General features: G+C 42.8%; 2 protein-coding genes across 4 annotated transcripts; both read right to left on the bottom strand.

Annotated features, from left to right (window-relative positions):
* Positions 1-16,567: 16,567 nt before the first annotated feature.
* Positions 16,568-30,460, bottom strand: LOC132866519 (cytochrome P450 3A30-like). Of its 2 annotated transcripts, XM_060899338.1 has the most exons (13): positions 30,208-30,460; positions 28,369-28,462; positions 28,217-28,269; positions 22,679-22,778; positions 21,622-21,735; positions 21,412-21,500; positions 21,139-21,287; positions 20,853-20,980; positions 20,683-20,764; positions 19,686-19,846; positions 18,168-18,394; positions 17,515-17,677; positions 16,568-17,326 (listed from the first exon to the last, which is right to left on the bottom strand). In XM_060899338.1, the coding sequence occupies exons 1-13, from the start codon at positions 30,276-30,278 to the stop codon at positions 17,213-17,215; spliced, it is 1,545 nt and encodes a 514-aa protein (XP_060755321.1). In that variant the 5' UTR covers positions 30,279-30,460; the 3' UTR covers positions 16,568-17,212. The 2 variants fall into 2 exon arrangements, with proteins under 2 accessions (XP_060755321.1, XP_060755322.1); XM_060899339.1 differs by lacking the exon at positions 28,217-28,269.
* Positions 30,461-54,230: 23,770 nt separating this feature from the next.
* On the bottom strand, positions 54,231-70,023 carry LOC132866518 (cytochrome P450 3A30-like). Of its 2 annotated transcripts, XM_060899336.1 has the most exons (13): positions 69,758-70,022; positions 67,521-67,614; positions 67,369-67,421; positions 61,845-61,944; positions 60,667-60,780; positions 60,457-60,545; positions 60,184-60,332; positions 59,898-60,025; positions 59,728-59,809; positions 58,728-58,888; positions 55,831-56,057; positions 55,178-55,340; positions 54,231-54,989 (listed from the first exon to the last, which is right to left on the bottom strand). In XM_060899336.1, exons 1-13 carry the CDS (start codon positions 69,826-69,828, stop codon positions 54,876-54,878), a joined length of 1,545 nt encoding a protein of 514 aa, XP_060755319.1. In that variant the 5' UTR covers positions 69,829-70,022; the 3' UTR covers positions 54,231-54,875. The 2 variants fall into 2 exon arrangements, with proteins under 2 accessions (XP_060755319.1, XP_060755320.1); XM_060899337.1 differs by lacking the exon at positions 67,369-67,421 and having other exon boundaries at positions 69,758-70,023.
* Between the last annotated feature and the right edge of the window lie 1,721 nt (positions 70,024-71,744).

Below are 71,744 nucleotides of genomic sequence, written 5' to 3'. Positions count from 1 at the left end.
CCTAACCTGCATGTCTTTGGACTGTGGGGGAAATCGGAGCACACCCACGTGGACACAGGGAGAACATGCAAACTCCACACAGAAAGGCCCTCGCCGGCCACGGGGCTTGAACCCGGACCTTCTTGCTGTGAGGCGACAGCGCTAACCACTACACCACCGTGCCGCCTACCTTGAACTCATCCTCCAAAACAACCTTAAGTGGGACCAGCAGACAAACCAAGCTGCAACTAAAGCAAACAGAATGCTAAATTTCATTCAAAGGAATTTCCACTCCTATTCGAGAATGGTGAAGGAAAACCTGTACAAAACCATAGTGCAACCCCATCTTGAATAGGAGAATGCAGCATGGAATCCTGGAACCAAGAAAAAACAAGGACACCCTTCAAAAAGTCAAGATAAGTTTATTTGTGTAGCGCTTGGAACAACAGAAATTGTCACAAAGCAGATTTACAAAAAATTAAAGACTTTAAACATGAGCTAATTTTATCCCTAATTTATTCCTAATGACCAAAACTGTGATGACATTGGCAACAAAGAACTCCCTCGGACAACATGAGGAAGAAACCTCGAGAGGAACCAGACTTAAAAGGGAACCTATCCTCATCTGATAATAACAGATAGCGTGATTATAAATAATTTGCTTCTATAACTCTGTCCAATATAGTCACAGAGTATGACTGTGTAACCAGGAAACTCATTATAGTTTTTACATGAAGTCTGTTTTGTCGTAAGTTATAAACTCTTCATTGATGGATATTTGAGTGCAAAACTATTCATGAGAACTGCAGTCCTAAAGTTAACAAGTCAACTGTAGTCCTCAGCCATAAAAGCATTACTGTAAGAGTCCAGAGCATCTTGCAAGTGTGACTTTTGACTGCTCATATGGGGCCGTCCTCCACAGGAGCGATGTGATGAGACTCCAGCCAGACATAGGGCATCAGGATGGATCAGGCAGGTCCGAGGAGCAGAAGAGATCAGCATCTTACTGGTGTCTCAGGACCAACATGTAACTCAGAGGGACAGATGGGGGGAGGGAAGAGAGAGAGAAAACAGGTTATTAGGTATGCCCAATGACACGTAAAGAGTAAGAACAGTATACATTTTGTGCTGAGTGCAAGCAGGAACTCCAGCAAGACTAACTATGACAGCATAACTAAAAAGGAGAGCCAGAAGGTAACACAGGCATGAGGGAGCCCTGGGACATAAAGCAGCAGCCACTACACTGTCAACAAACTTGAGTGAGCGAGTGAGAGTGGGGAGCAAAAGCATCCATACATCCCAGTTTATCAAAACACTCTATGCCTGAGGACCCCCCAGATCTACTCCTTTACCTAATAAAAACTATTAACAAAAGGCTTGACTAAACAGATATGTTTTCAGCCGAGACTTAAATGCTGAGACTGTGTCTGAATCCTGAACACTACTTGGAAGGCTGTTCCATAACTGTGGGGCTTTGTAAGAAAAGGCTCCGCCCCCTGATGTAGCCTTCACTATACGAGGTACCATCAGATAGCCTGCACCTTTTGATCTAAGTAGGCGTGGTGGGTCATAAAGGACCAGAAGTTCGCTCAGGTACTGTGGTGCAAGACCATTCAGTGCTTTAAAGGCCAATAGTAGTATTCTATAATAATTACAAAATTTGATTGGGAGCCAATGCAGTGTGGATATGACAGGGGTGATGGGGTCATATTTTCTAGTTCTAGTACAGACTCTCGTTGCTGCATTCTGGACTAAATGGAGCTTGTTTATGCTCTTACTGGAACATCCAGACAGTAAGGTATTACAATAATCCAAACTAGAGGGAACAAAAGCATTAACTAGTTTTTCTGCATCATGTAGTGACATTAAATTTCTCATCTTAGCAATATTTCTGAGATAAAAGAAAGCTATCTGGGTAATGTTATTGATATGAGTTTCGCATGAAATACTGGTTTCAATAATCACCCCGAGGTCTTTTACTGCTGCATGTGAAGAAGTAGAAGGGCAATCCAGAGTTACTGTGGAATCAGAAAACTTACTTCTAGCTGCATGTGGTCCGAGTACAAGTACTTCTGTCTTGTCAAATTTAAGCAAAACAAAGTTCATAAGCATCCAGTGTCTAATGTCCTTTACACATTTGTCAATTCTATTAAACTGGTGTCTCTCATCTGGTTTTGTAGAAACATACAACTGTGTGTCATCAGCATAAGAGTGGAAGCTAATACCCTGCTTACGAACAATATCACCTAGAGGTAATCATGGCTTGGTTCACAAACAAAGATTTATAATAGGGGCTGTCCGCGTCTCCTACAGGTGCGCTTGTGGCTAAAGAGTCCTATGCGAGATAAACGCACAACCACACAGGCTGCAGGATAGGGTCTCATCAGGAACGGGAGCTGTGGATTGCCTGGCTTTCCTCCTTGCTTGCTTGTCCTCAAGGCTGATGTGACAGCTGTTCTCAAAGGATGCAACTGCATTGTGGACAGTACGTCTCCAGCAGTCTCGGCCAGTGGCTAGGGAGGACCAGTGAGTGGGGCTGATGTTGCAGTCCTGGAGGGAAGCCTTGAGTAAGTCTTTAAACCGCTTCTTGGGGGCTCCTATGTTTCTGTAACCTGATGATCGCTCACCATAAAGGACGATCTTAGGCAGGCAGTGGTCCTCCATCCTGGTCACATGGCCTGCCCAACGAAGCCTGGACTTCAGAAGCATGGAGTTCAATGCTGGTGAGACCTGCATCCTGAAGGACTTCAATGTTGGTGACAAAGTCACTCCAATGGATGTTAAGGATGGAATGGAGGCAGTGCTGGTGAAAGCGCTCAAGGAGATATATATATATATTGCCGATAGGTGACCCACAACTCCGAGCCATACAGCAGTGTAGTCAGCATGACAGCACAGTAGACACTAACTTTGGTGTTCTTCTTCAGGTCCTTGTTGTTCCAGACTCGTTTGTAGAGCCGGCTCAAGGCACTGTTCGCTTTTGCCAGTCTGTTACCAATTTCTTTGTTGATCTTTGCATCTGCAGAGATCATGCACCCAAGGTAGGTGAACTGCTGAACAGCTTTCAGCTCAGACTGGTTGATGGTAATGTGGGGTGGTTGGTACTGTTGATTTGGTGCAGGCTGATGAAGGACTTTGGTCTTTTTTAGGCTGACTTCTAAGCTGAAGAGTTGGGCGGCTTCTGCAAAGCAGGTCACTAAGCATTGCATGGCTGACTCGGTATGGGCAACAAGAGCAGCATCATCAGCAAACAGAAGTTCCTGAATTTGCTGCTCCATCATCTTGGTGTGAGCCTGTAGGCACCTCAGGTTAAACAGGCTGCCATCAGTGCGGTAGCGGATGTAGATGCCGTCGTCAGTGCCCAAATCATCCATGGCATGGCGCAACATCATGCTGAAGAAGATGGTGAACAGTGTTGGCACAAGTACACAGCCTTGCTTTATGCCATTCAGAATGGCGAAAGGTTCAGAAAACTCGGTGTTCAGTATGACTTACCCTTGCTGGTTCTCATGAAGCTGGATAACCATGTTCAGGAACTTTGGAGGACAGCCAAGCTGTTCCAAGATCTGCCAAAGTCCCTGTCTGCTCACAGTGTCAAATGCTTTTGTCAGGTCTACGAAGGTCACGTACAGGCCCTTGTTTTGTTCGCGACATTACTCTTGGAGCTGCCTGAGGACAAACACCATGTCAGTTGTGCCTCCGTTCATTCTGAAGCCACACTGGCTTTCTGGAAGGCGTTCTTCTGTGGCAGAGGATACCAGTCTGTTGAGGAGGATTCTCGCAAAGAATTTACCTGCAATGGTGAGCAAGGTTATTCCCTTGTAGTTGGAGCAGTCAGATTTCACTCCCTTGTTCTTATACAGGGTAATGAAGACTGCATCATGGAAATCACTGGGGATTTCTCCTGCTTCCCAGCAACAGGTAAGGAATTCATAAAATTTGGAATGAAGAGCTGGACCACCATGCTTCCAGATCTCTGGGGGGATGCCATCAATTCCAGCTGCCGTCCCTGCTTTCAGCTGTTCAATGCTTTGATGGTTTCTTTCAGGGAGGGAGCAACATCAAGTTCTGCCTTGGTTGGCTGCTGAGGTATATGCTCCAACACTGAAACCTGGACATTACGGTTGATGCTGAAGAGGATCTTGAAGTGCTCAGACCAGTGGCTCAAAATGGAGGCTTTATCAGTGAAGAGCTCACTGCCATCCATGCTGCGCAGTGGGCTTTGAACTTGGAAAGTTGGGCCATATATCGCCTTCAGGGCATCATAGAAACCCTTGTGGTCTCCTCTGTCAATGCACAGCTGAGTCCTCTTGGCAAGGTTGGACCACCACTGATTCTGGATCTCTCAAAGCTTGCACTGGAGATTGCTGCAGGCGAGGTGGAAGTCTGCTTTCTTCTTGGGACAGTCTGACTGAGCAAGGTGGGCTTGATGGGCTGAATGCTTCTTTAACAGTAGCTCTTGGACTGCTTGATTGTTTTCATTAAACCAGTCCTGGTTTTTCCTGGAGATATATCCCAGAACTTCTTTGGAAGCTTGCAGAATAGAGTACTTTAGGTATTCCCAGCATCCTTCCAGGGAAGTGTCAAGGGAGTCATTCTCGCCTTCAAGCTTGGTTTGCAAACTTGACTGGAAGTCAGCTTTCACTTCAGCTGACTGGAGACTGGCGACCTCATCTTCCTAGTGGGCATGCTTCTTCAGTTAAAACTTGAATTTGAGGTTCAGTTTGCAGCAGGTGAGGAGATGGTCTGTTTGGCATTCAGCGCTAGGCATCATTCTGGTTTGCAAATGTCTTGGAGGTCATGTTGACGCACTACGACATAGTCAATGAGGTGCCAATGTTTTGAACAAGGATGCATCCAGATTGTATTGTGCCTGTCCTTCTGCTGGAAGATGGTGTTTGTGATGACAAGCTGCTGTTCTGCGCAGAATTCCAAAAGCAAATGTCCATTGTCATTGCAGTTGCCAACACCGTCCTTGCCGAAAATTCCTTTCCAGGTTACCAAGTCATGGCCAACCCTTGCATTGAAGTCTCCAAGAATGATGACTTTATCATCTGCATGGACTTGCTGTAGAACACTATGCAAATCAGCATAAAATTTGTCTTTGTCTGCTGGGTCTGCTTGAAGAGTTGGGGCATATATGCTGATGTGTGATGTTGTGCTTGTGTTGAAGCAGAAGTCGCAGGGAGATGATGTGGTCTGAATGCCCTCTGGATAGATCTACGAGTTTTGAAGCAATGGCATCTTTGATTATGAATCCTATGCCAGACAGGTGTCTTTCTGCTTTGGCTTTCCCTGACCAATAGAAGGTGTATCCAGTGCCATGTTCTTTCAGACTACCCTCTCTGGTGAAGCAGACTTCACTGACCGCAGCGATGTCGATGTCCAGCCTTTGGAGCTCGTGAGCTACTAGGGTAGAACAACGCTCTGGGCGATTGCTGTCGGCTGTGTCTTGCAAGGTTCTGATGTTCCAGCATGCAAGCTTGAGTTGTTTCTCAATACTTGAGGTGAGTGAGGAGCACTAATCTCATTTTTGCTGTTGCAGCTGCATTGAAGATGCTCGTTGACTGCGACAAGGCAACTGGGGTTGAAGGAGACAAGCTTTCATTAAACCACCTTTTCTAGGTCCCTCCCCATGTGGGGCAAGCAGTGCTGTCCTTAAAGAAGGCTGCTTGGTCGCACAGGGTGGTGCTGGATGAAGTAGTCATCTCCAGGTCACCATCAAACGACCAATATCCTGAGCCGCCTGTATGCAGGATTGGGGATGTGGCTTCCAGTGACATCTTCCACCTGCCATTTTCACCCCTCCCCCATCACTACAGGACTTGAGTGTTAGATGAAGGTGACTTGGTGTTTCCCTTCATGCCTTGCACAATGGAGCTTTAAGGTGGAGTGCAGTGTGAGCAGAACTGGCCCCACCCTTTATACCTGAGGTTCATCTGTCATGGTCTAGCGAGCTGGGATGGTGACAGCAACATCCCAGATTGTAAGTTTTACATCAGAGTTTCCCTGTCCTAGGCAAGTTGGTGGGCTGGGCTGAAGAGGCCTGCCTCCCCTGCTATTTCAAACCATATCTGGTAGACCACAACCGTGGTCCACTACTGTGAATGACTTGGTCCTGTACACTTGCTAGAGGTAATATATATAAAGAAAAAGCAGTGGGCCTCAGACAGAACCTTGTGGAACACCAAACTTTACCTCAGTATGTCTAGAAAAATCACCATTTACATCAACGTACTGATAGAGGTCAGTTAAATAAGAGCTGTGCCAGGAGACGGCCGTTCCCTTAACTCCCACAACATTTTCTAGTCTATCCAGGAGAATGGAATGATCAATGGTGTCAAAGGCTGCACTAAAGTTAAGCAATCCGTAACTTGCAAGTGACATCAAAGCAAAAAAGAAACCCAAATGTCAGCCATGTTGGTGGATATACAAATGCAGGATCAAGTGACATTCCATACAAAACATAGTCACACATGCGGAACTCTCTTTGTTTTTCCAGTGCTTTAAGCATTTTTTTAGCTATGCCATATCTTTGTACTGTATATTGGTTGTGGTCACAACAGTACTCATGCCTGTGGCATGTTCCAATTTTTTAGAATTCCACCCATGATTCGGACAGAGGGCGAGGAAACTCTGAGGCTGAGTATGGAGAGGAGACAAGCACAGCTGAACAACATCGGCAGGGCTGATCTAACAGAGACTAAAACCAAAACAGCTCATGTTTGTAGTAATCATTTCATCTCAGGTGAGATTCAAAATTTCTCTCAATAATTTTATGGAAGAATTTTATTTCGTGTTGCTAGAATTTTGCTATAAAATGAGTGTTCTCTTGTTGTGGTTCACTCGGTCGTTGTTATAATTTTAACATGTGTATTACCATTTCACTTCTAGGAGTGCCAGCAAAATTATATGATAGAAACAATCCAGACTGGGCACCCACTCAGAACATGGGCTATGTTTCATCCAAGGTCAGACTTGATTCTTTGGCAGCCAAACCAGATAGAACACGATATCTGGGTACTTGATGGTCGATAGAAGCATCTTATCTTCAGAAAAATCTGACTTTTTAAATAATATGGGTCAAAACCACACATATCTAGCTTCTCTTTGTATTCAATCTTCACTCAACCATTCAAATCATGGTAATACTGAGAAAATTCAGCATTGTTTACAGATACGCTTTCAGCGGCTGCCATCTTAGTTGCTTTGTATCTCCACCATCATGGTGGATGCTCATGACATAGCATATTTTGATCACGTGGTTGCAAGTCACGGGCGGCACGGTGGTGTAGTGGTTAGCGCTGTCACCTCACAGCAAGAAGGTCCAGGTTTGAGCCCCATGGCCGGCGAGGGCCTTTCTGTGCGGAGTTTGCATGTTCTCCCCGTGTCCGCGTGGGTTTCCTCCGGGTGCTCCGGTTTCCCCCACAGTCCAAAGACATGCAGGTTAGGTTAACTGGTGACTCTAAATTGACCGTAGGTGTGAATGTGAGTGTGAATGGTTGTCTGTGTCTATGTGTCAGCCCTGTGATGACCTGGCGACTTGTCCAGGGTGTACCCCGCCTTTCGCCCGTAGTCAGCTGGGATAGGCTCCAGCTTGCCTGCGACCCTGTAGAAGGATAAAGCGGCTAGAGATAATGAGATGAGATGATATATATATATATATATATATATATATATATATATATGCAAAATATATAAAGAGAAAAATGTAAGGCAGTGAAGGAGTACATTTACATTTACATTTATTCATTTAGCAGACGCTTTTATCCAAAGCGACTTACAAAAAGAAAATTAACAATCAAAATACATAAAAGAAGTCTTAAAAGAAATATCACTAAAGGGAGCTTTAGAGTGTGAGTACAAAAGTGGAATCAAGTGCAAGATGAGTGCAGTAGAGAGGAGGGGAGGTGTAAAGTCTAAGTGCAGGACAGGAGGTGTTCTCTGAAGAGCTGAGTCTTCAAGAGTTTCTTGAAGACAGACAGGGACGCCCCTGCTCTGGTAGCGCTTGGTAGATCATTCCACCAGTGTGGGACAGCACATGAAAAGAGTCTGGATTGTCTTGTGCGCGGTGCTGGGACTGCCAAACAGCGTTCTTTTGATATCCGGAGTTGAGAAAGAGTAACCTTAGCCTTTATTAGAGCACTCAAGTAAATAGGTGCAGACCCAGTAAGCACTTTGGAGGCTAGCATTAGTGATTTGAATTTGATACGTGCAGCCAGGGGTAACCAATGTAATTCAATTAGCAGAGGGGTCACATGTGCCCTTTTGGGCTGATTGAAAACCAGGCGCGCCACTGCATTCTGGACCATCTGAAGTGGCTTCACTACACAGGCTGGGAGGCCTGTTAGAAGGGCATTGCAGGAGTTAAGGCGGGAGATGACCATTGTCTGCACCAGCAGTTGGGTGGCCTGTTGGGTTAAATATGGTCTAATCTTCCTTATATTAAATAATACAAAGCGGCAAGACCGGACTACAGAGGCAACATGATCTTTGAAGGTCAGCTGATCATCAATCATGACACCCAAGTTCCTTGCTACTTTAGTAGGAGCAAGAGCTAAGGAGTCAGTCTTGATACAGATGTTATGATGTATGGTTGGCTTAGCAGGGAAGACCAGTAGTTCAGTTTTTGAGAGGTTTAACTGGAGATGATGGTCTTTCATCCATGCAGATATATCAGAGAGACAATCTGAGATTCGTGCTGAGACCATATGGTCATCAGGTGGGAATGAAAGATAGAGCTGGGTATCATCAGCATAGCAGTGATATGATAAGCCATGCGAGTGGAAGATCTGGCCCAATGAGGTGGTATATATGGCAAACAGGAGGGGCCCCAGCACTGATCCTTGGGGCACCCTGTGACAAAGAGGTGCGGTTCAGATCTGTGCCCTAACCAGGACACTTTGAATGACCTCTCTGTGAGATAGGATTCAATCCAGGAGTGTGCTTTACCTGTGATGCCCATATTTGTGAGTATATTTAATAGGATTCTGTGATTAACTGTGTCAAATACTTCTGATAGGTCAAGCAGGATGAGTACCGAGGACTTCATAGCCGCCCTGGCTTCTTTTAGGGCTTCAGTCACAGACAACAAAGCTGTTTCAGTGGAGTGGCCACTTTTAAAACCAGATTGGTTGGAGTCAAGGAGGTTGTTTTGGAAAAGGAATTCTGTGACCTGTTTGAAAACTGCCCTTTCAATGGTCTTAGAAAGGAAAGAGAGGAGAGAGACCGGCCGATAGTTCTCCACTTGAATGGGAGCAAGAGAAGGTTTTTTGAGTAATGGTATTACCTGAGCCTATTTAAATTCAGTAGGAAATATTCCTGATGTCAATGAAGCATTAATCACATGTGTGATTGCTGGTATAACAATGGGAGCTATGGATAGCAGGAGGTTGGTTGGGATAGGGTCCAATAGACATGTCGTAGGATGGCTACATGTAAGGAGTTTGGACACATCACTATCAGTAAGAGGAGTAAATGAAGAAAAAGATGCAATAGGACTTCTGCATATTGGGTTAGTGGGCGATTCAGTAAACTGGCTGCTGATGGTGGCCACTTTGTCAACAAAAAATGAAGCAAAAATATCTGCTGTCAGATTGGTAACGGGTGGTGGCAGTGGTGGGTTTAGTAGAGTTTTGAAGGTGGAGAATAGTTTCCTGGTGTCAGTGGCATTCTGAATTTTGTCAATGTAGAAAGCCTTTTTTGCAGCAGTGACGCTGGATGAAAAGGATGATAGCAGCAACTGGAATGTATTCAAGTCAGAAGGACCTTTCGTTTTGTGCCATTTTCTCTCGGCAGCTCTGAGGTTGATACACAGCGACCAGAGGGAATCATCGAGCCAAGGGTGAGACTGGGAGGATCGAGCAGGTCTGGTGGATAAGGGACATAGCCTATCCAGACAAGAGCTCAGTGTAGAGCACAAGGCCTCAGTGGCATCATTTACCTCTAATGAGGAAAATGTGCTAGACGGTGGAAGAGCAGATGCTACAAGAGAGGAAAAGTGGGTTAGAGACAGATTGCGGAGGTTGCGGCGAAAGGAAACCATAGGGGTTGGGGCAAAAAGGAAACCATAGGAGTAGTGCAAAAGTACTAAGTATACAAAAAGGATATATATAAAAGAAATAAACTACAAATTTAGAGATAAAAAATTAACAAATTTGCATAAATTAACAGGTTTGCAGATATACAGTTAACATAAGTGTATTACAAAGTTTGTATTGCACGTGTAAGTATTGCACAGGTAGTATTACCAGTATTACACAGGTAGTATTGCACAAGTAAGTCGGTATATTGCACAAGAGCCATTTTAACCATGTGTAGCTAGCAGTTCGCTGTAAAGTACTGATGCTGATAGTCAGTGCACACAGTACACTTTCAGAGGGGTTTCTATGGATGTAGAAGTGATCTGGACAATATTGTTGATTATTGTGAGGAGTGACTGGTGTTGTGCTTGGTGAGGTGCCAGTTGTACAGTCTCACAGCAGTAGGGAGGAAGGGAGCTGCTGTATCTCTCCTTAACACACTGCAGATGGAGGAGCCGGTCACTGAAGGAGCTGCCCAGTGCTGCTACTGTCTTCTGCAGTGGATGGGAGGTTTTCGCTAATAAGGATGACAACTTCCTCCTCTCTCCCACTATGTCCACTGAGTCCAGTGCACAGCCCAGGACAGATCCTGCCTTCCTAATCAGTTTGTTAAATTTTTCCTCTCTGCTGGTGTGATACTGCTTCCCCAACAGACAACTCCATAGAATATGGCTGATGCCACCACAGAGTCATAAAAAGATTTCAGAAGTGAACCCTGAACTCCAAAGGCCCTGAGCCTCCTCAGCAGGTGGAGTCTGCTCTGGCCTTTCTTGTACAGGGTGTGTGTGTGATCAGTCCAGTCCAGTTTATTGTTCAGATTTAGTATTTAGGAGACCAAATGGAATTGAATTGAACAGAAATGGACAGAAATGGACAGATATGGACAAGTGGTGTGGACGTGTAAAGACTGCGTCTGTTCGAAAGACCAAACAATCTCTATCTTATCGACATTCGGCTCCCTGAACAGCACCGGCGTTGATCAAGGCCGTTGCTGGGATAACATTTCCCCCAGAAGGTCACTGCTGGGAGACACTCTCGCATTCTTCGCATTCCTTCCCCAATTTTCCACGGTCGCCGTTCCGCGGTCGTCCAGTGTGACAAGCGGGTGTGTGACCAGCGCCGTTTGCATGGCTGCAGGAGCGGATGGCTGCTTGCTTGCGCTGGGTTACCTCTACCTCCTCCCCTCCCCTCCTACCCCCTTACCCCCACCCCTGATTGCCCCCTCCTTCCCCCCTCAAGTCCCATGTTAGTGTACTTGTGTTATTGTGTGCTTGTGCGGAGGTTTTTAAATGCTCCCACACTGTACTCCTGATAGGAGCATAGTGGGGGGGGGGGTTCTTTTTTTTCCTCATGTTACTACTGTGTTTCTTTTTCTTTTATCCCTGTCTTCCTGTCCTGTTTCCCCTCTGTAAGGACAGGTTGATGGTCAATTTCACTGGTAACAGTGACAATAAAGGGTTCATTCATTCAGATGAACACCCAAGTACTTGTAGCTCCTAACAATCTTAATGTCCTTTCCCTGAATGTTCACTGGGGTAGGAGAAGAGAACCTCATCCTGTGGAAATCCACCACTAGTTCCTTGGTTTTACTTGTATTGATCTGGAGGGAGTTCCATTGGCACCAGTCCACAAAGTTCCTTATCAGTTCTCTACTCGACATCATCGCCATCTAGGATATAGCCCACAATAGCAGAGTCATCAGAGAACTTCTGTAGATGACAGGTAGTTGTATTGTATCTAAAGTCTGCAGTGTAAAGTGTAAACAGAAATGGGGCCAGGACTGTCCCCTGTGGAGCCCCTGTGCTGCAAAGAATGGTGTCAGACACACAGTCCTTCAGTCTCGCACACTGTGGTCTGTTTGTGAGATAGTCCATAGTCCACAAGGTAAGATGATGGTCCACCCCTGTGCTCTCCATCTTACTCCTCAGAAGAGTCAGCTGGATGGTGTTGAAGGCACTGGATAGATCAAACAACATGATTCTAACAGTGCTTCCTGCCTTTTCAAGATGAGAGAGAGATCTATGAAGCAGGTAGATGATTGCATCTTCCTCCCCGATGCCTGGCTGGTAGGCAAACTGCAGGGGATCCATAGCTTTAGCTCTGAGATTACAATCCCAACTTAAGTGTGACTACGATGCTAGAAGACCTCAACTGGGACAGTATAGAAACAAGAAGACAGGTTCAAAGACTGGTTACCCTGTACAAAATGATGAGTAGCAAGATAGATGTTTCACCCTCCATGTACACCTAAAGCAAGCCACAGAGGAGCAGACATACCCATGATAAGCAGTTCTGCACCTTCCAGTGTTCATCAACACCTTTCAACCAGTCATTCTTCCCTCCCAGAAACTGTCCAGCTCTGGAACGGTCTACCCCAATCCATAATTGATATTAGAAACAGTACAGCATTCAAACTTTCCCTCCAGCAAAGTAACTGAATTTTATCACACTACCCAATCTCGCCTGCATCTGAACTTCTGGTTATCATCCCCAGTGGACCTTTTGGATGTAATGAACACAAGATACAAGTTAAAACAGTTAAAAAGAAAAGTTTTGAGTGAGAAAAAGAAGAGTTCAATTCTAGCTTTACTGACAGAGGGATACAGCGAGTATCAGGTTGCCTCCATCCTCAAAATTTCAAAGACAGCAGTTCATAAGAACAAGGTCAAGCAGCAGACATTGGGGACAACAAAGTTACAGACTGGAAGAGGGTGAAAATGATTCTCCACTGCCTGGGATGATCATCAACTCCTTCAAATGTCACTCAACAACCAGAGGATGTCATCAAGTGGCCTACAAAAAGAATGGCAAATGGCAGCTAGGGTTAAGTGCATGGAAAGGATGGCTCAAAACAGACTCCTCTGGGCAGAGTTGAAGTCATGTAAAGTTAGAAAAATGGCATTCATCAATGAGAAGCAAAGATGAACCAGGCTGAGGTTTACTAAAGACCATAAGGATTGGACTGTAGAGGACTAGATTAAGGTCATCTTCTCTGATGAGTCCAATTTTCAGCTTTTCCCATCACCTGGTTGTCTAATGGTTAAAAAGAGACTTGGAGAGGCCTACAAGCCACAGGGTCTCACACCCATTGTGAAATTTGGTGGAGGATCGGTGATGATCTGGGGGTGCTTCAGCAAGGCTGGAATGGGGCAGATTTTTGTTTGTGAAGGACACATGAATCAAGCCATGTAGAAGGTTATTCTGGAAGAAAACTTGCTTCCTTTTGCTCTGATGATGTTCCCTAGCTCTGAGGATTGGGTTTTCCAGCAGGACAATGCTCCATACCACACAGCAAGGTCAATCAAGGTGTGGATGGAGGAGCACAAGATCAAGACCCTGCCATGGCCAGCCCAATCTCCAGACCTGAACCCAAGTGAAAACCTCTGGAATGTGATCAAGAGGAAAATGGATGGAAACAAGCCATCAAACAAAGCTGACCTAATTGAGTTTTTGTGCCAGGAGGGACATAAAGTCACCTAAGAGCATTGTGAAAGACTGCTGGAGAGCATGCCAAGACACATGAAAGCTGTGATTAAATCTCAGGGTTATTCCACCAAATATTGATTTCTGAAATCATCCTAAGGTCAAACATTAGTAACGTGTTGTTTAAAATTGAATATTATCTTGATTTCTGTGCATTATTCAAGGTCTGAAAACATCTTTTTTTTTTGTTATTTTGACCAGTTGTCATTTTCTGCAATTAAATGCTCTAAGTGACAATATTTTTCAGTGGAATTTGGGGGAATTCACACTGAAAAATATTATCACACACACAGTATTCTGCTCTGTGTGTAGAATTCTACTTTTGGTTTTTGTTTGTTTGTTTGTTTGTTTGTTTGTTTTTTCTTCATTATTCTCAAGATTATGTAAATTTCATCACTCGTGTTTATTCTTGATTATATTATTGACTGCATGTTCATCTGTTTTTATCTGTCTGTTTCTCTACTTAGTTTCTGATTTTTTTTCCCACAGTCTGTATCAATGTTTTGGCAACAGAAATGGCAATATCTGTCATGCAAATGAAACAAACTTTGAATTTGTGTGTGTGTGTGTGTGTGTGTGTGTGTGTGTGTGTGTGTGTGTGTGAGAGAGAGAGAGAGAGAGAGAGAGAGAGAGAGAGATGTAACTAAACATAATTAAACCACCCACTACAGATGAATGACAGAAAGACAGGCAGACAGAAAGACAGACAGACAGACAGACAGACAGACAGACAGACAGACACAGCACAGCCCCTAACCACCAACTTGCTCCCCGTGTACTGTAGCACTGCTCTGGGCAGTGTAACATGAGTTACATGTCGGTCCAGGGATCGAGATGCTGAACCTCTTCTGCTCCTCGGACCTGCCTGATCCATCCTGGTGCCCTGTGTCTGGTTGGAGTCTCATCGCATCGCTCCTGTGGAGGACGGCTCCATGAGGACAGTTGAAAGTCACACCTGGACACTTACAGTAATGCTTTTGTGGCTGAGGACTACAGTTGTCTTGCTAACTTTAGGACTGCAGTTGTCATGAACAGTTTTGCACTCAAGTTTCCATCAATGAAGAGTTTATCACATCAACGAAACTGACTTCATGTTAAAACTGTTAATATTATAGTCATGCTGTCTGTTGTTGCCCAAATGAGGATGGGTTCCCTTTTGAGTCTGGTTCCTCTCGAGGTTTCTTCCTCATGTCGTCTGAGGGAGTTTTTCCTTGCCACCGTCGCCACAGGCTTCATCATTGGGGATAGATTAGGGATAAAATTAGCTCATGTTTTAAGTCATTCAAATTCTGTAAAGCTGCTTTGCGACAATGTTTATTGTTAAAAGCGCGATACAAATAAACTTGACTTGACTCTGGGTATGTGTGTGTGCTCATTGCTCACTTGTGTGTGCATGTGTGTGTTCACTGCTTCAGATGGGTTAAATGCAGAGGAGACATTTCATTGTGCTTATGTCTGTGCCTGAGTGTACGTGTGATAAATAAAAGCTTCTTGCCTCCTTGTTAGTTGCGGTTCACTAAAAGGTTCATTATCCAAAGTCTCATTCAGCAGAGTTCACTAGCGCCACCTAGAGCTCAGAGACATGTACAGCATGTTTTAATTTCTACACCACAGCAGTGTTCTGACACTTTACAGGATTATTTGCAGGGACTTTACACAATGTTCCATTTTAAAGTAACTATCTCAGAAGTTTTTTTTTTTAATGTGCCTTTTTGTTATTTGATATCAACTCTTATTTGTGTGCACACACACACACACACACACACACAAATAGCTCAGAAGCTACATTCAAGATTTTCTATTGATTGATTGAGTGTGTGTGTGTGTGTGTGTTTCAAGCCTGTAATGCCTGACTGGGTTCATGCTGTGTTTCCTTTGTGTAGTCAGGTGATACGACTGCCACTGATTGGCTATGTGAATCTACAGCACTGGGCGTGTCACACCCACTCCAGATTAGATGCTCACAACCAGGCTCCAGGTAAGTGGTACAGTGCCTTACTGTGGTTATTTATCTACTATGCTATCACCCCACCAGCAGTATGGGCCAGCTGTCATGGATACATGCTCAGCGACAGTCTGGTGTCTGTCAAGCACATATTTTCAAGTCTGAGCTTTGGCTGAGCAACTCAAGGACACTCAGCATCCTGAAGCCCCTCCAGTCTGGTCTTGACTGTAAGTTTTGTGTTACTCAGTGACTGGGTTTGACCAAATAGCCAGCTCACGGAAGAGTCCTGGTGATTCCAAACTTCTTTCATTTCCCTATTTCACAATGAATTTACCACAGGTGGACTCCTGTCAGGTTCTAAAGGGACAGCTCAAGATAATCAAAGCAAACAGGATGCACCTGAGCTCAATCTGGAGTGCCTTATCCAAGGGTCTGAATACTGTTTCTAAATGAGATATTTCAGTGAGCGGCACGGTGGTGTAGTGGTTAGCGCTGTCGCCTCACAGCAAGAATGTCCGGGTTCGAGCCCCGGGGCCGGCGAGGGCCTTTCTGTGTGGAGTTTGCATGTTCTCCCCGTGTCAGCGTGGGTTTCCTCCGGGTGCTCCGGTTTCCCCCACAGTCCAAAGACATGCAGGTTAGGTTAACTGGTGACTCTAAACTGAGCGTAGGTGTGAATGTGAGTGTGAATGGTTGTCTGTGTCTATGTGTCAGCCCTGTGATGACCTGGCGACTTGTCCAGGGTGAACCCCGCCTTTCGCCCGTAGTCAGCTGGGATAGGATCCAGTTTGCCTGCAACCCTGTAGGACAGGATAAAGCGGCTACAGATAATGAGATGAGATATTTCAGTTATTGAGTACTAATAAATCTGCAAACATTTCCAAAAACTTTTCACTTTATCATTGTGGATATTTGTGTGTCTGTGTGTGTGTGTGTGTGTGTGTGTGTAATGTCCATAAAGATAAAAACACACTTTATCCTGGTCAGGGTGGTGGTGGGTCTGTCGTTGAACCCGATAACAGCACAGGCTGTGAGGCAGGTATACACTATTGATGGGACGGCATTCCACACATTCACACACTCCAGCAGAGGAACTGATTTAATTTTAGCGTTGAGATAAACATCCACTTTCATATATTTCAGTATACATGCAACCAGAACAGTCAACAAATTATGGTATTTTGAATTTAATAACAAAGCACAGATAGATATGATTAACAGATTGTGTAGTAACAAGTGAGCTGCGTGAAAGTAACATTAAAGATTGTAAAGTAAACATGAAAATTAAGATGATGGAAAGTACGTAATGTACAGAATCTGGTCTTTTCTCTACAGATGTAATATGGTGTAAATTATTTGCATGTTTCCATACTTTTGAACTGTAGTGCTGATTGGTAAAATGGTTATGAAGAAATCTGAAATAGTTGCACCTTTAATCTTATGCTATATCAAAATAAAATCTTACTTCCAAGTGAAATCTTCTAGATGATTTTTAAATGATTTCAGATGAAGTGGAAATGAGAAAAAGATGCGGTTCAGCACTAAGTCCACTTTACTGGCACTCTTGGCTAAACAGGGAATCACCCTGGGAATGTTCACATCATGACACCTAACAGGCATTTCAACTTCCAGTACAGATTGACTTTAAGACTCTGAACTTTTTTAATGTTTCAAAAAACATTTAAAAATCAGAAATGCAGTGAAACGTAGCAGAACCTTTGGAAGTCTACGGGTTGATGTGGGTGCCGTTGCAGTAATTTGACATTTTTCGAGGAGTGAAATAGAGTTTGATGGGCTCGTCAGGAGCCAGAAGGCCGGTGGTGGACAGCTTCAAAGGAACCTGATTAGAAGATGAGAAAATTAAGAACAACATTTACCTAAACAGAGTGAACAAAAGTAAACAGTGGAAAGTGAGAGGCTTTAATAGCAATACTTAATGCTGTTTTAGGTTAGCATTAGCCAAGTTATCACCAGCATCACTGATGTTAGCATGGCATGGTTAGATAATTAGCAAAAGAAGATCCTGACCTTCGTTTCTTCAGAAAGACTGATGTCAAATCTCTGCAGTATCTCAACAATAGCCAGCTTCATGGCCACAAGGGCAAACCTCATCCCGATGCAGTTTCTTGGTCCTAAACCAAACGGCATGTACACATACGGCTCAATGCTCTCCTTATTCTTCTGAGTGAACCTGGAACAATATGGAGCATCAATAAATAACATTAATTTCTCTTATTTTGCTGAGCACTCAGTCATAAGTGTTTAACAATCCTTGTGGAATAAATACTAAGGCACATTAGCAATGAAAACGAAACTAGCTAATGTAGCAAGGTTATTTACAAAACATAACTCGCTAGCTAAATTAACAAGCTAATGTACACATATTACTGGTATGTTGAAGGTTAAAATAAAAATTTAAGAAGTAAAAACATGCCTTGTCGCTTGGAAATTTATTTGAGGTAGAATAAATTAGTACAAATTTTTCAAAAAGAGGAATTAAGTGCAGTAAAACAGTACAATCACTCAAGCATTTAACATCGCTGGATGTCACCCTGAGAAGCTAATCCTGCTCAAATAGAGCTGAAGGTTACTCCTAAAGTGGTGGACCAGTGGAATCTTGTTTAAAAATGAATTAGAACGGATTCGTTTTCCATCATTGTTTATCATAGATTACTCCATACCTCTCAGGGTTGAAGGTTTCTGGATCAGTCCAATATTCAGGGTCCCTATGTAGGGCGTAAATGGGGGCCATGACGACAGTGTCCTTTGGGATGATAATGCCATTTATTTCAACAGTTTTCTTGCAGACTCTTTCCAGACGAAGAGCGATTGGGAACAACCTGAGCGACTCATTCAGAGCAGCATCCAGATAATCCATGTTCATCACAGAATCATAATCAATTTCAGCCTGAAACCCAAAAGACAGACACATATAAAGCCCAGCACTGTCTCTGTCTCCTTGGTAACCCAGTCTCTATATAGACCTGCTCTAAGTAGAGCCCTGTCTCAGTCTCGGTGTCGATCCCTGTCTCAGTCTCGGTGTCGAACACAGTCTCAGTCTCAGGTGTCAGTCTCAGTCTTGGGTGTCAATCTCAGTCTCGGTGTCAGTCTCAGTTTTGGGTGTCAATCTCAGTCTCGGTTTTGGTGTCAATCCCTGTCTCAGTCTCGGTGATGAACCCTGTCTCAGTCTTGCTCTCAATCTCAGTCTCAGTGTTGAACCCTGTCTCAGTCTCGGTGTCGAACCCTGTCTCGGTGTCAGCCCCTGTCTCAGTGTCGATCTCAGTCTAGGTATCGAACCCTGTCTCATTCTCGGTGTTGAACCTTGTCTCAGTCTCGGTGTCAACCCCTTTCTCAATGTTGATCTCAGTCTCGGTGCTGAACCCTGTCTCAGTCTCGGTTTCGATCCCTGTCTCAGTCTTGGTGTTGATCCCTGTCTTGATCCCTGTCTCAGTCTTGGTGTCGATCCCTGTCTCAGTCTCGATCCCTGTCTTGATCCCTGTCTCAGTCTTGGTGTCGATCCCTGTCTCAGTCTCGGGGTCGATCCCTGTCTTGATCCCTGTCTCAGTCTCGGTGTCGATCCCTGTCTCAGTCTCGGTGTCAACCCCTTTCTCAATGTTGATCTCAGTCTCGGTGCTGAACCCTGTCTCAGTCTTGGTTTCGATCCCTGTCTCAGTCTCGGGGTTGATCCCTGTCTTGATCCCTGTCTCAGTCTCGGTGTCGATCCCTGTCTCAGTCTCGGTGTCGATCCCTGTCTCAGTCTCGGTGTCGATCCCTGTCTCAGTCTCGGGGTCGATCCCTGTCTCAGTCTCGGGGTCGATCCCTGTCTCAGTCTCGGGGTCGATCCCTGTCTCAGTCTCGGGGTCGATCCCTGTCTCAGTCTCGGGGTCGATCCCTGTCTCAGTCTCGGGGTCGATCCCTGTCTCAGTCTCGGTGTCGATCCCTGTCTCAGTCTCGGGGTCGATCCCTGTCTCAGTCTCGGGGTCGATCCCTGTCTCAGTCTCGGTGTCGATCCCTGTCTCAGTCTCGGTGTTGAACCCTGTCTCAGTCTCGGTGTAAACTCCTGTCTTGGTATATACAGTTTGTCTGTTATTCTCACTTTCTGTAAGGATAACAATCATCTAATACCATGCCACATTTCCACAGGTGATATATAGTTTTTATGTCAATTTTTTTAATATAACTAAATTTAAGTTAATCACCTTATTAGAAAACGTTTGATCGATTTCTTCCTGTAGTTTCTTCATTGTCTCTGGATTAGTGGCCAGATTGAAGAAGAGAAACGACAACGTGCTGCTACTCGTCTCATAACCAGCAAAGATGAAGATCATGGACTGGGACAGGATCTCATGATCAGTCAGACCTTCAGACATCACACACACACACACACACACACACACACACACACACACACACACACACACACACACACACGTGGATGTTCTGCCCTGATTTTAGATCTATAACCCTATTTGTTTGATCTGATTCAGAGTGTTGAGTATGATGTTCATTGATGCACAGGTTTCAAATCTATTATGATCTTTTAATGTTATTTCATTTAAATTGATATTAATGCTACATTTATATGGTTGCTTTATTTAATTTTTATTTGTACTTGCTGGCCATATGTTTAATTCCATGTTTTCTTTTATTTATAAAAGGTATTTCATCCATGCTGCATTCTGCACTTTCAAAAAATAAAATTGAATTGAAATTGAAAATTGAATTCTTTTCTACTTCCCCCTTCTCTGCTTTCATCTGATGTCAGACTACTTTTTTCAAGTCCATTCACTGTCACACATACTACTTAATCCTGGTTTTATCCAGCTTTATCTCTTCCGTATCTCTGTAATCCAAGCCAAACGCTACAGAATTAAATCAACCCAACCAAATAAAACCTCAGTGAGACACTCGAAACCAGTGCTGTTGTGTTTAATATTTTTTTTTGCCTTGTTTTGAACAACAGAACTGAAATATTATCTTCATGGGAATGAATGAAAAGTTTGGAAAGTAGAGAAGTGAAGAGACGTCCTGCACTGTCTACATCATTTAGATTTGTGGCTTTGCTGCATTATTACTAATTGGTATGAAACTGATAAAAACTCATCAATGGTTATCTTAATGACCTCAGTCATCTCAGCACAGAGCAGAAGAACAGAACGATGTGAGTTCGAGGGATTTTTTACGAGAGGACATTACCTTTGTTTGTCTCTTTGCCGTTCAGATCGTCTTTTTCTGATTTCTGAGAATCGATCATCAGCTGCATGAAATCGACTCGCTTCTGCAGAAGGTCAGAGACAAAAACAGAACCATAAAACCTCGATAATATCTAAAGTGTGTTAAGGAGTTTATGGCTTTTTTAGCTGTACCTTATGATCTTTGGTCACATGCTGAGACTTGATCTTTTGCAGCGAGGCGTAAAAGAAATCAGTCACTGCAGTTGGGAAAATGGCAAAATCCATTTTCCCCAAAAGTGGAATAAGAAACGGGAAAAGACCTGATAGAAAAATGATGAAATTATAAAATATCAGCTGGTGTAAATCCTTATTTGTCACAACAAGCAGAAACGCAGCATATTTACACAGAAATCTGAATTTTATGTGTCTGAAATGAAATTTTTTAAAAGTTAATATTAATCTCAAATTAATTAATTACCTATGGCGAGGAACAGAGGGCTGAGGAAGTCAAACTTCAGCATTTTCTTGATGTTGGTTACGAATGGATCTTTGGGGTTGTTCAGTGAGTCGATATCGACACTAAACGCTGTGCTCGTCACCACATCCATACTGTAGGCTCCGAGAAACCTAAAATTTCCAAAAACACCATCAAATCAAATCACAGTGCAGAAATTTGTGAAATAAACATTTATTTTATGCTTTAATATTCCACAGACAGTGCACTGAGGGTCACAGAAGATTATTTATTTACTCTTTAATATCTGCTGATTCTCCTCGCTCCGATGTCTTCTGCAGATTTGCAACCAACGAATGAGAATGTGACTTCATGATTCCAAACATCTGAGGAACAAGAAATAACATCAAAGGTTAATATTATCATTAACATTAATTACGAAGAGAAAATGTATGTTTAATCATTAAAAAAAATAATTCTGGTGTAATCACACACATACACACACACCTCCTTCAGTCTGCCGCTGGTGAACGATGGAGAGAGAATACTCCTGATTCTCCTCCAGTCCTCATCCTCAGCGATGGACACGGCATCATACAGAGGACCATTTAGACGGAAATTCTGAGAGAAAAAAACAAACAGAAAAAAATTAAAAATCACAGTTAAAGATTGAACAATTTTAGATCTGATGTTATTAGTTATATTTATAATCACTGTGATTTTGTGCTGCTAAAAAAAGACGCATTTGACAAAAGCATCTTTATGACCTTGTAATTGATCAGTAAAGAAAATTAATGAATTAATTATTACTTTTATAGTAACACTTTTAAAAGGGTCAAGAATACAAAGGTAAATTAATTTATGCATCAGTGCAAAAAATTCAGGAGCTTGCTGTTTGTTTGAAATGGATTTTAAGGGGATTTGTGGAATACACTTTAATAAACAGAAGGATTAGGATTCGGCTTGTTGTAGGTGGACATGTCCCTCTCCCTGTCATTGACTCTCTCCCTCTCCCTGTTCTTGTCCCTCTCCCTCTCCTTGTCCCTCTCCCTGTCCATCTCCCTCTCCCTGTCCCTTTCCCTCTCCATCCCTGTCCCTCTCCCAGTCCATCTCCCTGTCCCTTTCCCTCTCCCTGTCCATCTCCCTCTCCCTGTCCCTTTCCCTCTCCATCCCTGTCCCTCTCCCAGTCCATCTCCCTGTCCCTCTCCACACCATCGCCTTTGAGTTAAACTTGTTTGTTTTTTTCCAGATGTTACATTTTCTTTGGTTTTTTTTGTGTTTGTGCTAATAGGAAACATGTCCAATCCTGTCCACCTGTCTGTCTCTCCATATGCCTGTCTCTTTGTCTGTCTGTTTATCTGTGTGTCTCTCTTTCTTGCTATCTGTGGTCACTCTCTCTCTCTCTCTCTCTCTGTCTGTCTCACCTTCTCACTGTTTGTCTGTCCCTGTTTCTCTGTTTTGCTTTCTTGCTGTCTGTCTGTTTATATTTCTGTCTGTCTGTCTGTCTGTCTGTCTGTTAGTGTTAAGTGTAAGTGTGTGTATGTGTATGTATGTGTGATCTCACTCTGCGGTTGGTGAAGTTAGAGTAACACTCTTTAATCAGGATGGTTTTGATGATGTCTTTGTCCATGACACTGAGGACGGGCTGCCTCGCGTCGTATATACTGTAATTAACATGACAAACATCAGACTTCTGACATGACATCATATTGACTAGCTGCAGCGTTATGAAGACGTTACATGAATAACCTGGTCACTATGAGTCTAATTCACAGTTACAGTTAGTGACTTTAGAGTCAGTTAAACTAATATCACCTGAAAACAACAAAAACTACCATGAACATGTTTTTGCTAGCTTATGACCCACCAGCTAACAGAGTAAACAGTAATTAGCATTTAAAATGAGCACTCTAGCTCATATTTAGACAATTTAAGTCAGCAGTTTGTCTCCTAAAAAGTTCTGAGCAAACAGTGAACTTTATCAGAAGGTCTACAGCAGATTCAGGTTCATGTTCTGTTGCAGTGAAATTGTAGGAATGTTAACATCCATCTTCTCAGAAACAAAAAACACCCTAAAAATCTGACTCACTCAGTGCGTTTACATGCACATCCAAATCGAGCTGCTGTCACTAATCGAGCTAAGGGTCCCAGCAGGGGTGCCAGAGAAATCCAATCCTACATGCACACAAGGGAATCGAGCTATTGTTTGAGGTACATTGTGCACCTGAGCCACAGGTGGCGCTACACACCCCATCGTGTTGGTACACTTCCGGTTGTCGTCATGAAGAAGAGCTATTCAAGAGTGTAAACAAAGTTATCAGCAGTGTTGCCGGATACTGCTGACGTTTTCCAGCCCAAAACATGTTCAAATCCGCCAAAATGCACTTAAAACCGCCCAATCTGGCAACACTGGCAGTTCCGTGTTCACAAGTTCCGTGCTCAAGCTGTTCGGCTTGCTCTAACAGACTGTATGGCTACAAACTGTCCTGAGCAGACCACTGTTTTGTAAGACAACTTATTTTGCACAATTGTATATTTTTCTAAAGTCCATTTTTTGCTTACAAAAAAAATTTTTTTTGCTTACAATTTAACTTATGTCTTAATAAACACACAAAAAATTCAATTGTTTTGTTTTTATTGACATTCTTCAGATGTTGGACATATATATGTGAGTCATTCTATAATTAGGGGTACATCTCAAGTCCATGTGCTGTATTTGTCAATTTCACTAACTATTAACTTCAGCCAATGATCTTTTGTACATTAGCACACATTTCTCTTTTATATAATACAAAAAGTCAACAAATTACATCATTTTACTCTGCAAAAATGCATATATAATACTGGAATTTGGTGTTTTTATGCTGTCCGATTTTCCAAATGTCAGGTTTGGTCTTCATATTTACATTTTAAAAAAAGGTTTTTGTTTAAAATTTTTACAAATATTTATTCATGGTAATTATTATAATATGACAAAAGTGTTTAAAAGCCTAAAATGCTTTATATTATAAATTAAATGAAGAATTTTGTGTGCGTCTGAGAAACTTATGCCAACTGTGTTACCCACTGAAACCCACCCCCCCATAAATCGGCAAATGGTTTGGTCCTAAGTCATGTGACCAACATCATGTGATATCATATCCTCTTTGGTGGGAAATTTGAAGACCGTGTGGTAAGTTTTGAGTTCACCTCTTCAATATTTTCATCAATACTGTTGTATAGTCCTAGAGAGGGTTAATTGTCTGTCAACTGTGTTGTCAACATATTCATATAAACCTGATTTAGAAATTGTATTTACAAAGTATACAGCTAAAGATAATAAAAATATGAATTGATTAAGGTCTTGTAGTGAAAGCTCTGAGGTCTGCAGTTAGCACAACACTCTAAAAATGGCCGAAATGTCAACTGTGTTACCGTCAACTGTGTTACCCATCAGCTATGACACAGTTGAGGAGGAGTATGTTTTTGTCACTTAATCTTCATATTGACAGACAAACAAACAGAACGATTTAATATGTTCAATTTGTTAAATAAGCTACGTTTCTCTGAAATTGTGTCTAAATGCTGTTTTAACAGTTCACCTGAATTCATCAGCTTATTTGTAGTTAAATTTAAAACAATAAAAAGCTCTTTTTATCCTAAAAAGTGTCCTCTTGTTCTTCTGCCCTGTCAACTGTGTTATTCACGTCAATTGTGTTACATTGCCTGTCAACTGTGTTGCAAGTGTTTTTTGTGCTATAAATCTCTTGTGTGTTTGATGAACTGTAAAATAAAAGATTGGGGATTATCTCTGGATAGGGAAGTCTTGTATAAGGAGGGAGAACAACTCTAAATTCGACGTAACAAGGATTTATGTTGAAAAAAGTGTCATTCTGCATCACAGTGAACCATAAAATCCTATTTATGAAGCTCAAAATTCATATTTTCCATAACAGTTGTACAGATTAATTAAAAACATCTTGTTAATGGACTTAAGCACTTTCAAAAAAATGTGTTTTCAAATGTGTAGTATTTTTATATATGTTTAAGATGACAACATTTGTCTGTAACACGGTTGACAAAATAAACAATCAAATGTTCATTTTCATTAAAATATTTTAAAAGTAACTTAAGATTAAGCTTGGCAACTAATTTGTTTAGGAACTTGAGGGTATATACCATGGAAACATATAGGTTATTTATTGAAAAAGAATACTGATATTTTGAGATTTTGCTTTACATGAAATGTACCCCTAATTATAGAATGCCTCATATATACACACACACAAATACAATGACTTGTTTATGTACACAATTCACAGCTATGCAACAGCTGTACAGATATATTTGGTGATACAGTAAGTGAGCTAAATTTTAACAGTGCAAACAATGCCACAAAAAGAAAAGATTCATGCCGATGTCATGATTCGTTGTCATGCCGACCGAGGCTGTTGTGTTTCCCACTTGTGGTCTCGTCACTCGTCACTTCCGGAAGGGGCAGTGCTGAAGTAAGTAGCTCGACTACGTAGCTCGATAGGGTTTACATGCACTAAGTAGCTCGGCTACAATTGCATAATCTAGGTCGTGTAGCTCGATTACGAGAAATCAAGTTCGCTTCGATTTCAGCCGAGCTAAGGTGTTTCCATGGCATTTAGAACTTCGATTTCAGTCGAGCAACGGCAGAAATTTGATTTTCTCTATGTGCATGTAAACGTACTGTTGGATGAACAACAGGAACCAGAACATATTCTTCTGATCTCAAAGTATTGCTATTATTGTTATCCATTCATCCATCATCTGTAGCCGCTTATCCTGTGCAGGATTGCGGGCGAGCTGGATCCTATCCCAGCTGACTACGGGCGAAAGGCGGGGTTCACCCTGGACAAGTCACCAGGTCATCACAGGGCTGACACATAGACACAGACAACCATTCACACTCACATTCACACCTACGCTCAATTTAGAGTCACCAGTTAACTTAACCTGCATGTCTTTGGACTGTGGGGGAAACCGGAGCACCCGGAGGAAACCCACGCGGACACGGGGAGAACATGCAAACTCCACACAGAAAGGCCCTCGCCGGCCACGGGGCTCGAACCCGGACCTTCTTGCTGTGAGGCGACAGTGCTAACCACTACACCACCGTGCCGCCCTATTATTATTATTATTATTATTATTAATCATCATCTAAAATGATCAAGACAAATGGTGTAACACTGGTTCTTGTAGAACAGAGACCGCTGTGTGAGTGATGTTCTAAAACAATGTTTGTATCCCACATACACTGATCAGCCGTAACATTAAAACCACCTGCCTAGTATTATGTAACTCTCCTTGTGCCACAAAACAGCTCTGACCCTCAAGGCCTGAACTCCACAAGACCTCTGAAGGTGTGCTGTGGGATCTGGGACCAAAATGTCAGCAGCAGAACCTTTAAGCCCTGTAAGTTGTGGGTGGAGCCTCCATGGATCCGACTTGTTTATCCAGCACATCCCACAGATGGTAGATCAGATTGAGATCTGGGGAATTTGGAGGCCAAGTCAACACCTTGAGCCATTTGTCAGGTTCCTGAAGAATTTCTGCAGTGTATCAGGGAGCAGTATCCTGCTAAAAGAGTTCACTGACATTAGGGAATACTTCCCCAGACAAGTGGTGCGCACACACACACACACACACACACACACACAGCCATCCACATGATGAAAAACGTAATTCATCAGACCAGGCCACCTTCTTCCATTACAGTCCAGTTCTGATGCTCACTTGCCCATTGTAGGACCTTTTAGCAGTGGACAGGGGGTCAGCATGGGCTCTCTGACTGATCTGCAGCTACACAGCTCCAGACACAGCAAACTGCGTTGCACTGTGTGTTCTGACTCCTTATTGTCGGAGCCAGCATGAACTTTTTCAGCAGTTTGTGCTCCAGTAGCTCTTCTGTGGGATTGGACCATATGGGCTTGCCTTTGTGCCCCATGTGAATCAATGAGCCTTCGACCCCCATGACCCTGTCACCGGTTCACCGGTTGTCCTTCCTTGGACCACTTTTGTTCGGCACTAACCACTGCATACCAGGAATGCCCCAAAGGATGGGCCATTTTGGAGATGTTCAGACCCAGTCATCTCACCATCACAATTTGTCAAAGTTGCTCAGATCCTTACACTCACCCATTTTTTTCTGCTTTCAACACATCAGCTTCAAGAACTGACTGTTCTCTTGCTGCCTAATAAACCCCACCCCTCGACAGGCACCACTGTAATGAGATAATCAATGTTATTCACTTCACCTGTCAGTGGGTTTAATGTTCTGGCTGATCGGTGTATGAAGAACATTGCTAACATGCTACAGAACCTTTTCAATATGTTGCTAAACATTCTGATAACATTCTCTGTTAGCCAGGTAAACCAGAACCTGAACCCCAGGTACCTATTTTAGAGCACATGAATGCTTGTTTTCATGAATGTTATGGTCTGAGGAACTTTTGGTTACGAGAAGGTTTAATCTGTCAGGGTTTTTGTTCTGAAAACATTTTCACAACATTTATAAATATTTTTAATTGTACAAACTAACTTCTGTAATGTTAGCTTGGAACACTGTGGAAGTAGCACTATAAAAGCCTGGCCATTGAACATTGCAGGAATGTTATTTCCATACCATCAGGCCTGAACTTATTAGAACCTTTAAATATGTTACTGAATGTTTAGTTGGGGGCGGCACGGTGGTGTAGTGGTTAGCGCTGTCGCCTCACAGCAAGAAGGTCCTGGGTTCAAGCCCCGGGGCCGGCAAGGGCCTTTCTGTGTGGAGTTTGCATGTTCTCCCCGTGTCCGCGTGGGTTTCCTCCGGGTGCTCTGGTTTCCCCCACAGTCCAAAGACATGCAGGTTAGGTTAACTGGTGACTCTAAATTGAGCGTAGGTGTGAGTGTGAATGGTTGTCTGTGTCTATGTGTCAGCCCTGTGATGACCTGGCGACTTGTCCAGGGTGAACCCCGCCTTTCGCCTGTAGTCAGCTGGGATAGGCTCCAGCTTGCCTGCGACCCTGTAGAAGGATAAAGCGGCTAGAGATAATGAGATGAGATGTTTCGTTGGCATTTTCCGTTAGCTAAATCCACACTTTAACACACTCACCCCCAAATCTTGCCATATTTCTGAAAACACTCCATATCAAACAAATGGATTCCCTGAAACCCAGTGAAAATAAAGAAAAAATCAACACTTCCTACAGTGAATTTATAATGTAGTTTCTATAGGATAATGTTCATAATGTGATATAAACTCACCTTCCGATAGTGTAATAAGGTTCCGATAAACGGCAGCGGTTTCGGACCAGAAATTCCCAAAGGCTTAAAGAAACCATACGGCCAGTACCCGTACCTGAAAACAACACAACATCACCGGTTATGTGAAGAGGAAATTAAATGAAGAAAAAGGAAATTAAAAAGCAGGAAAGAGCAGTAAAATGCTTGTTTGTTTTTAATTAAAACACTGTGGTGTGTAAATTATGAACAGAAACATCAGATTTATTGGCAGTTGAAACATTTTATTGCTCTTTATTTGCTTCTCTATCTCCTTTACCTTACTTATAAACATCACTATGTGTCGTTTGGGGCGGCACGGTGGTGTAGTGGTTAGCGCTGTTGCCTCACAGCAAGAAGGTCCGGGTTCGAGCCCCGTGGCCGGCGAGGGCCTTTCTGTGCGGAGTTTGCATGTTCTCCCCGTGTCCGCGTGGGTTTCCTCCGGGTGCTCCGGTTTCCCCCACAGTCCAAAGACATGCAGGTTAGGTTAACTGGTGACTCTAAATTGACCGTAGGTGTGAGTGTGAGTGTGAATGGTTGTCTGTGTCTCTGTGTCAGCCCTGCGATAACCTGACAACTTGTCCAGGGTGAACCCCGCCTCTCACCCATAGTCAGCTGGGATAGGCTCCAGCTCGCCAGTGACCCTGTAGAACAGGATAAGCAGCTACAGATAATGGATGGATGGATGGATGGATTGTTTGTCTGCTTGGTTTACAACTGCTCAGTTGTTTATCGAGGTTTTCATGGTGACGTGGTGGGTTGGTGTCTCCTCCCAGCAGGGGCATGTGGTCCCTGTCACTCCATCACAGGGTTAGGTGTGTACTCAGGTGTGTACTCGGCTGTGTTCCTGACCCCGCTGTGACAGTGGAGGGTGTGTTCGTTGGAGTTGGAGAACAAGTCAGTTGTGAAAATATATTTTCTGCTTTGTGGATGAACAAGGCAGTGGTTGTGTTTGTACCTGAAGAAACTCTTGTGAAGTGTTTGATTGAACAGGGAGTCTGGGTAAGTGGAAGTTACCAACAACGAGAATCCTGATCTATAAAGTTCCACCGTTCATCCCTAACACTGATACTGAGCCTGAGCTTTTCCACTTTGGAAAGTTTGTAAGCTCTGTGAAAGCTGTGGCTCTAAACTGTAAACCCTGCACTGTAAAGTTTAACCCTGTCATGTCTTTCAGAAGGCAGGTGTTTCTGTTCCTGAACAAGTCGAATCTGGACGTTTCCTTCACAGTGTGGTATGAACTGTCACAAACCGTTTTTCTTTTTTCCCCTCATGTTATTTTGCTATATCTTAACTTGTTATTTTTATCACTCTTTATGTAATATATGTGATGAATCAAACTAAACTAAACTGAAGGAAGTCCCACATGCTTTATGTGAATACAGGAAGCTCGGAGTGTTTTGAATGTGAGAACGTTGGGAAAAACTGAGCCTCATGTATCAAACTGGATATGAACAGATTTATTAGTAAATCATTCAGAGGAGCATTTACACAAGAAATCTGGTACTGATGAAAACTGGGAGTCGGCTGTCCCAGGCACACAGCACTCATTTACAGCTGAACATTTAACATCTGCACAATTTTACTGTCAGACTGATGAATGAGCTCCAGTGTGAAATGGGAAACAAACAAGTCAAGGGTTTTTTTCTCAATTACACGTCAATCATTTCTGATAAAATTAAAAATCAGAAACATTTCTCACTATAAACCATTGCTTTATTCCAGTGAAGTTTGGTGCTCGTTTCCTGATGCTCGGTGTGTGTACAGTGTGTGTACCTGTTACGAAGAGCAAGATAAAATGAGATGATGTGAAATGGTACTTACAGCAGGATGAGGCTGATGAGGATCGCGATCAGAGCCCACGACTCAGCTGAAAAACTCCACCAGTTCGCCATCCTGATGATTATTACTGTTACTGCTGGAGTCGGATCAGGAGGAAGATCAGAAATCTAGAGGTACTGCAGCCAGATGTTACTCTAGACAGAGAGTGTGTGTGAGAGAGTCTAAGAGGGAGAGCTGTAAGAGAACACATTTAAACCCCATGCAATAGTTAATGATTAAACACTCCTTTATCTAACTCACCTCTGCACACAGTCTCTGGGTTGCGTCACGTTCACCTTTAAACACACCTTTCCTGCTGAGTTCGTTTTACAACATTAATTTAGGTTTATTTCCCAACATTCTGAAGGAAAGTAAATCTGCCAAAATGCTTCCATTAAATGTAGTAGTAATAATAATAGTCAATTATTTAAATAAATAAATAAATAAACACTTACTGTATTTAACAAAATTAAATAAAATATGTAATACATATACTCACAATTAAAAAAATATATATTTAAAGAATATGCTTAAAAATGTCATTGTTGAAGGAATATCTAAAAATATAAATAAGCTTCATACACAAATACAAAAAAAAATGAGATCTGAGGAGCTGAAGTCAACTCTTCATTATTTCATGAGAAAACATAAATATAAAAATAAAAGGAAGAAGTCGCTCCTCGTAGACCGTCATAAAAAAGCCTGGCTGAAGTATGGAGGTGATCAGCAGCCTGTTGGAGGAGAGTTCTCTGATCAGAGGAAATAAAAGATCAGATCTCTGTATGGAGGACAAATGGGTGAAGGTTTTAATCTGAAGAACATTGTCCCAGCTGTGAAGCATGGTGGTGGCAGCATCATGTTGTGGGGAGGTTTTACAGGAAAAGGGATGGCTGTACTTCAGGAAAGAGATGGATTCATGAAGGAGGAGGTTTATCTATAAACACTGAAGCAACACCTCAGGAAATCAGGCGGAAAGTTAGACCTCGGTCACACCAGGTTCTTCCAGCAGAACAATGATCCTCCACAAACCCTTGAGTGGAGTGATCATCACAACACCCTGAGCTGGATCCCACAGTGTGTGTGTGTGTGTGTGTGTGTGTGTGTGTGTGTGTGTGTGTGTGTGTGTGTGTGTGTGTGTGTCCACCAGCCTGACTGAGTTACAGCAGTTCTGTGAGAAGGAACCAGCTAAGAGTCCAACAGAGTCACGAGAAACTTGTGGAAAACTACAACAAGAACTTCATTCAAGTTCAAGCAGCTCAAAGGCAACGACACCAAACACTGACAGTGTATTTAAACTTCTGATCCACTGAAAACCTGAAAACCTAATCTCCTTAACAAAACACAGGAAATGTAGAGAAACATGAGACGTGTGAACTTGTGGAATGTCGAGTTGAGGTGTTTAAAACCGGGAACATGTCTGGACATGCAAACAGAGTGCTTACATCAGTTACATGGCTTAACAAAATGCAAAAGGTGTGTGTGTGTGTGTGTGTGTGTGTGTGTGTGTGTGTGTGTGTGTGTTTTATTGGAGTTTATAGAAGTGATTGATGTAAAGTGCAGTCATTAAACTGTTTAAAAATTGACGCTGGAATTATCTGGTTATATACTCTATATGGAGGAGACAGCGAGAACCTTTACACACACACACACACACACTGCACGTGATATACTGTACACACTTGTTTCCTGCCCCAGTGAATTGTGGAAAATCCAGATGAATCATAGCTCCAAACTCTTCTGACAGAAATATTCGACTAAGATTTGTTGCTTACAAAAGTTACAGATAAACATTTAGAGAAACTTTTTATAGATTTATTTTTTCTATAAATAAAACAAGTTAATGTTCTTTTCAGTGAGTCGGATAATTCGACTCAGTTCATCAATGAGAGTTGACACTTTCAGCTTTAAACCACTCCTTACATTTTCTCAGTTTGTGATATTTAAAGCAGGGGTTGATGGTGATTATTGAGTGATGAGTGCTGAGCGATTGATCAGTAAGTAATAACCGATGAGGGATTGATGCATTGCGTTTTAAAAACTAAATCAAATTTAAATGTGTTAAATCAGAAAGACGAGAGAGGGAAGGGTCAATAAATACATCAACATTCCCTTCTTTCATGTTTCCACTCAAGTGTTTTAATTAAATTAAAGTGTTTTTAGTTTTAAACATGGCTCTTTAATGAAATTAAATTATTGGTATCAGGAGAGACTGATAAAATAAACCAATCAAAACTCCTTAAGAATTAAAATAAGGAGTTAAATTGTTCCATGTCTGAGCAGTGCGCTTATTTCTCTGAGTCTCAGGAAAAACTGAAGGTAATTAATGAAAAATAGATTTATTAGGTTTTCCTCGTGTTACCAGCCTGGTGTTTTTGTTTTTTGGGTTTCCTCTTTCTTCCCTCTGGGTCTATGTGGGTTTGTCACCCACTAATCGTTGTTGTGCCCCATGCCCTGTAGGTACACCGCTGGCGCAGTAGGAGGACCTGCTCAATGTCACCTGGGCCGGGGAGGGGCGTGAGCGTATTTAAGTGGCAGCTGGAGCTTCCCCTGCACCGTTCACTTACATCCGGCTCGCTTCCCTCGCTGAACCCGTCTGACGCCAGCGCTTGTCTTGTCTCTGCTACGTGCCTGTTTGTGATTGCTTTTTGATTGGCCTGAGTGCCCTATTTTTGTGTTTTGAGCCTTCTGAGGGGCTCTTTGCTTTTGCTTTCATCTTGAACCAGGAGCGTGGCTCCCCCTTTTGTGTATCCCCCTAGACTTTTGTTTATTAAATTATTCTGAATTGTTCTTTTTGCGTCCATGTCGCCTTCCTGTGTTACCATTTGTAACACCTCGTCTCACTATGAACTTTATTCATACAAGCCGTGATCATGTTGATCCTTCAGGATGTGTGCACAGGTAAACGAGTCAGAGGTTTCAGGTGAAAGTTATTATAAAGTCCAACCGTGAAGTAATAAAGGGTGAAAGAGCAAAGGATTTTACCAAAAGATGATGAGAAAGGTGGCTCTTGAACCTTTTGCTGCGATGGAGGGGAGCCGAGTTGACCGAGTTTGCAGTGATGATTTTGTGAAAGGTTAATAAATTGCTCTGATTTATTTCACTTGGAATCACAAATGACTTTTATTGTGATTTTCCATTATTTCATGATGTTTTGAAGTTCAGGAGATGCTTAAGTCCTCAGATGTGTTTTTGTTTACTGTTTGATCATGGTCACCATATTGTAAACTAACACATATGTTTTCACTTTATTTATCAGGATGTCCTAGCAATCTTTACAAGGATGATGATGTAGATTTGGCTCCTACACTGAACTAGAGAGAAGATAACTAGGGAGGCAAAATATCAGTACAGCAAGAAAATATCTGGACACTTCAGCAACACCAGAGATGCACAGTCTCTCTGGTGTGGCATTCAAACCCTCACAAACTACAAACCCCCACCACGGACCTGTGAGGGTGACATCACATTGCTAAACTGCCTAAATGACTTCTTTGGATGCTTTGAAACACAAAACAACACACAAACACAGAAGACCACTCCTCCCCCAGATGAGCAGGCTGTATGTCTGGCTCCAGCCAGCATGGAGAGGACCCTCCCCAGGATCAACCCACGTAAGGCAGCTGGACCAGACAACATACCTGGTCATGTTTTGAAGGACTGTGCCATGGAGCTTAAGGATGTCCTCGCTGACATCTTTAACATCTCCCTGAATCAAGCTGTTGTCCCCACGTGTTTCAAAGCTACAACCATAATACCAGTGCCAAAGAAGCCCCTCCCATCCAGCTATAATGACTATCGGCCCATAGCACTGACTTCCATCATCATGAAGTGCTTTGAGCGACTGGTCATGCAGAACATCAAGTCCATCCTCCCTCCCTCCTTCTCATTACCCATTCCAGTTTGCATATAGGTCAAGCAGGTCCATAGAGGACACTATCTCCGCTGCTCTACACCCAGCCCTCACTCACCTGGACTCAAAGAACACCTATGTGCGAATGCTGTTCTTGGATTACAGTTTGGCATTCAACACAATCATTCCCCAGCAGCTAATACAAAAACTTGGACATTTGGGACTCAACACCTCTCTTTGTAACTGGGTGCTGGACTTTCTTACAAGGAGGCCACAGAATGTTCGGGTCAGCAGTAACACCTCCAGGACCATCATGCTGAGCACAGGGGCTCCACAAGGGTGTGTGCTCAGCCCGCTGCTCTTCACCCTGCTGACCCATGACTATGTACCAATCTAAAGCACTAACCACATCATCAAGTTTGTGGATGACACGACTGTGGTGGGCCTCATCACTAACAACAATGAAGCCAAATACAGGAATGAGGTGAGCCAACTGGTCCAGTGGAGTAAAGACAACAATCTCTTCCTGAATATGGGGAAGACCAAAGAGATTGTGATCGACTTCAGAAGAGGTCACTCACAGCATCCCCCTCTGACCATTGATGGTGCTGCAGTGGAGAGGGTGAGCAGCACCAAATTCCTAGGGGTGCGCATTGCTGAGGACCTCTCCTGGTCCAACAACACCATATCACTGGCCAAAAAGGCTCAAACTCGCCTCTACTTCCTCCGCAAACTGAGGAGTGCATGAGTCCCACCCCCCATCATGTGCTCTTTCTACAGGGGCACCATGAGAGAGTCCTCACTGGTTGCATCACTGTGTGGTACGGAGGCTGCAGTGGAAGACTCTGCAACACATAGTGAACACAGCCAGCAAGATCATCAGTACCCCGCAGCCCTCCCTTACAGCCATCTATCACTCCCGTTTCACCCGCAGAACCATCAGCATCGTTGGTGACACCTCCCACCCTTCACACTCACTCTTCAGCCTCCTGCCCTCAGGGAAAAGGTATCGGAGCCTCCAGGCCCGCTCCACAAGATTACTAAATAGCTTCATCCACCAGGCTGTCAGGATACTGAACTCTGTCCACTACCTACCCCCTCCCCCTGGTCTGTAACACATTCATTCACACAAGAAACTCTCTCTAATTCATTTGCATATCACACTACAATCATTTGCATTACTGTTGTATCTGCTGCTATTGCTCATTTGCACTACTGCTCATATACACTTCATAAGCTACTCTTCCAAGCACCTTCTCTGTTAAAGATATTATACTGTATTGCACTACTGCTGTTTTGTACATTGTTTGTTTGATTTTAGAGTGTATTTTTACCAATATCTATATTTTATAAATATTTATATACATTGTTTTTCTTAATATAAATATATATTTTTTGAAAATCTGATTTTACAAGGAAGGTGAGAGAGAAATGGCATTTTGGTTCTCCTATATGTTCTGGATATATAGTGAATTGCCAATAAAAAATCTTTGAATCTTTGAATAATCGAGACAATCCATGTAAACACAAAAGCAGAGTTCATGAGTTAACAGCATGAAATTGCTTCCCCGGCCGTGCAGTTACAGAGCCGTGATAACTTCTCTGTCCTGTTTCACCAATCCCCAGGTCTTTAAAGGGGTTTCTGTGGATCTTTGTGAATGATTTATCTGGAAGAGAAGAGCAGGGAGGATTGAGCCTGGAGTGGCTGTGGTTTGTTTACACCCGATACGAAAACTTGTAGCATCCTAGCATTCATCACAAAGACAAATACAAAAAGCTCAAAAATTCCTACTTACCTGGGCATAAACAATACAGCATTTATCTTGTAGTGTCTTGATCCCCAGATCTTTAGCTCAGCCACATATAAAAATTCGTTCGCCTCAGTGCTTTTCCAGGTTTTCATCTGTGTGTCCATGTAGAACGATGTTTGCAGCACTAAGTAGTTTGAGATGTCAGGGAACCCAATGGATGGATAATTTTCCAACTCATAGGAAAAATCCTTCTCTGATAATGTGTAAGGATCTATTCCATTGCAAAAAACAAATTTCTGGAGGTATCTTGGCCTCTAAACTACAAAAATAGTTGGAGACAGTAGCTCCTTGCATAGGCAGCCAAATCAGTTTGCCTGAACACCATTTACTTCACTGGAAGTAAACTTGCAAGCAAAAGTCACATGACTGAATACAATGACTGAATACAAGTCGTTCAATCTTGAACTAGGTTTAATAATCTCAGAATTGGTGTTTTATATTCTTCTAATAGGAAATGCTAGATCGTTTCAATTATTTTCAAGATATTTTCACTTGCTAAGATATAATTTTTTGCAGTACAGATATGGTGCCAAATATTATCAGGAAATGAGAAAAAATACATAGGTTCCTACTACAGACCACCATCTGCAAGGAATGACTTCACTTTGCTAGAAACTACCCTCAACAAAATTAGACAAGAAACAAAATCTCCCTACATCATACTAGGTGATTTTAACATATCCATTATGGACTTGCCAAAGAAATTGATCAACCCACAGGGCCCCCTCCAGGAAGAAATCCTTGGGCTAGCAAACGACTTCAACTTAGAACAGCAAGTTAACTTCTCAACAAGAAGAGACAGCAATGGCACTGAAAACACACTAGATCTCTGCTTCACTACCCACCCAGCACATGTCCAGAATGTTTACTCATGCACACTAATAGCTGACCACTTTGTAGTCATGCTCAACATCGATACTATACTAGCCAAGCCTACCAAATCAACCAAATTGGTATACCAGTGGAAGAAGATGGAAGAAGCAGCCTTTAAGGAGGATCTCAAGACCCTCTCTGAAGACGTTGTTAGCAGTAAACCAGAAAAAAGAACTGTAAACCACAGCTGGTGTATCTTCTGAGACACCATCACCAAACTCCTACAAAACCACATTCCTCATATGAAGTCCACCAAGCCTCACCAACCACCATGGTTTACTCAGCACCTCAAGAAGCTATGCAGAAAGAAGGAATGGTATTACATCAAAGCCAAATGGAATGAAACTAATCCACTGTACTGGGAGAAGTTCAAGTTGATTCAGAAGGAAGTAAATAAAGAAATCTGAGGAGCAAGCAGAGAAAGCTACATTGTGTGTTTGTAGACCTGAAGAAGGCATATGATAGAGTGCTGAGAGATGAATTATCGTATCATATAAGAAAGTGTGGAGTGAATGAGAAGTATATTAGAGTGGTGCAAGACATGTATGAAAATAGTGAAACAGCAGTGAGGTGTGCAGTTGGAATGACTGAATGGTTGAGAATGGAAGTTGAGATCCTGTGAATCACAGCATATTTCTACACTACACAACTTAGTATCTAACCATCAGACCACTGACTTGACTTCAGCGAGGCATTTGATGTTGTCCCACACGGATGACGACTTCAGAAGTTGAGTTTCTATGGAATTAGAGGCAAGACCCTGGCATGGATCTGAGTGGCATGGTGGTGTAGTGATTAGCACTGTCATCTCATAGCAAGAAGGTTCTGGGTTTGAACCCCACGGCTGACAAGTGGCTTTCTGTGTGGAGTTTGCATCTTCTCCCCATGTTTCTGTGGGTTTCCTCCAGGTGCTCCAGTTTCCTGCACAGTTCAAAGACATGCAGATTAGGTAAAATACCCAGCCACTGGGGTTGTACAAGCTAATGCATAGTTAGTGCCAGTCCCAAGCCCAGATAGATTGAGGAGGGTTGCGTCAGGCAGGGCATCTGGTGTAAAACCTATGCCAAATCAAATATGCGTTGCAGATCCGCTGTAGCGACCTCTAACAGGAGCAGCCAAAAGAAAAAGAAGAAGAAGACCTTGGCAGGGATCCAGCCTTTCCTAGTTGGCTGTGTTCAGCAGGTTGTGGTTGCCTGTGTTAAGTGGAGTACCCCAAGGGACTGTACTAGGTCCACATCTATTCATCCTCTACATAAATGACATCTATCAAACTGTCACATCTAGTTTTACACTATTCACTGATGACTGCATAATCTACAGATCAATACACACCCCTGATGATGAAACTTCTTTTCAGATGGACTTAAACAACCTGGTCACATGATCATACAAATGAGGCATGAAGTACAGCACAGAAAAATGCAGTGATGAGAATCTCCAGAAAACAAAATCTAGGAAAAACATCCTACCAAGTGATTTAGTGTTCCCCTTGAAGAAGTGGAAGAAAGCAAATACCTTGAACTCATCTCATCATCTCTAGCCGCTTTATCCTTCTACAGGGTCGCAGGCAAGCTGGATCCTATCCCAGCTGACTACGGGCAAAAGGCGGGGTTCACCCTGGACAAGTCGCCAGGTCATCACAGGGCTGACACATAGACACAGACAACCATTCACACTCACATTCACACCTACAGTCAATTTAGAGTCACCAGTTAACCTAACCTGCATGTCTTTGGACTGTGGGGGAAACCGGAGCACCCGGAGGAAACCCACGCGGACATGGGGAGAACATGCAAACTCCACACAGAAAGGCCCTCGCCGGCCACGGGGCTCGAACCCGGACCTTCTTGCTGTGAGGCGACAGTGCTAACCACTACACCACCATGCCGCCTACCTTGAACTCATCCTCCAAAATGACCTTAAGTGGGACCAGCAGACAAACCAAGCTGCAACTAAAGCAAACAGAATGCTAAATTTCATTCAAAGGAATTTCCACTCCTGTTCGAGAATGGTGAAGGAAAACCTGTACAAAACCATAGTGCAACCCCATCTTGAATAGGAGAATGCAGCATGGATTCCTGGAACCAAGAAAAAACAAGGACACCCTTCAAAAAGTCAAGATAAGTTTATTTGTGTAGCGCTTGGAACAACAGAAATTGTCACAAAGCAGATTTACAAAAAATTAAAGACTTTAAACATGAGCTAATTTTATCCCTAATTTATTCCTAATGAGCAAAACTGTGATGACATTGGCAACAAAGAACTCCCTCGGACAACATGAGGAAGAAACCTCGAGAGGAACCAGACTTAAAAGGGAACCTATCCTCATCTGATAATAACAGATAGCGTGATTATAAATAATTTGCTTCTATAACTCTGTCCAATATAGTCACAGAGTATGACTGTGTAACCAGGAAACTCATTATAGTTTTAACATGAAGTCTGTTTTGTCGTAAGTTATAAACTCTTCATTGATGGATATTTGAGTGCAAAACTATTCATGAGAACTGCAGTCCTAAAGTTAACAAGTCAACTGTAGTCCTCAGCCATAAAAGCATTACTGTAAGAGTCCAGAGCATCTTGCAAGTGTGACTTTTGACTGTTCATATGGGGCCGTCCTCCACAGGAGCGATGTGATGAGACTCCAGCCAGACATAGGGCATCAGGATGGATCAGGCAGGTCCAAGGAGCAGAAGAGGTCAGCATCTTACTGGTGTCTCAGGACCAACATGTAACTCAGAGGGACAGATGGGGGGAGGGAAGAGAGAGAGAAAACAGGTTGTTAGGTATGCCCAATGACACGTAAAGAGTAAGAACAGTATACATTTTGCGCTGAGTGCAAGCAGGAACTCCAGCAAGACTAACTATGACAGCCTAACTAAAAAGGAGAGCCAGAAGGTAACACAGGCATGAGGGAGCCCTGGGACATAAAGCAGCAGCCACTACACTGTCAACAAACTTGAGTGAGCGAGTGAGAGTGGGGAGCAAAAGCATCCATACATCCCAGTTTACCAAAACACTCTATGCCTGAGGACTCCCCAGATCTACTCCTTTACCTAATAAAAACTATTAACAAAAGGCTTGACTAAACAGATATGTTTTCAGCCGAGACTTAAATGCTGAGACTGTGTCTGAATCCCGAACACTACTTGGAAGGCTGTTCCATAACTGTGGGGCTTTGTAAGAAAAGGCTCCACCCCCTGATGTAGCCTTCACTATATGAGGTACCATCAGATAGCCTGCACCTTTTGATCTAAGTAGGCGTGGTGGGTCATAAAGGACCAGAAGTTCGCTCAGGTACTGTGGTGCGAGACCATTCAGTGCTTTAAAGGCCAATAGTAGTATTTTATAATAATTACAAAATTTGATTGGGAGCCAATGTAGTGTGGATATGACAGGGGTGATGTGGTCATATTTTCTAGTTCTAGTACAGACTCTCGTTGCTGCATTCTGGACTAAATGGAGCTTGTTTATGCTCTTACTGGAACATCCAGACAGTAAGGTATTACAATAATCCAAACTAGAGGGAACAAAAGCATTAACTAGTTTTTCTGCATCATGTAGTGACATTAAATTTCTCATCTTAGCAATATTTCTGAGATAAAAGAAAGCTATCTGGGTAATGTTATTGATATGAGTTTCGCATGAAATACTGGTTTCAATAATCACCCCGAGGTCTTTTACTGCTGCATGTAAAGAAGTAGAAGGGCAATCCAGAGTTACTGTGGAATCAGAAAACTTACTTCTAGCTGCATGTGGTCCGAGTACAAGTACTTCTGTCTTGTCAAATTTAAGCAAAACAAAGTTCATAAGTGTCCAGTGTCTAATGTCCTTTACACATTTGTCAATTCTATTAAACTGGTATCTCTCATCTGGTTTTGTAGAAACATACAACTGTGTGTCATCAGCATAAGAGTGGAAGCTAATACCCTGCTTACGAACAATATCACCTAGAGGTAATCATGGCTTGGTTCACAAACAAAGATTTATAATAGGGGCTGTCCGCATCTCCTACAGGTGCGCTTGTGGCTAAAGAGTCCTATGCGAGATAAACAGGCACAACCACACAGGCTGCAGGATAGGGTCTCATCAGGAACGGGAGCTGTGGATTGCCTGGCTTTCCTCCTTGCTTGCTTGTCCTCAAGGCTGGTGCGACAGCTGTTCTCAAAGGATGCAACTGCATTGTGGACAGTACTTCTCCAGCAGTCTCGGCCAGTGGCTAGGGAGGACCAGTGAGTGGGGCTGATGCTGCAGTCCTGGAGGGAAGCCTTGAGTAAGTCTTTAAACTGCTTCTTGGGGGCTCCTATGTTTCTGTAACCTGATGATAGCTCACCATAAAGGACGATATTAGGCAGGCAGTGGTCCTCCATCCTGGTCACATGGCCTGCCCAACGAAGCCTGGACTTCAGAAGCATGGAGTTCAATGCTGGTGAGACCTGCATCCTGAAGGACTTCAATGTTGGTGACAAAGTCACTCCAATGGATGTTAAGGATGGAATGGAGGCAGTGCTGGTGAAAGCGCTCAAGGAGATATATATATATATATATTGCCGATAGGTGACCCACAACTCCGAGCCATACAGCAGTGTAGTCAGCACGGCAGCACAGTAGACACTAACTTTGGTGTTCTTCTTCAGGTCCTTGTTGTTCCAGACTCATTTGTAGAGCCGGCTCAAGGCACTGTTCGGTTTTTCCAGTCTGTTACCAATTTCTTTGTCGATCTTTGCGTCCGCAGAGATCATGCACCCAAGGTAGGTGAACTGCTGAACAGCTTTCAGCTCAGACTGGTTGATGGTAATGTGGGGTGGTTGGTACTGTTGATTTGGTGCAGGCTGATGGAGGACTTTGGTCTTTTTTAGGCTGATTTCTAAGCTGAAGAGTTGGGCGGCTTCTGCAAAGCAGGTCACTAAGCGTTGCATGGCTGACTCGGTATGGGCAACAAGAGCAGCAGCATCAGCAAACAGAAGTTCCTGAATTTGCTGCTCCATCATCTTGGTGTGAGCCTGTAGGCACCTCAGGTTAAACAGGCTGCCATCAGTGCGGTAGCGGATGTAGATGCCGTTGTCAGTGCCCAAATCATCCATGGCATGGCGCAACATCATGCTGAAGAAGATGGTGAACAGTGTTGGCACAAGTACACAGCCTTGCTTTATGGCATTCAGAATGGCGAAAGGTTCAGAAAACTCGGTGTTCAGTATGACTTACCCTTGCTGGTTCTCATGACGCTGGATAACCATGTTCAGGAACTTTGGAGAACAGCCAAGCTGTTCCAAGATCTGCCGAAGTCCCTGTCTGCTCACAGTGTCAAATGCTTTTGTCAGGTCTACGAATGTCACGTACAGGCCCTTGTTTTGTTCGCGACATTACTCTTGGAGCTGCCTGAGGACAAACACCATGTCAGTTGTGCCTCCGTTCATTCTGAAGCCACACTGGCTTTCTGGAAGGCGTTCTTCTGTGGCACAGGATACCAGTCTGTTGAGGAGGATTCTCGCAAAGAATTTACCTGCAATGGTGAGCAAGGTTATTCCCTTGAAGTTGGAGCAGTCAGATTTCACTCCCTTGTTCTTATACAGGTTAATGAAGACTGCATCATGGAAATCACTGGGGATTTCTCCTGCTTCCCAGCAACAGGTAAGGAATTCATAAAATTTGGAATGAAGAGCTGGACCACCATGCTTCCAGATCTCTGGGGGGATGCCATCAATTCCAGCTGCCGTCCCTGCTTTCAGCTGTTCAATGCTTTGATGGTTTCTTTCAGGGAGGGAGCAACATCAAGTTCTGCCTTGGTTGGCTGCTGAGGTATATGCTCCAACACTGAAACCTGGACATTACGGTTGATGCTGAAGAGGATCTTGAAGTGCTCAGACCAGTGGCTCAAAATGGAGGCTTTATCAGTGAAGAGCTCACTGCCATCCATGCTGCACAGTGGGCTTTGAACTTGGAAAGTTGGGCCATATATCGCCTTCAGGGCATCATAGAAACCCTTGTGGTCTCCTCTGTCAATGCACAGCTGAGTCCTCTTGGCAAGCTTGGACCACCACTGATTCTGGATCTCTCGAAGCTTGCACTGGAGATTGCTGCAGGCGAGGTGGAAGTCTGCTTTCTTCTTGGGACAGTCTGGCTGAGCAAGGTGGGCTTGATGGCCTGAATGCTTCTTTAACAGTAGCTCTTGGACTGCTTGATTGTTTTCATTAAACCAGTCCTGGGTTTTCCTGGAGGTATATCCCAGAACTTCTTTGGAAGCTTGCAGAATAGAGTACTTTAGGTGTTCCCAGCATCCTTCCAGGGAAGTGTCAAGGGAGTCATTCTCGCCTTCAAGCTTGGTTTGCAAACTTGACTGGAAGTCAGCTTTCACTTCAGCTGACTGGAGACTGGCGACCTTGATCTTCCTAGTGGGCATGCTTCTTCAGTTAAAACTTGAATTTGAGGTTCAGTTTGCAGCAGATGAGGAGATGGTCTGTTTGTCATTCAGCGCTAGGCATCATTCTGGTTTGCAAGATGTCTTGGAGGTCATGTTGACACACTACGACATAGTCAACGAGGTGCCAATGTTTTGAACAAGGATACATCCAGGTTGTATTGTGCCTGTCCTTCTGCTGGAAGATGGTGTTTGTGATAACAAGCTGCTGTTCTGCGCAGAATTCCAAAAGCAAATGTCCATTGTCATTGCAGTTGCCAACACCGTACTTGCCGAAAATTCCTTTCCAGGTTACCAAGTCATGGCCAACCCTTGCATTGAAGTCTCCAAGAATGATGACTTTATCATCTGCATGGACTTGCTGTAGAACACTATGCAAATCAGCATAAAATTTGTCTTTGTCTGCTGGGTCTGCTTGAAGAGTTGGGGCATATATGCTGATGTGTGATGTTGTGCTTGTGTTGAAGCGGAAGTCGCAGGGAGATGATGTGGTCTGAATGCCCTCTGGATAGATCTACGAATTTTGAAGCAATGGCATCTTTGATTATGTATCCTATGCCAGACAGGTGTCTTTCTGCTTTGGCTTTCCCTGACCAATAGAAGGTGTATCCAGTGCCATGTTCTTTCAGACTACCCTCTCTGGTGAAGCAGACTTCACTGACCGCAGCGATGTCGATGTCCAGCCTTTGGAGCTCGTGAGCTACTAGGGTAGAACAATGCTCTGGGCAATTGCTGTCGGTTGTGTCTTGCAAGGTTCTGATGTTCCAGCATGCAAGACGTTGAGTTGACGTTGAGTTGTTTCTCAATACTTGAGGTGAGTGAGGAACACTAATCTCATTTTTGCTGTTGCAGCTGCATTGAAGATGCTCGTTGACTGTGACAAGGCAACTGGGGTTGAAGGAGACAAGCTTTTGTTAAACCACCTTTTCTAGGTCCCTCCCCATGTGGGACAAGCAGTGCTGTCCTTAAAGAAGGCTGCTTGGTCGCACAGGGTGGTGCTGGATGAAGTAGTCATCTCCAGGTCGCCATCAAACGACCAATATCCTGAGCCGCCTGTATGCAGGATTGGGGATGTGGCTTCCAGTGACATCTTCCACCTGCCATTTTCACCCCTCCCCCATCACTACAGGACTTGAGTGTTAGATGAAGGTGACTTGGTGTTTCCCTTCATGCCTTGCACAATGGAGCTTTAAGGTGGAGTGCAGTGTGAGCAGAACAGGCCCCACCCTTTGTACCTGAGGTTCATCTGTCATGGTCTAGCGAGCTGGGATGGTGACAGCGACGTCCCAGATTGTAAGTTTTACATCAGAGTTTCCCTGTCCTAGGCAAGTTGCTGGGCTGGGCTGAAGAGGCCTGCCTCCCCTGCTATTTCAAACCATATCTGGTAGACCACAACCGTGGTCCACTACTGTGAATGACTTGGTCCTGTACACTTGCTAGAGGTAATATATATAAAGAAAAAGCAGTGGGCCTCAGACAGAACCTTGTGGAACACCAAACTTTACCTCAGTATGTCTAGAAAAATCACCATTTACATCAACGTACTGATAGAGGTCAGTTAAATAAGAGCTGAGCCAGGAGAGGGCCGTTCCCTTAACTCCCACAACATTTTCTAGTCTATCCAGGAGAATGGAATGATCAATGGTGTCAAAGGCTGCACTAAAGTTAAGCAATCCTTAACTTGCAAGTGACATCAAAGCAAAAAAGAAACCCAAATGTCAGCCATGTTGGTGGATATACAAATGCAAGATCAAGTGACATTCCATACAAAACATAGTCACACATGCGGAACTCTCTTTGTTTTTCCACTGCTTTAAGCATTCTTTTAGCTATACCATATCTTTGTACTGTATATTGGTTGTGGTCACAACAGTACTCGTGCCTGTGGCATGTTCCGATTTTTTAGAATTCCATCCATGATTCGGACAGAGGGCGAGGAAACTCTGAGGCTGAGTATGGAGAGGAGACAAGCACGGCTGAACAACATCGGCAGGGCTGATCTAACAGAGACTAAAACCAAAACAGCTCATGTTTGTAGTAATCATTTCATCTCAGGTGAGATTCAAAATTTCTCTCAATAATTTCATGGAAGAATTTTATTTTGTGTTGCTAGAATTTTGCTATAAAATGAGTGTTCTCTTGTTGTGGTTCACTCGGTCGTTGTTATAATTTTAACATGTGTATTACCATTTTGCTTCTAGGAGTGCCAGCAAAATTATATGATAGAAACAATCCAGACTGGGCACCCACTCAGAACATGGGCTATGTTTCATCCAAGGTCAGACTTGATTCTTTGGCAGCCAAACCAGATAGAACACGATATCTGGGTACTCGATGGTCAATAGAAGCATCTTATCTTCAGAAAAATCTGACTTTTTTAAATAATATGGGTCAAAACCACACATATCTAGCTTCTCTTTGTATTCAATCTTCACTCAACCATTCAAATCGTGGTAATACTGAGAAAATTCAGCATTGTTTACAGATACGCTTTCAGTGGCTGCCATCCTAGTTGCTTTGTATCTCCACCATCATGGTGGATGCTCATGACATAGCATATTTTGATCACGTGGTTGCAAGTCATCTATACAAGCAGGGAGACACAGCCCTGATCAGAAGACAACAGTAGGTTGATGCCGGGCAGCTAGGTTCATTAAGATAAGATAAGATAAGATAAGATAAGATAAGATAAGATAAGATAAGATAAGATAAGATAAGATAAGATAAGATAAGATAAGATAAGATAAGATAGCCTTTTATTATCCCACAAAGGGAAATTTACATTGTTAGAGCAGCAAAATATATATATATATATATATATATATATATATATATATATATATATATATATATATATGCAAAATATATAAAGAGAAAAATGTAAGGCAGTGAAGGAGTACATTTACATTTATTCATTTAGCAGACGCTTTTATCCAAAGTGACTTACAAAAAGAAAATTAACAATCAAGATACATAAAAGAAGTCTTAAAAGAAATATCACTAAAGGGAGCTTTAGAGTGTGAGTACAAAAGTGGAATCAAGTGCAAGATGAGTGCAGTAGAGAGGAGGGGATGTGTAAAGTCTAAGTGCAGGACAGGAGGTGTTCTCTGAAGAGCTGAGTCTTCAAGAGTTTCTTGAAGACAGACAGGGACGCCCCTGCTCTGGGAGCACTCGGTAGATCATTCCACCAGTGTGGGACAACACATGAAAAGAGTCTGGATTGTCTTGTGCACGGTGCTGGGACTGCCAAACAGCGTTCTTTTGATATCCAGAGTTGAGAAAGAGTAACCTTAGCCTTTATTAGAGCACTCAAGTAAATAGGTGCAGACCCAGTAAGCACTTTGGAGGCTAGCATTAGTGATTTGAATTTGATACGTGCAGCCAGGGGTAACCAATGTAATTCAATTAGCAGAGGGGTCACATGTGCCCTTTTGGGCTGATTGAAAACCAGGCGCGCCACTGCATTCTGGACCATCTGAAGTGGCTTCACTACACAGGCTGGGAGGCCTGTTAGAAGGGCATTGCAGGAGTTAAGTCAGGAGATGACCATTGTCTGCACCAGCAGTTGGGTGGCCTGTTGGGTTAAATATGGTCTAATCTTCTTTATATTAAATAATACAAAGCGGCAAGACCCGACTACAGAGGCAACATGATCTTTGAAGGTCAGCTGATCATCAATCATGACACCCAAGTTCCTTGCTACTTTAGTAGGAGCAAGAGCTAAGGAGTCAGTCTTGATACAGATGTTATGATGTATGGTTGGCTTAGCAGGGAAGACCAGTAGTTCAGTTTTTGAGAGGTTTAACTGGAGATGATGGTCTTTCATCCATGCAGATATATCAGAGAGACAATCTGAGATTCGCGCTGAGACCATATGGTCGTCAGGTGGGAATGAAAGATAGAGCTGGGTATCATCAGCATAGCAGTGATATGATAAGCCATGTGAGTGGAAGATCTGGCCCAATGAGGTGGTATATATGGCAAACAGGAGGGGCCCCAGCACTGATCCTTGGGGCACCCTGTGACAAAGAGGTGCGGTTCAGATCTGTGCCCTAACCAGGACACTTTGAATGACCTCTCTGTGAGATAGGATTCAATCCAGGAGTATGCTTTACCTGTGATGCCCATATTTGTGAGTATATTTAATAGGATTCTGTGATTAACTGTGTCAAATACTGCTGATAGGTCAAGCAGGATGAGTACCGAGGACTTCATAGCCGCCCTGGCTTCTTTTAGGGCTTCAGTCACAGACAACAAAGCTGTTTCAGTGGAGTGGCCACTTTTAAAACCAGATTGGTTGGAGTCAAGGAGGTTGTTTTGGAAAAGGAATTCTGTGACCTGTTTGAAAACTGCCCTTTCAATGGTCTTAGAAAGGAAAGAGAGGAGAGAGACCAGCCGATAGTTCTCCACTTGAATGGGAGCAAGAGAAGGTTTTTTGAGTAATGGTATTACCTGAGCCTGTTTAAATTCAGTAGGAAATATTCCTGATGTCAATGAAGCATTAATCACATGTGTGATTGCTGGTATAACAATGGGAGCTATGGATAGCAGGAGGTTGGTTGGGATAGGGTCCAATAGACATGTCGTAGGATGGCTACATGTAAGGAGTTTGGACACATCACTATCAGTAAGAGGAGTAAATGAAGAAAAAGATGCAATAGGACTTCTGCATATTGGGTTAGTGGGCGATTCAGTAAACTGGCTGCTGATGGTGGCCACTTTGTCAACAAAAAATGAAGCAAAAATATCTGCTGTCAGATTGGTAACGGGTGGTGGCGGTGGTGGGTTTAGTAGAGTTTTGAAGGTGGAGAATAGTTTCCTGGTGTCAGTGGCATTCTGAATTTTGTCAATGTAGAAAGCCTTTTTTGCAGCAGTGACGCTGGATGAAAAGGATGATAGCAGCAACTGGAATGTATTCAAGTCAGAAGGACCTTTTGTTTTGTGCCATTTTCTCTCGGCAGCTCTGAGGTTGATACACAGCGACCAGAGGGAATCATCGAGCCAAGGGTGAGACTGGGAGGATCGAGCAGGTCTGGTGGATAAGGGACACAGCCTATCCAGACAAGAGCTCAGTGTAGAGCACAAGGCCTCAGTGGCATCATTTACCTCTAATGAGGAAAATGTGCTAGACGGTGGAAGAGCAGATGCTACAAGAGAGGAAAAGTGGGTTAGAGACAGATTGCGTAGGTTGCGGCGAAAGGAAACCATCGGGGTTGGGGCAAAAAGGAAACCATAGGAGTAGTGCAAAAGTACTAAGTATACAAAAAGGATATATATAAAAGAAATAAACTACAAATTTAGAGATAAAAAATTAACAAATTTGCATAAATTAACAGGTTTGCAGATATACATACATACATAAGTGTATTACAAAGTTTGTATTGCACGTGTAAGTATTGCACAGGTAGTATTACCAGTATTACACAGGTAGTATTGCACAAGTAAGTCGGTATATTGCACAAGAGCCATTTTAACCATGTGTAGCTAGCAGTTCGCTGTAAAGTACTGATGCTGATAGTCAGTGCACACAGTACACTTTCAGAGGGGTTTCTATGGATGTAGAAGTGATCTGGACAGTATTGTTGATTATTGTGAGGAGTGACTGGTGTTGTGCTTGGTGAGGTGCCAGTTGTACAGTCTCACAGCAGTAGGGAGGAAGGGAGCTGCTGTATCTCTCCTTAACACACTGCAGATGGAGGAGCCAGTCACTGAAGGAGCTGCCCAGTGCTGCTACTGTCTTCTGCAGTGGATGGGAGGTTTTCGCCAATAAGGATGACAACTTCCTCCTCTCTCCCACTATGTCCACTGAGTCCAGTGCACAGCCCAGGACAGATCCTGCCTTCCTAATCAGTTTGTTAAATTTTTCCTCCCTGCTGGTGTGATACTGCTTCCCCAACAGACAACTCCATAGAATATGGCTGATGCCACCACAGAGTCATAAAAAGATTTCAGAAGTGAACCCTGAACTCCAAAGGCCCTGAGCCTCCTCAGCAGGTGGAGTCTGCTCTGGCCTTTCTTGTACAGGGTGTGTGTGTGTGTGATCAGTCCAGTCCAGTTCATTGTTCAGATTTAGTATTTAGGAGACCAAATGGAATTGAATTGAACAGAAATGGACAGATATGGATGAGTGGTGTGGACGTGTAAAGACTGCGTCTGTTCGAAAGACCAAACAATCTCTATCTTATCGACATTCGGCTCCCTGAACAGCACCGGCCTCGATCAAGGCCGTTGCTGGGATAACATTTCCCCCAGAAGGTCACTGCTGGGAGACACTCTTGCATTCTTCGCATTCCTTCCCCAATTTTCCACGGTCGCCATTCCGCGGTCGTCCAGTGTGACAAGCGGGTGTGTGACCAGCACCATTTGCATGGCTGCAGGAGCGGATGGCTGCTTGCTTGTGCTGGGTTACCTCTACCTCCTTCAGTCTCGCACACTGTGGTCTGTTTGTGAGATAGTCCATAGTCCACAAGGTAAGATGATGGTCCACGCCTGTGCTCTCCATCTTACTCCTCAGAAGAGTCGGCTGGATGGTGTTGAAGGCACTGGATAGATCAAACAACATGATTCTAACAGTGCTTCCTGCCTTTTCAAGATGAGAGAGAGATCTATGAAGCAGGTAGATGATTGCATCTTCCACCCCGATGCCTGGCTGGTAGGCAAACTGCAGGGGATCCATAGCTTTAGCTCTGAGATTACAATCCCAACTTAAGTGTGACTACGATGCTAGAAGACCTCAACTGGGACAGTATAGAAACAAGAAGACAGGTTCAAAGACTGGTTACCCTGTACAAAATGATGAGTAGCAAGATAGATGTTTCACCCTCCATGTACACCTAAAGCAAGCCACAGAGGAGCAGACATACCCATGATAAGCAGTTCTGCACCTTCCAGTGTTCATCAACACCTTTCAACCAGTCATTCTTCCCTCCCAGAAACTGTCCAGCTCTGGAACGGTCTACCCCAATCCATAATTGATATTAGAAACAGTACAGCATTCAAACTTTCCCTCCAGCAAAGTAACTGAATTTTATCACACTACCCAATCTCGCCTGCATCTGAACTTCTGGTTATCATCCCCAGTGGACCTTTTGGATGTAATGAACACAAGATACAAGTTAAAACAGTTAAAAAGAAAAGTTTTGAGTGAGAAAAAGAAGAGTTCAATTCTAGCTTTACTGACAGAGGGATACAGCGAGTATCAGGTTGCCTCCATCCTCAAAATTTCAAAGACAGCAGTTCATAAGAACAAGGTCAAGCAGCAGACATTGGGGACAACAAAGTTACAGACTGGAAGAGGGTGAAAATGATTCTCCACTGCCTGGGATGATCATCAACTCCTTCAAATGTCACTCAACAACCAGAGGATGTCATCAAGTGGCCTACAAAAAGAATGGCAAATGGCAGCTAGGGTTAAGTGCATGGAAAGGATGGCTCAAAACAGACTCCTCTGGGCAGAGTTGAAGTCATGTAAAGTTAGAAAAATGGCATTCATCAATGAGAAGCAAAGATGAACCAGGCTGAGGTTTACTAAAGACCATAAGGATTGAACTGTAGAGGACTAGATTAAGGTCATCTTCTCTGATGAGTCCAATTTTCAGCTTTTCCCATCACCTGGTTGTCTAATGGTTAAAAAGAGACTTGGAGAGGCCTACAAGCCACAGGGTCTCGCACCCATTGTGAAATTTGGTGGAGGATCAGTGATGATCTGGGGGTGGTTCAGCAAGGCTGGAATGGGGCAGATTTTTGTTTGTGAAGGACACATGAATCAAGCCATGTAGAAGGTTATTCTGGAAGAAAACTTGCTTCCTTTTGCTCTGATGATGTTCCCTAGCTCTGAGGATTGGGTTTTCCAGCAGGACAATGCTCCATACCACACAGCAAGGTCAATCAAGGTGTGGATGGAGAAGCACAAGATCAAGACCCTGCCATGGCCAGCCCAATCTCCAGACCTGAACCCAAGTGAAAACCTCTGGAATGTGATCAAGAGGAAAATGGATGGAAACAAGCCATCAAACAAAGCTGACCTAATTGAGTTTTTGTGCCAGGAGGGACATAAAGTCACCTAAGAGCATTGTGAAAGACTGCTGGAGAGCATGCCAAGACACATGAAAGCTGTGATTAAATCTCAGGGTTATTCCACCAAATATTGATTTCTGAACTCATCCTAAGGTCAAACATTAGTAATGTGTTGTTTAAAATTGAATATTATCTTGATTTCTGTGCATCATTCAAGGTCTGAAAACATCTTTTTTTTTTTTTTGTTATTTTGACCAGTTGTCATTTTCTGCAATTAAATGCTCTAAGTGACAATATTTTTCAGTGGAATTTGGGGGAATTCACACTGAAAAATATTATCACACACACAGTATTCTGCTCTGTGTGTAGAATTCTACTTTTGGTTTTTGTTTGTTTGTTTTTTCTTCATTATTCTCAGGATTATGTAAATTTCATCACTCGTGTTTATTCTTGATTATATTATTGACTGCATGTTCAACTGTTTTTATCTGTCTGTTTCTCTACTTAGTTTCTGATTTTTTTCCCACAGTCTGTATCAATGTTTTGGCAACAGAAATGGCAATATCTGTCATGCAAATGAAACAAACTTTGAATTTGTGTGTGTGTGTGTGTGTGTGTGTGTGTGTGTGTGTGTGTGAGAGAGAGAGAGAGAGAGAGAGAGAGAGAGAGAGAGAGAGAGATGTAACTAAACATAATTAAACCACCCACTACAGATGAATGACAGAAAGACAGGCAGACAGAAAGAAAGACAGACAGACAGACAGACAGACAGACAGACACAGCACGGCCCCTAACCACCAACTTGCTCCCTGCGTACTGTAGCACTGCTCTGGGCAGTGTAACATGAGTTACATGTCGGTCCTGGGATCGAGATGCTGAACCTCTTCTGCTCCTCGGACCTGCATGATCCATCCTGGTGCCCTGTGTCTGGTTGGAGTCTCATCACATCGCTCCTGTGGAGGACGGCTCCATGAGGACAGTTGAAAGTCACACCTGGACTCTTACAGTAATGCTTTTGTGGCTGAGGACTACAGTTGTCTTGCTAACTTTAGGACTGCAGTTGTCATGAACAGTTTTGCACTCAAGTTTCCATCAATGAAGAGTTTATCACATCAACGAAACTGACTTCATGTTAAAACTGTTAAATTTAATAGTCATGCTGTCTGTTGTTGCCCAAATGAGGATGGGTTCCCTTTTGAGTCTGGTTCCTCTCGAGGTTTCTTCCTCATGTCGTCTGAGGGAGTTTTTCCTTGCCACCGTCGCCACAGGCTTCATCATTGGGGATAGATTAGGGATAAAATTAGCTCATGTTTTAAGTCGTTCAAATTCTGTAAAGCTGCTTTGCGACAATGTTTATTGTTAAAAGCGCGATACAAATAAACTTGACTTGACTCTGGGTATGTGTGTGTGCTCATTGCTCACTTGTGTGTGCATGTGTGTGTTCACTGCTTCAGATGGGTTAAATGCAGAGGAGACATTTCATTGTGCTTATGTCTGTGCCTGAGTGTACGTGTGATAAATAAAAGCTTCTTGTCTCCTTGTTAGTTGCGGTTCACTAAAAGGTTCATTATCCAAAGTCTCATTCAGCAGAGTTCACTAGCGCCACCTAGAGCTTGGAGACTTGTACAGCATGTTTTAATTTCTACACCACAGCAGTGTTCTGACACTTTACAGGATTATTTGCAGGGACTTTACACAATGTTCCATTTTAAAATAACTATCTCAGAAGTTTTTTTTTTATGTGCCTTTTTGTTATTTGATATCAACTCTTATTTGCGCGCACACACACACACACACACACATAGCTCAGAAGCTACATTCAAGATTTTCTATTGATTGTGTGTGTGTGTGTGTGTGTGTGTGTTTCAAGCCTGTAATGCCTGACTGGGTTCATGCTGTGTTTCCTTTGTGTAGTCAGGTGATACGACTGCCACTGATTGGCTATGTGAATCTACAGCACTGGGCGTGTCACACCCACTCCAGATTAGATGCTCACAACCAGGCTCCAGGTAAGTGGTACAGTGCCTTACTGTGGTTATTTATCTACTATGCTATCACCCCACCAGCAGTATGGGCCAGCTGTCATGGATACATGCTCAGCGACAGTCTGGTGTCTGTCAAGCACACATTTTCAAGTCTGAGCTTTGGCTGAGCAACTCAAGGACACTCAGCATCCTGAAGCCCCTCCAGTCTGGTCTTGACTGTAAGTTTTGTGTTACTCAGTGACTGGGTTTGACCAAATAGCCAGCTCAAGGAAGAGTCCTGGTGATTCCAAACATCTTTCATTTCCCTATTTCACAATGAATTTACCACAGGTGGACTCCTGTCAGGTTCTAAAGGGACAGCTCAAGATAATCAAAGCAAACAGGATGCACCTGAGCTCAGTCTGGAGTGCCTTATCCAAGGGTCTGAATACTGTTTCTAAATGAGATATTTCAGTGAGCGGCACGATGGTGTAGTGGTTAGCGCTGTCGCCTCACATCAAGAAGGTCTGGGTTCGATCCCAGTGGCCGGCGAGGGCCTTTCTGTGCGGAGTTTGCATGTTCTCCCCGTGTCTGCGTGGGTTTCCTCTGGGTGCTCCGGTTTCCCCCACAGTCCAAAGACATGCAGGTTAGGTTAACTGGTGACTCTAAACTGAGCGTAGGTGTGAATGTGAGTGTGAATGGTTGTCTGTGTCTATGTGTCAGCCCTGTGATGACCTGGCAACTTGTCCAGGGTGAACCCCGCCTTTCGCCCGTAGTCAGCTGGGATAGGATCCAGCTCGCCTGCGACCCTGTAGAAGGATAAAGCGGCTACAGATAATGAGATGAGATATTTCAGTTATTGAGTACTAATAAATCTGCAAACATTTCCAAAAACTTTTCACTTTATCATTGTGGATATTTGTGTGTCTGTGTGTGTGTGTGTGTGTGTGTGTGTGTGTGTAATGTCCATAAAGATAAAAACACACTTTATCCTGGTCAGGGTGGTGGTGGGTCTGTCGTCGAACCCGATAACAGCACAGGCTGTGAGGCAGGTATACACTATTGATGGGACGGCATTCCACACATTCACACACTCCAGCAGAGGAACTGATTTAATTTTAGCGTTGAGATAAACATCCACTTTCATATATTTCAGTATACATGCAACCAGAACAGTCAACAAATTACGGTATTTTGAATTTAATAACAAAGCACAGATAGATATGATTAACAGATTGTGTAGTAACAAGTGAGCTGCGTGAAAGTAACATTAAAGATTGTAAAGTAAACATGAAAATTAAGATGATGGAAAGTACGTAATGTACAGAATCTGGTCTTTTCTCTACAGATGTAATATGGTGTAAATTATTTGCATGTTTCCATACTTTTGAACTGTAGTGCTGATTGGTAAAATGGTTATGAAGAAATCTGAAATAGTTGCACCTTTAATCTTATGCTATATCAAAATAAAATCTTACTTCCAAGTGAAATCTTCTAGATGATTTTTAAATGATTTCAGATGAAGTGGAAATGAGAAAAAGATGCGGTTCAGCACTAAGTCCACTTTACTGGCACTCTTGGCTAAACAGGGAATCACCCTGGGAATGTTCACATCATGACACCTAACAGGCATTTCAACTTCCAGTACAGATTGACTTTAATACTCTGAACTTTTTTAATGTTTCAAAAAACATTTAAAAATCAGAAATGCAGTGAAACGTAGCAGAACCTTTGGAAGTCTACGGGTTGATGTGGGTGCCGTTGCAGTAATTTGACATTTTTCGAGGAGTGAAATAGAGTTTGATGGGCTCGTCAGGAGCCAGAAGGCCGGTGGTGGACAGCTTCAAAGGAACCTGATTAGAAGATGAGAAAATTAAGAACAACATTTACCTAAACAGAGTGAACAAAAGTAAACAGTGGAAAGTGAGAGGCTTTAATAGCAATACTTAATGCTGTTTTAGGTTAGCATTAGCCAAGTTATCACCAGCATCACTGACGTTAGCATGGCATGGTTAGATAATTAGCAAAAGAAGATCCTGACCTTCGTTTCTTCAGAAAGACTGATGTCAAATCTCTGCAGTATCTCAACAATAGCCAGCTTCATGGCCACAAGGGCAAACCTCATCCCGATGCAGTTTCTTGGTCCTAAACCAAACGGCATGTACGCATACGGCTCAATGCTCTCCTTATTCTTCTGAGTGAACCTGGAACAATATGGAGCATCAATAAATAACATTAATTTCTCTTATTTTGCTGAGCACTCAGTCATAAGTGTTTAACAATCCTTGTGGAATAAATACTAAGGCACATTAGCAATGAAAACGAAACTAGCTAATGTAGCAAGGTTATTTACAAAACATAACTCGCTAGCTAAATTAACAAGCTAATGTACACATATTACTGGTATGTTGAAGGTTAAAATAAAAATTTAAGAAGTAAAAACATGCCTTGTTGCTTGGAAATTTATTTGAGGTAGAATAAATGAGTACAAATTTTTCAAAAAGAGGAATTAAGTGCAGTAAAACAGTACAATCACTCAAGCATTTAACATCGCTGGATGTCACCCTGAGAAGCTAATCCTGCTCAAATAGAGCTGAAGGTTACTCCTAAAGTGGTGGACCAGTGGAATCTTGTTTAAAAATGAATTAGAACGGATTAGTTTTCCATCATTGTTTATCACAGATTACTCCATACCTCTCAGGGTTGAAGGTTTCTGGATCAGTCCAATATTCAGGGTCCCTATGTAGGGCGTAAATGGGGGCCATGACGACAGTGTCCTTTGGGATGATAATGCCATTTATTTCAACAGTTTTCTTGCAGACTCTTTCCAGACGAAGAGCGATTGGGAACAACCTGAGCGACTCATTCAGAGCAGCATCCAGATAATCCATGTTCATCACAGAATCATAATCAATTTCAGCCTGAAACCCAAAAGACAGACACATATAAAGCCCAGCACTGTCTCTGTCTGCTTGTTAACCCAGTCTCTATATAGACCTGCTCTAAGTAGAGCCCTGTCTCAGTCTCGGTGTCGAACACAGTCTCAGTCTCAGGTGTCAGTCTCAGTCTTGGGTGTCAATCTCAGTCTCGGTTTTGGTGTCAATCCCTGTCTCAGTCTCGGTGTTGAACCCTGTCTCAATCTCAGTGTTGAGCCCTATCTCAGTCTTGCTCTCAATCTCAGTCTCTGTGTCGAACCCTGTCTCAGTCTCGGTGTCGAACCCTGTATCAGTCTCGGTGTCAGCCCCTTTCTCAATGTTGATCTCAGTCTCGGTGCTGAACCCTGTCTCAGTCTCGGTGTCGATCCCTGTCTCAGTCTGGGTGTCGAACACAGTCTCAGTCTCAGGTGTCAGTCTCAGTCTTGGGTGTCAATCTCAGTCTCGGTTTTGGTGTCAATCCCTGTCTCAGTCTCGGTGTTGAACCCTGTCTCAGTCTCAGTGTTGAACCCTGTCTCAGTCTCGGTGTCGATCCCTGTCTCAGTCTTGGTGTCGATCCCTGTCTCAGTCTTGGTGTTGAACCCTGTCTCAGTCTCGGTGTCGAACCCTGTCTCAGTCTCGGTGTCGAACCCTGTATCAGTCTCGGTGTCAGCCCCTTTCTCAATGTTGATCTCAGTCTCAGTGCTGAACCCTGTCTCAGTCTCGGTGTCGATCCCTGTCTCAGTCTTGGTGTTGATCCCTGTCTTGATCCCTGTCTCAGTCTTGGTGTCGATCCCTGTCTCAGTCTCGATCCCTGTCTTGATCCCTGTCTCAGTCTCGGTGTCGATCCCTGTCTCAGTCTCGGGGTCGATCCCTGTCTTGATCCTTGTCTCAGTCTCAGTGTCGATCCCTGTCTCAGTCTCGGTGTCGATCCCTGTCTCAGTCTCGGTGTCGATCCCTGTCTCAGTCTCGGGGTCGATCCCTGTCTCAGTCTCGGTGTCGATCCCTGTCTCAGTCTCGGTGTCGATCCCTGTCTCAGTCTCGGTGTCGATCCCTGTCTCAGTCTCGGTGTCGGTCCCTGTCTCAGTCTCGGGGTCGATCCCTGTCTCAGTCTCGGTGTTGAACCCTGTCTCAGTCTCGGTGTTGAACCCTGTCTCAGTCTCGGTGTTGATCCCTGTCTCAGTCTTGGTGTTGAACCCTGTCTCAGTCTTGGAGTTGAACCCTGTCTCAGTCTCGGTGTTGATCCCTGTCTCAGTCTCGGTGTTGAACCCTGTCTCAGTCTTGGTGTTGAACCCTGTCTCAGTCTCGGTGTTGAACCCTGTCTCAGTCTTGGTGTTGATCCCTGTCTCAGTCTTGGTGTTGAACCCTGTCTCAGTCTCGGTGTTGAACCCTGTCTCAATCTCAGTGTTGAACCCTGTCTCAGTCTCGGTGTCGATCCCTGTCTCAGTCTCGGTGTCGATCCCTGTCTCAGTCTCGGTGTCGATCCCTGTCTCAGTCTCGGTGTCGATCCCTGTCTCAGTCTCGGTGTCGGTCCCTGTCTCAGTCTCGGGGTCGATCCCTGTCTCAGTCTCGGTGTTGAACCCTGTCTCAGTCTCGGTGTTGATCCCTGTCTCAGTCTCGGTGTTGATCCCTGTCTCAGTCTTGGTGTTGAACCCTGTCTCAGTCTTGGTGTTGAACCCTGTCTCAGTCTCGGTGTTGATCCCTGTCTCAGTCTTGGTGTTGAACCCTGTCTCAGTCTCGGTGTTGAACCCTGTCTCAGTCTCGGTGTTGAACCCTGTCTCAGTCTCGGTGTTGATCCCTGTCTCAGTCTTGGTGTTGAACCCTGTCTCAGTCTCGGTGTTGAACCCTGTCTCAATCTCGGTGTTGAACCCTGTCTCAGTCTCGGTGTCGATCCCTGTCTCAGTCTCGGTGTCGATCCCTGTCTCAGTCTCGGTGTTGAACCCTGTCTCAGTCTTGGTGTTGAACCCTGTCTCAGTCTCGGTGTTGAACCCTGTCTCAGTCTCGGTGTTGATCCCTGTCTCAGTCTCGGTGTTGATCCCTGTCTCAGTCTCGGTGTCGATCCCTGTCTCAGTCTTGGTGTTGAACCTGCCTCAGTCTCGGTGTTGAACCCTGTCTCAGTCTCGGTGTTGAACCCTGTCTCAGTCTCGGTGTTGAACCCTGTCTCAGTCTCGGTGTTGATCCCTGTCTCAGTCTCGGTGTTGATCCCTGTCTCAGTCTCGGTGTCGATCCCTGTCTCAGTCTTGGTGTTGAACCTGCCTCAGTCTCGGTGTTGAACCCTGTCTCAGTCTCGGTGTTGAACCCTGTCTCAGTCTCGGTGTCGATCCCTGTCTCAGTCTTGGTGTTGAACCCTGTCTCAGTCTTGGTGTTGAACCCTGTCTCAGTCTTGGTGTTGAACCCTGTCTCAGTCTCGGTGTTGAACCCTGTCTCAGTCTTGGTGTTGAACCCTGTCTCAGTCTCGGTGTTGATCCCTGTCACAGTCTTGGTGTTGAACCCTGTCTCAGTCTCGGTGTTGAACCCTGTCTCAGTCTCGGTGTAAACTCCTGTCTTGGTATATACAGTTTGTCTGTTATTCTCACTTTGTGTAAGGATAACAATCATCTCATCCCATATCACATTTCCACAGGTGATATATAATTTTTATGTCAATTTTTTTAATATAACTAAATTTAAGTTAATCACCTTATTAGAAAACGTTTGATTGATTTCTTCCTGTAGTTTCTTCATTGTCTCTGGATTAGTGGCCAGATTGTAGAAGAGAAACGACAATGTGCTGCTACTCGTCTCATAACCAGCAAAGATGAAGAACATGGACTGGGACAGGATCTCATGATCAGTCAGACCTTCAGACATCACACACACACACACACACACACACACACACACACACACACACACACACACACACACACACACACGTGGATGTTCTGCCCTGATTTTAGATCTATAACCCTATTTGTTTGATCTGATTCAGAGTGTTGAGTATGATGTTCATTGATGCACAGGTTTCAAATCTATTATGATCTTTTAATGTTATTTCATTTAAATTGATATTAATGCTACATTTATATGGTTGCTTTATTTAATTTTTATTTGTACTTGCTGGCCATATGTTTAATTCCATGTTTTCTTTTATTTATAAAAGGTATTTCATCCATGCTGCATTCTGCACTTTCAAAAAATAAAATTGAATTGAAATTGAAAATTGAATTCTTTTCTACTTCCCCCTTCTCTGCTTTCATCTGATGTCAGACTACTTTTTTCAAGTCCATTCACTGTCACACATACTACTTAATCCTGGTTTTATCCAGCTTTATCTCTTCCGTATCTCTGTAATCCAAGCCAAACGCTACAGAATTAAATCAACCCAACCAAATAAAACCTCAGTGAGACACTCGAAACCAGTGCTGTTGTGTTTAATATTTTTTTTTGCCTTGTTTTGAACAACAGAACTGAAATATTATTTTCATGGGAACAAATGAAAAGTTTGGAAAGTAGAGAAGTGAAGAGACTTCCTGCACTGTCTACATCATTTAGATTTGTGGCTTTGCTGCATTATTACTAATTGGTATGAAACTGATAAAAACTCATCAATGGTTATCTTAATGACCTCAGTCATCTCAGCACAGAGCAGAAGAACAGAACGATGTGAGTTCGAGGGATTTTTACGAGAGGACATTACCTTTGTTTGTCTCTTTGCCGTTCAGATCGTCTTTTTCTGATTTCTGAGAATCGATCATCAGCTGCATGAAATCGACTCGCTTCTGCAGAAGGTCAGAGACAAAAACAGAACAATAAAACCTCGATAATATCTAAAGTGTGTTAAGGAGTTTATGGCTTTTTTAGCTGTACCTTATGATCTTTGGTCACATGCTGAGACTTGATCTTTTGCAGCGAGGCGTAAAAGAAATCAGTCACTGCAGTTGGGAAAAGGGCAAAATCCATTTTCTCCAAAAGTGGAATAAGAAACGGGAAAAGACCTGATAGAAAAATGATGAAATTATAAAATATCAGCTGGTGTAAATCCTTATTTGTCACAACAAGCAGAAACGCAGCATATTTACACAGAAATCTGAATTTTATGTGTCTGAAATGAAATTTTTTATAAGTTAATATTAATCTCAAATTAATTAATTACCTATGGCGAGGAACAGAGGGCTGAGGAAGTCAAACTTCAGCATTTTCTTGATGTTGGTTACGAATGGATCTTTGGGGTTGTTCAGTGAGTCGATATCGACACTAAACGCTGTGCTCGTCACCACATCCATACTGTAGGCTCCGAGAAACCTAAAATTTCCAAAAACACCATCAGATCAAATCACAGTGCAGAAATTTGTGAAATAAACATTTATTTTATGCTTTAATATTCCACAGACAGTGCACTGAGGGTCACAGAAGATTATTTATTTACTCTTTAATATCTGCTGATTCTCCTCGCTCCGATGTCTTCTGCAGATTTGCAACCAACGAATGAGAATGTGACTTCATGATTCCAAACATCTGAGGAACAAGAAATAACATCAAAGGTTAATATTATCATTAACATTAATTACGAAGAGAAAATGTATGTTTAATCATTAAAAAAATTAATTCTGGTGTAATCACACACATACACACACACCTCCTTCAGTCTGCCGCTGGTGAACGATGGAGAGAGAATACTCCTGATTCTCCTCCAGTCCTCATCCTCAGCGATGGACACGGCATCATACAGAGGACCATTTAGACGGAAATTCTGAGAGAAAAAAAACAAACAAACAGAAAAAAATTGACAATCACAGTTAAAGATTGAACAATTTTAGATCTGATGTTATTAGTTATATTTATAATCACTGTGATTTTGTGCTGCTAAAAAAAGACGCATTTGACAAAAGCATCTTTATGACCTTGTAATTGATCAATAAAGAAAATTAATGAATTAATTATTACTTTTATAGTAACACTTTTAAAAGGGTCAAGAATACAAAGGTAAATTAATTTATGCATCAGTGCAAAAAATTCAGGAGCTTGCTGTTTGTTTGAAATGGATTTTAAAGGGATTTGTGGAATACACTTTAATAAACAGAAGGATTAGGATTCGGCTTGTTGTAGGTGGACATGTCCCTCTCCCTGTCATTGACTCTCTCCCTCTCCCTGTCCCTGTCATTGACTCTCTCCCTCTCCCTGTTCTTGTCCCTCTCCCTCTCCTTGTCCCTCTCCCTGTCCCACTCCCTGTCCATCTCCCTCTCCCTGTCCCTCACCCTCTCCATGTCCATCTCCCTCTCCCTGTCGCTTTCCCTCTCCATCCCTGTCCCTCTCCCTGTCCTTCTCCATCTCCCTCTCCTTGTCTCTCTCCCTGTCCCTTTCCCTCTCCATCCCTGTCCCTCTCCCTGTCCTTTTCCATCTCCCTCTCCTTGTCTCTCTCCCTGTCCCTCTCCCAGTCCATCTCCCTGTCCCTCTCCACACCATCGCCTTTGAGTTAAACTTATTTGTTTTTTTCCAGATGTTACATTTTCTTTGTGTTTTTTTGTGATTGTGCTAATAGGAAACATGTCCAATCTTGTCCACCTGTCTGTCTCTCCATATGCCTATCTCTTTGTCTGTCTGTTTATCTGTGTGTCTCTCTTTCTTGCTATCTGTGGTCACTCTCTCTCTCTCTCTCTCTCTCTCTCTGTCTGTCTCACCTTCTCACTGTTAGTCTGTCCCTGTTTCTCTGTTTTGCTTTCTTGCTGTCTGTCTGTTTATATTTCTGTCTGTCTGTCTGTCTGTCTGTTAGTGTTAAGTGTAAGTGTGTGTATGTGTATGTATGTGTGATCTCACTCTGCGGTTGGTGAAGTTAGAGTAACACTCTTTAATCAGGATGGTTTTGATGATGTCTTTGTCCATGACACTGAGGACGGGCTGCCTCGCGTCGTATATACTGTAATTAACATGACAAACATCAGACTTCTGACATGACATCATATTGACTAGCTGCAGCGTTATGAAGACGTTACATGAATAACCTGGTCACTATGAGTCTAATTCACAGTTACAGTTAGTGACTTTAGAGTCAGTTAAACTAATATCACCTGAAAACAACAAAAACTACCATGAACATGTTTTTGCTAGCTTATGACCCACCAGCTAACAGAGTAAACAGTAATTAGCATTTAAAATGAGCACTCTAGCTCATATTTAGACAATTTAAGTCAGCAGTTTGTCTCCTAAAAAGTTCTGAGCAAACAGTGAACTTTATCAGAAGGTTGACAGCAGATTCAGGTTCATGTTCTGTTGCAGTGAAATTGTAGGAATGTTAACATCCATCTTCTCAGAAAAAAAAAAAAACACCCTAAAAATCTGACAGACTCAGTGCGTTTACATGCACATCCAAATCGAGCTGCTGTCGCTAATCGAGCTAAGGGTCCCAGCAGGGGTGCCAGAGAAATCCAATCCTACATGCACACAAGGGAATCGAACTATTGTGTGAGGTACATTGTGCACCTGAGCCACAGGTGGCGCTACACACCCCATCGTGTTGGTACACTTCCAGTTGTCGTCATGAAGAAGAGCTATTCAAGAGTGTAAACAAAGTTATCAGCAGTGTTGCCAGATACTGCTGATGTTTTCCAACCCAAAACATGTTCAAATCCGCCAAAATGCACTTAAAACTGCCCAATCTGGCAACACTGGCAGTTCCGTGTTCACAAGTTCCGTGCTCAAGCTGTTCGGCTTGCTCTAACAGACTGTATGGCTACAAACTGTCCTCCGCAGACCACTGTTTTGTAAGACAACTTATTTTGCACAATTGTATATTTTTTGCTTACAAATTTTTTTGGCTTACAATTTAACTTATGTCTTAATAAACACACAAAAATTAAATTTTGTTTTTGTTGACATTCTTCAGATGTCGGACATATATATGTGAGTCATTCTATAATTAGGGGTACATCTCAAGTCCATGTGCTGTATTTGTCAATTTCACTAACTATTAACTTCAGCCAATGATCTTTTGTACATTAGCACACATTTCTCTTTTATATAATACAAATAGTCAACAAATTACATCATTTTACTCTGCAAAAATGCATATATAATACTGGAATTTGGTGTTTTTATGCTGTCCGATTTTCCAAATGTCAGGTTTGGTCTTCATATTTACATTTTAAAAAAAGGTTTTTGTTTAAAATTTTTACAAATATGTATTCATGGTAATTATTATAATATGACAAAAGTGTTTAAAAGCCTAAAATGCTTTATATTATAAATTAAATGAAGAATTTTGTGTGCGTCTGAGAAACTTATGTCAACTGTGTTACCCACTGAACACCCCCCCCCCCCCCATAAATCGGCAAATGGTTTGGTCCTAAGTCATGTGACCAATATCATGTGATGTCATATCCTCTTTGGTGGGAAATTTGAAGACCGTGTGGTAAGTTTTGAGTTCACCTCTTCAATATTTTCATCAATACTGTCGTATAGTCCTAGAGAGGGTTAATTGTCTGTCAACTGTGTTGTCAACATATTCATATAAACCTGATTTAGAAATTGTATTTACAAAATATACAGCTAAAGATAATAAAAATATGAATTGATTAAGGTCTTGTAGTGAAAGCTCTGAGGTCTGCAGTTAGCACAACACTCTAAAAATGGCCGAAATGTCAACTGTGTTACCGTCAACTGTGTTACCCATCAGCTATGACACAGTTGAGGAGGAGTATGTTTTTGTCACTTAATCTTCATATTGACAGACAAACAAACAGAACGATTTAATATGTTCAATTTGTTAAATAAGCTACGTTTCTCTGAAATTGTGTCTAAATGCTGTTTTAACAGTTCACCTGAATTCATCAGCTTATTTGTAGTTAAATTTAAAACAATAAAAAGCTCTTTTTATCCTAAAAAGTGTCCTCTTGTTCTTCTGCCCTGTCAACTGTGTTATTCACGTCAATTGTGTTACATTGCCTGTCAACTGTGTTGCAAGTGTTTTTTGTGCTATAAATCTCTTGTGTGTTTGATGAACTGTAAAATAAAAGATTGGGGATTATCTCTGGATAGGGAAGTCTTGTATAAGGAGGGAGAACAACTCTAAATTCGACGTAACAAGGATTTATGTTGAAAAAAGTGTCATTCTGCATCACAGTGAACCATAAAATCCTATTTATGAAGCTCAAAATTCATATTTTCCATAACAGTTGTACAGATTAATTAAAAACATCTTGTTAATGGACTTAAGCACTTTCAAACAAATGTGTTTTCAAATGTGTAGTGTTTTTATATATGTTTAAGATGACAACATTTGTCCGTAACACGGTCGACAAAATAAACAATCAAATGTTCATTTTCATTAAAATATTTTAAAAGTAATTTAAGATTAAGCTTGGCAATTAATTTGTTTAGGAACTTGAGGGTATATACCATGGAAACATATAGGTTATTTATTGAAAAAGAATACTGATATTTTGAGATTTTGCTTTACATGAAATGTACCCCTAATTATAGAATGCCTCATATATACACACACACAAATACAATGACTTGTTTATGTACACAATTCACAGCTATGCAACAGCTGTACAGATATATTTGGTGATACAGTAAGTGAGCTCAATTTTAACAGTGCAAACAATGCCACAAAAAGAAAAGATTCATGCCGTTGTCATGCCGACCGAGGCTGTTGTGTTTCCCACTTGTGGTCTCGTCACTCGTCACTTCCGGAAGGGGCAGTGCTGAAGTAAGTTGCTCGACTACGTAGCTCGATAGGGTTTACATGCACTAAGTAGCTCGGCTACAATTGCATAATCTAGGTCGTGTAGTTCGATTACGAGAAATCAAGTTCGCTTCGATTTCAGCCGAGCTAAGGTGTTTCCATGGCATTTAGAACTTCGATTTCAGTCGAGCAACGGCAGAAATTTGATTTTCTCTATGTGCATGTAAACACACTGTTTGATGAACAACAGGAACCAGAATATATTCTTCTGATCTCAAAGTATTGCTATTATTGTTATCCATTCATCCATCATCTGTAGCCGCTTATCCTGTGCAGGATTGCGGGCGAGCTGGATCCTATCCCAGCTGACTACGGGCGAAAGGCGGGGTTCACCCTGGACAAGTCACCAGGTCATCACAGGGCTGACACATAGACACAGACAATCATTCACACTTACATTCACACCTACGCTCAATTTAGAGTCACCAGTTAACCTAACCTGCATGTCTTTGGACTGTGGGGGAAACCGGAGCACCCGGAGGAAACCCACGCGGACACGAGGAGAACACGCAAACTCCGCACAGAAAGGCCCTCGCCGGCCCCGGGGCTCGAACCCGGACCTTCTTGCTGTGAGGCGACAGTGCTAACCACTACACCACCGTGCCGCCCTATTATTATTATTATTATTATTATTATTAATCATCATCATCTAAAATGATCAAGACAAATGGTGTAACGCTGGTTCTTGTAGAACAGAGACCGCTGTGTGAGTGATGTTCTAAAACAATATTTGTATCCCACATACACTGATCAGCCGTAACATTAAAACCACCTGCCTAGTATTATGTAACTCTCCTTGTGCCACAAAACAGCTCTGACCCTCAAGGCCTGAACTCCACAAGACCTCTGAAGGTGTGCTGTGGGATCTGGGACCAAAATGTCAGCAGCAGAAACTTTAAGCCCTGTAAGTTGTGGGTGGAGCCTCCATGGATCCGACTTGTTTATCCAGCACATCCCACAGATGGTAGATCAGATTGAGATCTGGGGAATTTGGAGGCCAAGTCAACACCTTGAGCCATTTGTCAGGTTCCTGAACAATTTCTGCAGTGTAACAGGGAGCAGTATCCTGCTAAAAGAGTTCACTAACATTAGGGAATACTTCCCCAGACAAGTGGTGCGCATGCACACACACACACACACACACACACACACAGCCATCCACATGATGAAAAACGTAATTCATCAGACCAGGCCACCTTCTTCCATTACAGTCCAGTTCTGATGCTCACTTGCCCATTGTAGGACCTTTTAGCAGTGGACAGGGGGTCAGCATGGGCTCTCTGACTGATCTGCAGCTACACAGCTCCAGATGCAGCAAACTGCGATGCACTGTGTGTTCTGACTCCTTATTGTCGGAGCCAGCATGAACTTTTTCAGCAGTTTGTGCTCCAGTAGCTCTTCTGTGGGATTGGACCATATGGGCTTGCCTTTGTGCCCCATGTGAATCAATGAGCCTTCGACCCCCATGACCCTGTCACCGGTTCACCGGTTGTCCTTCCTGGGACCACTTTTGTTCGGCACTAACCACTGCATACCAGGAATGCCCCAAAGGATGGGCCATTTTGGAGATGTTCAGACCCAGTCATCTCACCATCACAATTTGTCAAAGTTGCTCAGATCCTTACACTCGCCCATTTTTTCTGCTTTCAACACATCAGCTTCAAGAACTGACTGTTCTCTTGCTGCCTAATAAACCCCACCCCTCGACAGGCACCACTGTAATGAGATAATCAATGTTATTCACTTCACCTGTCAGTGGGTTTAATGTTCTGGCTGATCGGTGTATGAAGAACATTGCTAACATGCTACAGAACCTTTTCAATATGTTGCTAAACGTTCTGATAACATTCTCTGTTAGCCAGGTAAACCAGAACCTGAACCCCAGGTACCTATTTTAGAGCACATGAATGCTTGTTTTCATGAATGTTATGGTCTGAGGAACTTTTGGTTACGAGAAGGTTTAATCTGTCAGGGTTTTTGTTCTGAAAACATTTTCACAACATTTATAAATATTTTTAATTGTACAAACTAACTTCTGTAATGTTAGCTTGGAACACTGTGGAAGTAGCACTATAAAAGCCTGGCCATTTTCTCTGAACATTGCAGGAATGTTATTTCCATACCATCAGGCCTGAACTTATTAGAACCTTTAAATATGTTACTGAATGTTTAGTTGGGGGCGGCACGGTGGTGTAGTGGTTAGCGCTGTCGCCTCACAGCAAGAAGGTCCTGGGTTCGAGCCCCGGGGCCAGCAAGGGCCTTTCTGTGTGGAGTTTGCATGTTCTCCCCGTGTCCGCGTGGGTTTCCTCCGGGTGCTCCGGTTTCCCCCACAGTCCAAAGACATGCAGGTTAGGTTAACTGGTGACTCTAAATTGACCGAAAGGTGTGAGTGTGAATGGTTGTCTGTGTCTATGTGTCAGCCCTGTGATGACCTGGCGACTTGTCCAGGGTGAACCCCGCCTTTCGCCTGTAGTCAGCTGGGATAGGCTCCAGCTTGCCTGCGACCCTGTAGAAGGATAAAGCGGCTAGAGATAATGAGATGAGATGTTTAGTTGGCATTTTCTGTTAGCTAAATCCACACTTTAACACACTCACCCCCAAATCTTGCCATATTTCTGAAAACACTCCATATCAAACAAATGGATTCCCTGAAACCCAGTGAAAATAAAGAAAAAATCAACACTTCCCACAGTGAATTTATAATGTAGTTTCTATAGGATAATGTTCATAATGTGATATAAACTCACCTTCCGATAGTGTAATAAGGTTCCGATAAACGGCAGCGGTTTCGGACCAGAAATTCCCAAAGGCTTAAAGAAACCATACGGCCAGTACCCGTACCTGAAAACAACACAACATCACCGGTTATGTGAAGAGGAAATTAAATGAAGAAAAAGGAAATTAAAAAGCAGGAAAGAGCAGTAAAATGCTTGTTTGTTTTTAATTAAAACACTGTGGTGTGTAAATTATGAACAGAAACATCAGATTTATTGGCAGTTGAAACATTTTATTGCTCTTTATTTGCTTCTCTATCTCCTTTACCTTACTTATAAACATCACTATGTGTCGTTTGGGGCGGCACGGTGGTGTAGTGATTAGCGCTGTCACTTCACAGCAAGAAGGTCCGGGTTCGAGCCCCGTGGCTGGCGAGGGCCTTTCTGTGCGGAGTTTGCATGTTCTCCCCATGTCCACATGGGTTTCCTCCGGGTGCTCCGGTTTCCCCCACAGTCCAAAGACATGCAGGTTAGGTTAACTGGTGACTCTAAATTGACCGTAGGTGTGAATGTGAGTGTGAATGGTTGTCTGTGTCTATGTGTCAGCCCTGCGATAACCTGACAACTTGTCCAGGGTGAACCCCGCCTCTCACCCATAGTCAGCTGGGATAGGCTCCAGCTCGCCAGTGACCCTGTAGAACAGGATAAGCAGCTACAGATAATGGATGGATGGATGGATGGATGGATGGATTGTTTGTCTGCTTGGTTTACAACTGCTCAGTTGTTTATCGAGGTTTTCATGGTGACGTGGTGGGTTGGTGTCTCCTCCCAGCAGGGGCATGTGGTCCCTGTCACTCCATCACAGGGTTAGGTGTGTACTCAGGTGTGTACTCGGCTGTGTTCCTGACCCCGCTGTGACAGTGGAGGGTGTGTTCGTTGGAGTTGGAGAACAAGTAAGTTGTGAAAATATATTTTCTGCTTTGTGGATGAACAAGGCAGTGGTTGTGTTTGTACCTGAAGAAACTCTTGTGAAGTGTTTGATTGAACAGGGAGTCTGGGTAAGTGGAAGTTACCAACAACGAGAATCCTGATCTATAAAGTTCCACCGTTCATCCCTAACACTGATACTGAGCCTGAGCTTTTCCACTTTGGAAAGTTTGTAAGCTCTGTGAAAGCTGTGGCTCTAAACTGTAAACCCTGCACTGTAAAGTTTAACCCTGTCGTGTCTTTCAGAAGGCAGGTGTTTCTGTTCCTGAACGAGTCGAATCTGGACGTTTCCTTCACAGTGTGGTATGAACTGTCACAAACCGTTTTTCTTTTTTCCCCTCATGTTATTTTGCTATATCTTAACTTGTTATTTTTATCACTCTTTATGTAATATATGTGATGAATCAAACTAAACTAAACTGAAGGAAGTCCCACATGCTTTATGTGAATACAGGAAGCTCGGAGTGTTTTGAATGTGAGAACGTTGGGAAAAACTGAGCCTCATGTATCAAACTGGATATGAACAGATTTATTAGTAAATCATTCAGAGGAGCATTGACACAAGAAATCTGGTACTGATGAAAACTGGGAGTCGGCTGTCCCAGGCACACAGCACTCATTTACAGCTGAACATTTAACATCTGCACAATTTTACTGTCAGACTGATGAATGAGCTCCAGTGTGAAATGGGAAACAAACAAGTCAAGGGTTTTTTTCTCAATTACACGTCAATAATTCTCATTCTCATTATCTGTAGCTGCTTTATCCTTCCACAGGGTCGCAGGCGAGCTGGATCCTATCCCAGCTGACTACGGGCGAAAGGCGGGGTACACCCTTGACAAGTCGCCAGGTCATCCCAGGGCTGACACATAGACAACCATTCACACTCACATTCACACCTACGCTCAATTTAGAGTCACCAGTTAACCTAACCTGCATGTCTTTGGACTGTGGGGGAAACCGGAGCACCCGGAGGAAACCCACGCGGACACGGGGAGAACATGCAAACTCCACACAGAAAGGCCCTCACCAGCCATGGGGCTCAAACCCGGACCTTCTTGCTGTGAGGTGACAGCGCTAACCACTACACCACCGTGCTGCCCCACATCAATCATTTCTGATAAAATTAAAAATCAGAAACATTTCTCACTATAAACCATTGTTTTATTCCAGTGAAGTTTGGTGCTCGTTTCCTGATGCTCGGTGTGTGTACAGTGTGTGTACAGTGTGTGTACCTGTTACGAAAAGCAAGATAAAATGAGATGATGTGAAATGGTACTTACAGCAGGATGAGGCTGATGAGGATCGCGATCAGAGCCCACGACTCAGCTGAAAAACTCCACCAGTTCACCATCCTGATGATTATTACTGTTACTGCTGGAGTCGGATCAGGAGGAAGATCAGAAATCTAGAGGTACTGCAGCCAGATGTTACTCTAGACAGAGAGTGTGTGTGAGAGAGTCTAAGAGGGAGAGCTGTAAGAGAACACATTTAAACCCCATGCAATAGTTAATGATTAAACACACCTTTATCTAACTCACCTCTGCACACAGTCTCTGGGTTGCGTCACGTTCACCTGTAAACACATCTTTCCTGCTGAGTTCATTTTACAACATTAATTTAGGTTTATTTCCCAACATTCTGAAGGAAAGTAAACCTGCCAAAATGCTTCCATTAAATGTAGTAGTAGTAGTAATAATAATAATAATAATAATATATAGTGAATGAATGAATGAAGGCTTTATTTCAAACATATCAAAGTAGTACAAAACAGAAGAGAAGAAAAACAAACACAAAAAACAAAAACAAAAGAACAAATAAAAACACTTAATTAAATTAAAAAACAATGGAAACAATATTAACTTAACATGTTTGAAAAGGAGTAGGAAGAAGCATTAGCTTATTTAATCCTACCCCCTTTCCAATTAATTAATAATACTATTTACTTCCTGTGTGTGTGTGTGTGTGTGTGTGTATGTATGTGTATATATATATATATATATATATATATATATATATATAATTATTTATTTATTTTTATTGTTATTATTATTTTTATTTACTATTTTTAAATCACATACTCCTAAACACAAGTAATTTAAACATATTTGCCTGTACCAACAAAATAGAAAATAAACAAAGTAAATAAAAACATGTGCAAAAGCCCTAGTGCTCGTCCCACCCTTCTTCCTCCCTGTCCCGAGTGAATACCATGTGTTTGTACCGCGGTTTGAATATACTGTACTCATGCTTAGACATTGCTTCAGCCCCCCCGACAGTCTGTTCCACAATTTCACTCCACATTCTGAGATGCAATGTGTTTTTAAGGTTGTGCGAGCAAAAAGATGTTTAAAGTTCATTTCCCCCCTCAAATTATATCCCCCTCTTTCTGAAAAAACAGTTTTTGAATGTTGACTGGAAGTAGGTTGTTTATTGTTCTATACATGATTTGTGCTGTTTGAAAATGAACCAGATCTGTGAGTTTTAGTATTTTTGATTTTAAGAATAAAGGATTAGTATGTTCTCTGTAACCAGTGTTATGAATTGTCCTTATGGCTCTTTTCTGCAGTATAATCAGTGGTTATAATGTACATTTATATTAAGTATTACCCCAAATCTCGACACAGTAATTTAAGTATGGTAATATTAGTGAGCTGTAAAGAAAGTGGAGTGATTTGTGGTCCAGAAAGTGTTTTGCCTTACTCAGTACTGAAATGCTCAGTGACAGTTTAGTTTGTACGTGTTTTATGTGGGATTTCCATGTTATTTTATCGTCCACAATTACACCAAGACATTTATTTTCATGTACCCTTACAATATCAACCCCATCTATCTGTATTAGTGGTTGAGTATTCCTTTTACAATTCCCAAATAACATGAATTTAGTTTTGTTAAGGTTTAAAGATAATTTGTTCCTGTCGAACCACTTCTTTAATTTAGACAGTTCTGCAGTGATCATCCCCAGAAGATCCTGTAAATTCCCCCCTGAATAAAAAACATTTGTGTCGTCTGCAAATAAAACTAATTTTAATAACTTAGAAACTTTGCAGATATCATTTATGTTGAGAATGAACAGTTTTGGACCCAATACTGACCCCTGAGGGACACCACAAACAACGTCCAAGCATGAGGAAGTGTAATCTCCCAACTTCACAAACTGTCTCCTGTCCCTTAAATAACTTTTCACCCAGTGCAAAACTATCCCCCTGATCCCATATCGTTCCAGTTTATTGATTAATATGTCATGATTGATTGTGTCGAAAGCTTTCT

This window comes from Neoarius graeffei, chromosome 18 (genome assembly GCF_027579695.1).
Source record: "Neoarius graeffei isolate fNeoGra1 chromosome 18, fNeoGra1.pri, whole genome shotgun sequence".
NCBI lineage: Eukaryota > Metazoa > Chordata > Actinopteri > Siluriformes > Ariidae > Neoarius > Neoarius graeffei.
Note: the sequence above shows the minus strand (reverse complement) of the source record. Positions and strands in the feature narration are given on the sequence as shown.

What these genes read in the sequence shown, in the direction of transcription:
- LOC132866519 (XM_060899338.1), bottom strand. Translation starts at nt 30,278, where the DNA reads ATGGCGAACTGGTGGAGTTTTTCAGCTGAGTCGTGGGCTCTGATCGCG. An exon ending in ATGTGACCAAAGATCATAAG is followed by an intron (nt 20,765 to 20,852) that starts GTACAGCTAAAA and finishes GACCTTCTGCAG; the next exon opens with AAGCGAGTCGATTTCATGCA. An exon ending in CGGCAAAGAGACAAACAAAG is followed by an intron (nt 19,847 to 20,682) that starts GTAATGTCCTCT and finishes TGATGTCTGAAG; the next exon opens with GTCTGACTGATCATGAGATC.
- LOC132866518 (XM_060899336.1), bottom strand. Translation starts at nt 69,828, where the DNA reads ATGGTGAACTGGTGGAGTTTTTCAGCTGAGTCGTGGGCTCTGATCGCG. An exon ending in CCAGCGGCAGACTGAAGGAG is followed by an intron (nt 60,546 to 60,666) that starts GTGTGTGTGTAT and finishes CTTGTTCCTCAG; the next exon opens with ATGTTTGGAATCATGAAGTC. An exon ending in GAATCAGCAGATATTAAAGA is followed by an intron (nt 60,333 to 60,456) that starts GTAAATAAATAA and finishes TGGAAATTTTAG; the next exon opens with GTTTCTCGGAGCCTACAGTA.